Here is a 60,948-nt window from a genome sequence, read left to right as displayed (position 1 = left end):
GTTTCGGGTACTGCAGACCAACACGGCTACCTACCTGTAATTGGCATTCAGAGATAGACTGTCTCTGATGCTGAAGGGTCCATTTAGCTGCCATGCTGTTAGGGGCAAGCTTCCACTCATAGCCCTCACAGGGGAGACTGGTGACAGTGCTTAATACCGTAGCTACGTTTCCAACATGGATGTAGTCAGGATTTTTGTTGGGGGGGGGCAGGACCAACATGATTGGTCAGTTAGTTAAGTATTTCTATTGTTTTACTTGATCTAGGAGAGGGCAGCTGCCCCCCCCCAGCTACACCCATGGTTTCCAGCATAAAATGTGCCTTTTTCATTGATGCAGTCCCAGCTTGGGGCTCTATCCAAGGCAAAACCCCAGGCAGAATTTATCTCACTGGAAAGCAGGTAAAAGGGCACCAGAGTATGCCATGCTGCTTCACTTGCCCATTTGCTGGCAGAAAGCAGAGAGAAATTGACTATAGGAGACCTTCTGCAAAGTGAACCTGGAGCATCTGACATACAGTAGTCCAAATGAAATACATGAACCCAGCCTTGTGCTCTGCCTTCCCCTAATTCTGCATGACTCCCAACCCCTGCTGCAAATGAAGACAAAAGCCCCAGCCCTGCCTCAGCTGCCTTTTCTGGAAAACATATGTTGAAAGGGTGGAAAAATTGCCCTTCTAGCACCTCTTAATAAGAGTCATTGGAGTGTTTGCAAACCGGCCACCGCACAGCCAACCAAGGTACTTCATTTGGTCCAGGATGGGGCAAAGGTGAGTACCAGGGTAAATGCTTTAGAAGGCGTGTGCAGATGACAGCTTTGGGGAAGCATCAGTGCTTGCCAATGACTCCTCCCATTCTGGATCTCTTACTGTATTTGCAGATCTGTGTGGCAGGCCTGCACAATTTAACCCCCTCCCCTGCAAAAAACAACAACCAAAAAAACACCTTGCTAGTTGAAGATACCCAAGTTGGTTCAGTGCTGAAGTGTTAAGCTAAGCTGCTAGAAAGATGCGGTTTGAACTTGTCTTTGGTGATGAAATTACAGAATATGAATTTTACAAGAATCACCCACAGGCTTCTAGCTAGGCATTCTTGCTGGTGGCTTTTGACATCTCAGCAGCCCTTCCCTTGCCCACAGCATTTTGGGGAGGGACTTTTAGCTTTTTTTAAAAATGAGCAGAATCCCTCAATTATTGAATGAAGGCTATCCCTATTAAACAATTCATGCCTTAAGCTAGTGGTACATACATTACAGGAATGAATGTAAAAAATCCTACATTAGTGCAAAGACGTAAGTCTAGAGATGGGCATTCATTCTGGAGGATATGGCATTTTCATTCAATGAAAATTGAACTGTAGACAATGCAAAAACCTATTTAAATACTAGTTGTGAAAACAGCTGCTGTTAATCCTCTTCAGAGGCACCAAATAGTTTGGGTCATCTGATGATGTACAGCTATTCTTATATACAAAGACCGTTGGTCCTTCAAGCCTAGCAGTATTTACTCTGCAGGGCATAAGGACAAAAGATGAGCCTGCTGGATAAGGTCAGTGAGCCACTTAGTCCCGCACCCTGTTCTCATAGTGCCCAACCTGCATAGTGCATAGTGCCTGCAAGCTGGACATGAGTGCAACAACCACTCTCCCCACTTGTGACTCTCAACAAATGGTTTTCAGAGGCATGATAGTGCAGTTACAACATAGCCATTGATAGCCTTCTCCTCCATGAATTTGTCTAATCCTCATTTAAAGCCATCCAAGTTGGTGGCTATCATTGCCTCTTGTGAAAGCTAATTCCACAGTTTAACTATGTGCTGTGTGGATAAGTATTTCCATTTGTCTGTCCTAAAACAACAGTCAGGGCATGTATCCACAGCAGTGAGCAGAGGAGAAATGACCACTAGGAGGGGCGCAGAGAGAAGAAATGCCATGGTGCCTCTGCAGTACCACAACCAGAGTTTGAGTGTCTTCAAAGCCCATGACACCTTTGGTAAAGGCTGTTTTCCAACTGGAGCACTCGCAGGCCAGTGTTTCCCAATTGTCAGTGTTTATACTACATTTTTTTAAGACTTGCCTTGAAACAGTCTTTAAACCTCTTTTGTTGACCACCAGCATTACGCTTTCCATTTTTAAGTTTGGAATAGAGTAGTTGCTTTGGAAGATGATCATCAGGCAGCCGCACGTGACCAGTCCAATGAAGTTGATGTTGAAGAATCATTGCTTCAACACTGGTGATCTTTGCTTCTTCCAGTACACTGATATTAGTTCGCCGGTCTTCCCAAGGGATGTGTAAAAATTTTCGGAGACACCATTGATGGAATTTTTTGAGGAGTTGGAGATGGCGTTTATAAGTGGTCCATGTTTCACAAGCATATAGTAAGGTTGGTAGTACAATAGCTTTTTAAACAAGCATTTTGGTTTCCCTGCGAATGTCCCGGTCTTCAAACACTCTGCACTTCGAACGCTTGGCAAATCCACACCGTGATCAACTGCTATCCGGAAACCAATGTCCCCACTGTGGAAGGAAGTGTGGGTCCAGAACTGGCCTCCACAGTCACTTACGGACTCATTGTTAAAACCATGTTTATGGAAGACAATCTTACTCAGCTATGAGTGATCACCAAAGAAGACTACAACCAGACATCTTCATCTGCCCCTGCTGCAACAAAACATGTTTCTTCCGCATTGGTCTCTACACCCAAAGTGCTATAACTCTCCAACAGTTTGATTTTACCCAAAGGTGCCCTTTTCCATTGCCTCCCAAGACAGGCGATGCCAACAACTTATTCCCGCCACCCATCCATACAGCTCAGATTACTGCTTGGATCTTTGGAGGGAGAAATTACCAAATTTCCACCCCCATCGTTCGCCGAGGGCCTTCTGGCGGTCCCCTCACTGCGAGAAGCAAAGCTACAGGGAACCAGGCAGAGGGCCTTCTCGGTAGTGGCACCCGCCCTGTGGAACGCCCTTCTATCGGAGGTCAAGGAGATAAACAACTACCTGACATTTAGAAAACATCTAAAGGCAGCCCTGTTTAGGGAAGCTTTTAATCTGTGATATTTTAATGTATTTTGGTACTTGTTGGAAGCTGCCCAGAGTGGAGGGGGAAACCCAGCCAGATGGGCTGGGTATAAATAAAATAATAATAATAATAATAATAAGCACATGAAAGAATTAGCTCTTGCTGCCACAATGAGGAGAAGGCTAGGCAAATACACACAAAGCCTTACCAGCTCAGGCTCCTATCAAGGGACTACTGGACTGCTGGCATTGACAACAGACAAATGGTATCCAAAGCAATCAGAGAGAACTAGGACTCTTTAAGGGGGTCCCCAGGGCCCTAGATGTTGCTGTAGTCCTTAGTCCAGTCATAAACAAAGGAGAACAAACATGTTAATTAAACTCCAAGCGAGCCAAGAGCCTTGCTAAGAGGTATCTCTGTGCTCGGCGTGGCACGTGGGTCCTCACAAACACACTGAATCAGTTTCCTGTGAGACTATTGGTGTTCCCCAACAGCCTCTGGGTGCCACTACAAAGAATCCTGTGGACAGTATTTGGAAGTAGTAAAATGATTTGGGGCTGTACCAAACTAGCTTCTGTTGCTGACCATGCCTATCTTCTATATGAGTACTGTAATGGGATGGATCCAGAGGCAGCAATGTCACATGAATTTTGGGCGATGGTCATTGCTCTGAATGCTCTGCTGTGTGGCAAGTTCACACACCTCCTGGGAGTATTTTCAATACATATTAGAATTCATATTAATTAATTAGTAGAATATAATTCCAATAGGAAGCAGCAGTGTCTGCTTTTGGCTAAAGGTATATGGGAACAGGTCAAAGAGACAGGTACAAGTCACCAAACTGCTAAAACACACAAACACACACACACTGCCCCAAGCCTCTCCTGTGTTTATTAAGTCCCAGCCACCAAGGGCAGATCTTTGGTGTTTGCACGGCAGATTCAGAACGAAGCAAGCAGGCTAGGCGTGTCTATGAAGTTGGCAACTGCCTCCCTAAAAGATGGTAAAGGATGTTTTGACAGCCCTTTCATTCAAGTTGCAAATGCCCAGATTAGCTTTGTGTGGTGCCAGGGTGGGGCACTGTTAGCTACTTAACTAGAGCTATGCAAGGACTGGGCAGGGCCCTTTGTTTGCACTAGAAATCTATCTGATCAAATATCATTTACTAGTCAGTTTTGCTCCCGGGTATATAGTGGGCCTTTGTTGCATGTTGGGGCATAGTTAGGAGGAATGGAACAGGGGCCAGCCTGCAGCAAACTGGCTGTTAACCTTTTCTCTACAAGAAAAGGGCTTGTTAAGTGCAAGGAGGACTTGTGGCAGCCCAAGGCAGGAAGCAGTAGAAAATGTGGCACAGCTTGTCTTGCAAGGGGGCCCACCAGAGGGCTGGGGGAGAACACCTGCAGCTCTCCCTGTGAGTAGAACATAGCCTTATGGAGTTGCCACCAGCTCATTGCCAGGCATTTTGCAGTTTTTTTGTGACATTCCTGCAGTTGTCCTTCTCATGGCTTTTAGCCCCTTTTCACAAAAGAGAAAAGATTTTAGGTAACCTATTGTCATACGTTTTGACAATAGTGGACGTGATCTTTTGAGTTAAACAGAGGCCTATTTCCCAGCATAGGTATTTAGACCAAAAATTAAACAGGCTTTTACAGGTTCCTACTCTTATTAGCCCACATGAATGTATGTTTTGGGGTTAATCAGCTATTGGGCCATAAACTTTTTTGTTTTTGCTTTGAACAGCCACTTCTGAGGAAGAGCTTTGTGGAACTCAAAGGTTTGCAGCCAGCAATGTGATACAAGGCGGTCAAAGAGCAGTGCTTCCTCTCTAGCCATCCCAACCAGCTCACTGTATGGCTGAAGACCTGGTAGAAAAAGGCCAAGGCTACTACAACAAGGAAAAGGTCACCTTCCGTTCATGGGAGAAAAGTGATCTAGTAGTCAGGAAAGGGACAAGCTAAACCACAAGGAGCTGTGCACAGACACCAAATGTGCAAACACCCTGGTTTATTTAAAAAATCCCAAAACAAAACACGCAGCCACCGCTGCTGAGTCCTTTGCATTAGAATGCACCCAAGACCTAAGCGCAGCACTTGGATTCTGCCACACGAGGGCCACTCTCACTTTCCAGATCACTTGGCAGTCTGCCTCCCACCTTCCTGCTGCTTCCCCTTTATTCACACTAGTGTCTGTTGCCTTGGAAGCAGTCAGGAAGCAGAGCCAAGGGGCAAAGTCCTGCCTTCACACAAGCTGTAGGAAACAAGACTTGTCCTCCCTTCATTGACAAGTGGGACAGGTGGGTGGTTGCATCTCTCCCCACCTCATCTCTTTTTCACAAACTTTTTGGAGGCTGTGTTGGGGTTCAGACGCCTCCTGCCTGCACCCAGCGCCGTATCCCGGATCTGTAGATTGGCTGCCCGGCTGTAGATGTCGTTTTCCGCAAATGGAGAAATTCCTGCAATATAATCGGGGTCAAAGACGTTTGTCTTCTGCCTGGCCTTGCGGGAGAGCCGTTGCTGGGGGAAGTGCTGGTCCTCTGTCAGGTGGGGATTGTTTGCGTGCTTCCCACCTTGAGGAGCTGGGAGAGAGTACTGTGGAAGGAAAGAGGCACATAAGTGAAGCCAAAAGGCCCAATGCACCCCGTCACACACCCCTGACAGGGAGAGGCACCTCACACTTGACTTTCATCCTTGTTGTATTTTTTCCAAATTACGGTTTTACATTTTTACTTACAATGGTATCCAATCCGCTCAGTGTTGTAGCACGAGGAGTGACAGCTGCACAACGGACACCCCATCTTCTTTACCCATAATCTGTTATGGGGTTCCCCCAACTCTTTGGAGGAGATTTGGGAAGGCACAGGACACATACAGGGGAAAATTTTGCTGCACAACCATAAATCATTGTGCTAGTGGAACAAGTTCCTTAGTGCTACACTGGATAGAACTGGCCACAGAACTTTTGCCATTGGGAGGAAATAAATAAACCCAGAGAAGCTTCTTCTCCTGGCCCCAGAGCCCATCATGGCCTGCTGCAGACTCTTACTTCTTGCCTCAGGTGCTCAGCTGGGAGCACAGGCAGCCAACAGAGAGGACAACAAGTGCGGGAAGCCCATAAGAACACTGGAGCCCAGAGCAGAGCTGCTCACCCGGAGGCCACGGGGGTTCAAGACCTTGGGATTCCGGGAAAAATGCATGTGGATGCTGCCATCATCATCCACGCTCACCGCCACCTTCTTAAGCGTCTTGTTCCCACAGTGGGGGCAGAAGAGCCGGGTCATTTCTGATGTGGTTCTGGAGGAAAGCAGAGAAGCCAGGTCAGCAGCTTGACAACCTTGGCAGCAGCCCATTGCCCAAGCCCAGGGGGCACCTCCTGAATATGGCTGGACACAGGCCCAGCTGTTGCCCATATGCCAGGGATTGCAGCTCAGCCACCAACTCATCACATACTTGAAGCAGCCATGGCAGCGCAGGACGTAGCTCCGGGTGTGCCGGATCAGCATGCCATTGACTGCCAGCACATGCAGGCCCATCTGCAGCAGAATGTTCTGTGGGAAAGAGAGACAGAGAAGGGGAGGGGGGCTGAATCAGCACCCAATGTGTCCCCATGATGCTGGTGCAGGGCAAGTCCCTCTCAAGTCCAACAGACTTTGGACACTCCATAGGCTGGGGTCTTGGAAAGGGCTGGAGCTAAAACAAGGCAATGCTTGCTCTTCTTTTGCTGCTGGGCTGACCAAGCTTCTCCAGTTGAAAGAGAGTCCCCAGTTTCCTCTCCTTCAGGTCTGCCAGGTTGCCCAACTCGGAGCACAAAGGGCTGCTTCCTCTCTCCCCTTCCTGTTTTTGTCCCACTGCCTGTTTGCCTTCAATCCACCTCCTGGGGCTTCTCCTCACCCTCTCATCCCTCTGCTCTTCACATGGCCACTTCCCTTCCCTCTTCTCGGCTTCCTGCTGCCACCCAAGTCACCCCTTGCTGGTCATGAGCCACCCTTTCTGTCCATCCTATTCTCACCATGTTCTTCCAACATAGACCATAAAACCTCTGCTAGGCCTCCAGGAAACCTGGACCAGGTAGCTGTAGCAGGCACAAGAATGTAGCAGGAGGCTTACAGGACTAGACTGGATGGGTGGGAGCAAGGACAAAAGGGTAAGCATACGTCCTTCTCCCTCCCCTCAAGCCCTGGGGACCACCTGGTCTCAGCCCACACTTGCCTGCATGGCAAAGTCGGTGGTGACACAGCCAACCTGCACACCAGCTGGTTCATCAGCCTGGTCCATGCCCTGTTGGATCTGCTTGATGTTGCTGGGCGTGATCCAGCCTTCCTCATCATTGCTGTCTTCTCCACTCTGCTCCTCCTCCTCCTCACTACTCTTGTTGTCTTTGGGGTCCTCCGGCACAATAACAACAGCATCCACTTTCTGTGAGAAACAGACCAATTGGGAGAGGATCTGCTGAGCACGGAACCTTCCCAGGCTGCAGAGATTAAGGTGGTGCCCGTGTCCCAGTGAGGCAGGAAGAAATGAAGGAATGCTAGACTTCTTACCAGCAAGTCCTGTAGGTCCTCCTCAATGCTGGGTAGAGGGTTCCTCCAGAACAGGAAGGAACCAAACTCAGATGTTTCAGGGCCTGTGGAGTCTGCAGAGTTTCTGCTTCCCACCACGGAAGGACTCTTCTCACCCCCTGGGCACTTGGTCTAGAAGAAAAGTTGGGCAGAAGAAAAGCTGACATGTATGAATTGCCAGAAGAAAAGGTCATATACAAGCTCCAGATTGCTTACACTGACTGGCAGCAATGGCTCTCTGGGGTGTTTACCTGGAGAAGCTGCCTGGGATTGAACCTGGGACCTTTTGCAGGCAAAGCAGGTGCTCCGCCACTGAGCGATTTGCCCATCCCCTATGGCCCTCTTAGAAAAGCCACGTGCAGCTATCTCTTCCTATAGTCTTCTGGTAGATGCTGAATGGCCACATGATCCTCACACAAGCCAAGGAAGAGATGCTGCCTATCAAGGACTGCCACTGCAAGGACTCAACTGACACACCTGGTCATTCCCAGATTACACCCCATGCAACCAGGAGAAGGGGAGGGGCAGTGTGCTACCCTCTGCTCATACTCCTTCCATGAAAAGTGGGGCAGAGTTTCTGATTGCTCACAGAGGCAATTACCTTGGAAGGGAGATGGAAGCCAGCAACATGAACAGGTGTCTCAGGGTGCTGCTTTGTTGAGCTGAGTTTCACCTGCCAGGATCCAGGGTGCGGAGAGAGAAGAAAGTGGGATGTGGGTCAGGTAGGGCATATTGTTGATTCTTACAGCAGCAGCAGCAGCAGCAGCAGCAGCAGCAGCAGCAGCAGCAGCAGCAGCAGCAGCTGCCTGCCAAAACCTACCATCCCGGAGTCTGATCAGCTTTTGAGCAGCAATGGCAAGAAGAATGGCATTCAAGACACAGCAGTGCATAATCAGCCTGTTTGGCATATGCAGCAGCAGGAAACAGACAAAGACAAAACATAGGTTGCTAACACATGCAGCTGGTGGCAAGAGTGTCCTGCATTTTGGCAGAGGGGTCCCTTCACCTCCAAGAGCTCTTAGGTGAAATGTTCTGCCTGCATTCATGTGGAACTGGATTGCCCCCTCCTACTGGATAGGAAGAATATTGCAACAAGGGGCCTCCTCAATCAGCCATAGAGGGAGTTGGCTTCCCTCCTCACTGGCAGAAAGAAACCTTTCAATTGCCCTGGGAGTGCACAGCTGAAAGGAAAACAAATGCTGACCTCCGCCATCAGCCAGGGGAACAAGGGCTACAGGGTCATTTGCAGCATCTTTATCCAAGCAAGGAAATATTATCTGGGCCCCAACTAGATAGTAATGCCTGTGCACTTGGTTCCTGGCATTATCCATCTGGTCAACCCCCCCTTCCCTAATTTCCCCTTCTATTGTGTGTCTTGTTTTTTTAAGAGTGTGTAAGCATAAGGGCAGGACATCTCTCTGTCTGTCTAATTAATGTGAGTTGTTTGGAAGAAAACATTTGCCTGAAAAGCAGGATACAAAACCAACATCATAGTAAATAAATATTTTGCTGAAAAGGGCCCCTTCAAAAGAGAAATAATAAAAGAAGGAAGATCCACCTTCTGCTCTGGCTCTTTCTTCAAGTGAGCCACACCAACATTTTCTGCTTCCAGCTGGTAGGTCAAGGCCAGGACTTGGATGTCTGTGGCTGAAAGACTGGGGTAGTCACCGGTCTTCTTGGAAAACTCCGTCACTAGAAACAAAGGAGGATTTCAGTGTTCAAGTCCAGAGGCAAAACTAGGAAATCACAACCAGTCATGAGAAAAAGTGCTTCTCTAATTCCAGAGGGCACCAGGAAAACACATCAAAGAGTAAGTAACAATGAAGCAATTGTGGGTGATCAGCTTGATTTCTACTCCTGACTGTGTGTGTGTGTGTGTGTGTGTGTGTGTGTGTGTGTGTGTGTGTCATATTAGCTGGGGTTATAGTCAACAAAGCCCCACCCAGAGTAGATCAATTGAAATTAATGAAACTAAGTCATGTCCATTAATCTCAATGGGTCTACCCTGAGTAGGACCAGAATTGAATACCACCCTTTGCTCTCCGTCAAGAGCTCAAAGTTACCGTGTTTCCCACATTATAAGACACCGTCTTATATTTATTTCACTCAAGAAAATAAGCCTATGGCTTATTTTCGGGGGGGTGTCTTTTTTTATTGTTACTGTAAGTACGGTACCTCCTTACTGGGTCCTGCTGGCTCAGGGCTCGGGACGCGCAGCAAGCCACCTCCTGCTGCTGCCGGATCCCGGAGGCGGCCTGCTGGGTCTGGTTGGCCTGCATGGCCCGAAGCTGAGAGGCGGCAGGAGGTCCACGGGTCCTTCCCTGCCACCAGGGCAACGGCGGAAGTGCTGCTGGCCCCTTCCGCGCTGCCGGAGTGTCGTGGGCTGCATGGCCCGAAGCTGAGCAGCGGCAGGAGGTCCGCGGGTCCTTCCGCACCACTGGGATGATGGACGGCAGCAGGAGCACTGCTGGCCCCTTCCGCCGGATCAAGGAAGTGGCCTGCCGGGTCGGTGCCCAGCAGCGCTGCGCGGAGCACCAGATCGAGTAAGCGGCCTGCAGAGTCAGCGCCCAGCAGCCCCGCGCTGGATTGAGGAGGCGGTGCTCCGTGCGGCGCTGCTGGGCGCTGACTCTGCAGGCCGCTTACTCGATCTGGTGCTCCACGTGGCACTGCTGGGCACCGACCGGGCAGGCCGCTGCCTTGATCCGGCGGAAGGGGCCAGCAGTGCTCCCGCCGCCCGTCATCCCGGCGGCGTAAAAGGACCCGCGGACCTCCCACCACCGCTCAGCTTCGGGCCATGCAGCCCACGACACTCTGGCAGCGTAGAAGGAGCGGGCGGCGCGGAAGGAGCCAGCAGCGCTCTCGTCGCCGTCCGTTGCCCCGGCGGCGCAGAAGGACCCGCGGGCCTCCCGCCGCCACTCAGCCTCAGGCCATGGAAACTGGCAGGGATGGGGAAGGGGGGAGCGCCTTCCCTCTTCCGCATCCCTCCGTGTAACTCTACCCTGCCCGGCGAGCGCTTGCACAATGCAGCCGCCGCTTCACCCGGGCCAAGTGCTGCTCGGCTCACACACAATAGCGCTCTCCTTTTCCCGCCGTGCCGGCCTGTGCAGTTGCAAAGCGGCACAAGTTGCTCCCAGCGCGGCTCGCCTGGTGACACGCTCAATTCATGTGCCCCCTCCCACCTGGTCTCAAGCCTCTCTGAGGCTCTAAAGGAACGCAACAAGGTATGGCTTATTTTCAGGGGGTGTCTTATATTTCACAACCGCTTAAAAATCCTGCCCTGGCTTACTTTATGACTACGTATTAAAAAGGGGGAAACACGGTACTTACAAAAATAAAAAGGCAAGTCATGGAAGAGGGACGGGGTGGGAGAGGGTAAGGAAGCATAGACCACGAAGCAGAGGCTACTCACCAAGCCTTACATATTCAGGAAAAGGCTGCTTGAAGTGGAGCTCATAGGGCAGCACCGCCAGCCGCCTGCGGGTCTCCTTGTCTCGGATCTCAGTCACCACCTCTCGGATTGTGTAGATGTTCTTGCCAATGTCCTGCCAGTGGGGAAGACACAGCTGAGAGCTGTTGCAAGTGGGTCAGGAACCTGAGGGCTGGAAAGGGGCTGGGCCGGGGGGGGGGCATCTAGGTTAGGGAAGAGAGAGGCAGACCTATAGTCACACCTCTCCTGACTCACACTCTGTAGCAGCAAAAGCTAATCTGGGGGTTCTGGGATGCCCACATACCGAGAAGCATAACAGGGCCACCAGCAACCAGGAGACCCATGGAACATTCTGAGGAGCCACCTTGGCTTGGTAGACTGGGGTTTGTGTGTGTCCCTTCCCAACTGCCTGAAGCTGTCAAGGGATAGAGAACACCCTCCAGACCCACAACACCAACCTGCCATGCGCCCTAAGGAGAGTCTCTGTCTAGGCAGCTTTCTCTCTCTCTACCGGGATGGCCTAATAAAAGCCTCCAGGTCCCACAAAAATCTACCGCAAAGCAAAGCATACACCAGTGCCTGCGGCCCTTTCTCGCGGGGCTCCCCAGTGGGCCACTGGCCAAGCTAGGCAGCCGTTCTTAGCCTTCTCCCACTGTACCTGAAGCGGGGCTCCACGCAGGAAAGCTCCAGCATCAGCCACGACGTGCTCCACGGGAGCCATTTTGCCCCACTTTTGACTCTGACTCCCAGGGTACACTGGGAAGTGTAGTCTTTCCCCCGCTCTCCATTGTGGAGCATGCTGGGAACTGCGGCCTCACACAGGATACTTCTCGGAAGAAAGGCATGCTGGGAGCTGTAGTTCCCCTCCCCAAACCGTTCTTTCTTCCTACTTAAAAAACAACAGCATTGCATTGTTTGAAGGCGGGGCTTTTAATCTAATACTTTTGATGCCGCCCACCCGCCTCCAAAGAATCCCGGGGAAATAAACTTCCGCTTCCAGTCCGACAAGACCTCATAACTTGGAAAGGGAACACGCGATTTCCACTCCTGCCTCATCCCGACAACCGGCAGTCGGAGCTGCTGCAGCCACCACTTCCTCCGTTATTCCGCTCTAGCCGTCCCGGCTCCGTAGCCTCCCTTTCCACTTCCGAAGTATGTGTCACGTGACGTGTCACTTGTCACATGACCCATGACTACAGGAGGTGGAAGTGGGAGAAGCTGGGAACCGTCGCCGGTAAGTCTGGAGATTTGAGGGTGGGAAGCGGGGGGTCTGGCCACTGCTGTGATTGACACATACGGATACCCACACCCGCTTGCCTGGCTTCCTTCTCTCCAACATTTTGAAAATCAGCGGGCAGCTTTAAATAACAAAACACCCCTGAGTTTTTCTTGTTTATTTTTAGGGGTTGTTAGTTCCATCCCGCTTTTCAGGTTATAACAGCAACAACAACCCCCGCTCCGCGAAGGTACAGGAAAGGCGAAGGTGGCAAATAGAAGGGATGAAGTAGTCAGCCAAAACCTTTAGAAACGGAAGGCCTGAGCAAACCCCAAAGATTTTTGCTGTATGTTGCTGTATTATTATTATAATATTGGAAACCGCAGGCACCCTGGGTCTCCAGCCCCACTGCCTGCCTGCCTTGTCCCTTGAAATCTTTTAAGAGGGCAAGGGGTTGTCTCTCTGAGTACCTCAGCAGCTGAGCTCTTCTGTTCAGAAGGTGCCCTTAAGATGCATATTTTCTATGAGGTGGACTGTTCTACGGTGAAGAGGCCCTCAGGCCTTTTAAGGCAGACTTTGTTAGCCTACTGTCTGCCCTTCAGCAGTTTTGGACTACAACTCTCATCATCCTTAGCCAGTACAGTTGTAGTCCAAAACAACTGGAGTATACTAGGTTGATAAGTTCAAAACTTGCATTGTTATAGGTGCATTTTGTGACAGGGAATTTCATTAGTGCGAACAGTTTCTGAGCTCTGGAAACAGATTAAAACTGCAGTGGAAGGAAAGGGAGACCTTTTTCTGCCTCCCCACTTCCAGCTACTCTCTGGAGAAGAGACCCTCTTAAGAATATTAGGGGGGTGAGCAGGGAAAGGACTAAACCATGTGAAAAGTGAACATAATATTTTAGCTGCAGTTGGTTCATTTTCAGCTTTGTATTGTTGTTTAAAAAGTGTGCCGTTGTTGCATCCATAACCTAGGTTTAAGGTGCCATTTAGCTCCTAGCTTCATATCCCAGTTTCTAACACTGGGTAAGAGTTGCTTTCATATGACTATGGACACCTGGACTTATTTTTTGGCAGCCACTGTAGAGTTTCCCCCAGAGAGCTGGGCTGCCATTAACCTACTCAGCTGTGGGACAAATTGCTACATTTTGTCCCAGTGGAAGTGTCCAGACCAAGCATCCCCAAACTTCGGCCCTCCAGGTGTTTTGGACTACAATCCCCATCATCCCTGACCACTGGTCCTGTTAGCTAGGGAGCATGGGAATTGTAGGCCAAAGCATCTGGAGGGCCACAGTTTGGGGATGCCTGGTCCAGACAGTCTATATGGGGAGTGCTTTTCAGTTGTGTTGCTCTACAGTGCCTTGCCCTTAGGATGAGGCTGCATCAAGCCATTGGATGCCGTTCCTCCTTTTCTGAGGTACCTACAGAATAGCCTTTGGCTCTACTAGGGGCACCATGACCTTCCTTGGACACATGCAAAGGAGGTTCATCCACTTACTTGCTTTGCTCAATTATAGGGAAGTTTGTATTGCTTCTTTTATTGCGTTGCTTATTGTTTCGGATTCAGCTTTTCTGCTGTTGTAAGTGCAAGGACTGAGACAGGTTTGCTTCTTGAATTGGCTGATTGCTGCAGCTACTTGTAAAGATGTACTGTAACCTGAGTGATACTGTTTAAACAAAGGGGTGTGTGTGTGCAAATGAATTGTGTAGATTCTTCCTGGTTGTGGCAAGGACTGCTGTGGGAAACATAGGGACTCTTTAAAGGAGCTCCAGAGAGTTCTACAAAGAAATATGGAAGTAAAATCCTATTTCACAAAGGTGAGAGGACAGCACTCTCTGTCATGCAGATAACAGCTGATGTAGACACGCCATGAGGCATGTTGAGTGATTTTTGCCACTGCCTCTTGCATTACTGTGTGTGGACTATTGGACTTCTTCTTTGCATCTTGCTCATTTTGTTGAAAGGAACTACCAACATTGATGTTCTCTGGGTACACTAGAACTGTGACCATATGTGGGATTGATCTAACACCATCCACCTATAATTTACTATGTTCTGTTTAACTCAATTTTTGGCTCATTCTCAATGCACCTGAGACCATGGAGGGAATGAAGTGAATTGGTATGTGTGTCACCTATCACCTTCACAGAGTGCCGGGTTTGAAGGAGAGTAATAAATATGCAATGATTGAATGTGTTAATGATTAGCTGACTTGGTTTGGTTCCTCCTGAGCAGCTTGCGTGGTTGCTAGACTCACACTGTGTTGTGAACCAACTCTGTCTTCCTGCTCTTGGAGATCTGTAGCTAGTGCAAATCAACAAACTCACTCTTCTGTGGGGGATAGAAAGTGAGCGAGGAAACTCATTCAGGAGGGGGTGTTCCTGCTTCTTCTAAGAATCTAAGCTTACCTGCCCACTTGTCATTCAGAGACTTAAAATACAAAACTTTTTATGATCCAGAAGCTCAAGCATGAAGAAGAAGTTGTGTAAATCTCTTCCTCCCTCCTCTTTGCTGAATGAAAAGCTCCCATAGGGCTGCTGCTGCTCTTCATCAGAGCTTGCTGTGTGCAAGCAAATGCTGGCAGTTCTTAACCGAGCTGTTCTGCACCAACTTCCTCTTTGTGTCTGTGCTCTGAAGCTCTCTTCTTCCTTCTGCCTTTGCTGTCTTACTCAGTGAGGGGAAATTCCCACTCTACCCCCTGGGGCCTGGTAACTGACTGTAGGAAACACTTGCTTTTTCCGGAGTTGTTGCTGGATTGGGGCTTCTGAGGGTTTTCTTCAAGGAGCTCTATCTGTTCCAGGATTCAGAACTCAACAACTGAAAAAGTTCTAAGTTTGGAGGGTGCGGGATACCCCTAAAGTGAAGGGGCAGTTATCTGTATGGCTGGTGAGAGCAAAGTATTTCCTGTCCTGAGCCAAAGGGGCAAGCAGCAGGAAGCATGAGTAGCCAAACTCCTAGCATCCCACTCCATCAGACCATGCTAGCTGTGGCCATGGGCGTAGCCAAGGAGGGGCAAGGGGGCCAGTGCCCCCCAATCAATACAAATCAATACAAATCTGAGGTTCTGTCCCCCCTAACAAAAGCCTGCCCCCCCCCACTAACAAAACCCCTGGCTACACCCATGTCTGTGGCTGATGGAAGCTGGAGCCCATAAACCAGGTTCCCTCCCATTCCCTAGTGCTGTTGCTCCCAGCTCTGTGTCCAGTATCAGAACTTGGAGGAGACTTGCCCCGGCTTTTCAGAGACAATGTGTCACCTGTTGCTCTCTCTCTTTCGTAGGCATCCAGCGATGAAATGGCTTCTGTGGGGTTGCTTGGAGAGAAATCTCCACTTACTGTGAAAGGTGAGTCCTCTTGTCCAAGAGCAACTCTGTGGAGTTTGGCAGCAGTAAGGAGGCATTTGTTGTTTCTGGTTTGTTTTGAGCTATACGGACTCACAAATAATTATGCTGAGCAAAAGCTTAAAAAACAACAGTAGGGAGCAGAGCAGTCTGGATGAAAACATTTCATGTATCGCAGGAGGTGCTGAATATTCTCTAAAATGAAGAGGAGGCTAGTTTACATTGAGGTGGGTAACTTGTGGCCCTTCGGAGGTTGTTGGGTTCTCATTTCCCTCAGCACCAGCCACCCCCCTTTACACTGCTTTTATTTTAAGCAGCTGCCTGTGAAGAAGAGCTCTATTTAACATGAAAGCACTGCAGCCAACATTTGGGTGGTGCCTTGATAATACCTCGACTTGCTTGCTGTGGTCTTTCAGTCATTCCCAGTCATTCCCACTTGTGCTGTCCCCAGCGTAGGGATGACTTCTCTCTCTTTTTTAGCATGATCCAGAATATCCTTGCCTGCAAGAAAACCCTTGCCGACAAGATGACTGTGTGACCTTCTGATCTTTTCCCTACAGCTTGCCAAGATGGCCTGAACTTTAGCAGTTCCCACTCCCAACTACTGTCAGTTCAGGGTGAGGAACAAACGGGTTCTCCCATCAGTATTTGTGTGTGTGTGTGTGTGTGTGTGTGTGTATACACACACACGCGCGCATATACATGCAAGGGTGGGTGTGGGAAGAGAAACAGCTTCCCTACTGTCTAGTCATTACAGCAATGGACTTTTACCTGCTGACCCTGGAAACTTTGGATCCAGGCCAGAGAGGCCTGGCTGTGGTAGGGTTACTTACCGGGTCCTTCCACACCCTGGGAGCCACCACTGCAGGCCTTCCCATCTCACTGCAGGAACTCAGCTAACTGCAACTGCTTGAATTCATTCTACAAGGAGAAAGACTGGAAGCTGCTTTATACTGAGTCCTGATAACAACAACAACAACAACAACAACAACAACAACAACAACAACAACAACAACAACAACAACAATTTATACCCCGCCCATTTGGCTGGGTTTCCCCAGCCACTCTGGGCGGCTTCCAACAGAAGAATAAAATAATCGATTAAAGATTAAAAGCCTCTCTAAACAGGGCTGCCTTCAGATGTCTTCTAAAAATCTGGTAGCTGTTTTTCTCTTTGACATCTGATGGGAGGGCATTCCACAGGGCGGGTGCCACTACCGAAGGCCCTCTGCCTGGTTCCCTGCAACTTGGCTTCTTGCAACGAGGGAACCGCCAGAAGGCCCTCGGCACTGGACCTCAGTGTCCGGGCAGAACAAAGGGGGTGGAGACGCTCTTTCAGGTATACTGGACCGAGGCCATTTAGGACTTTAAAGGTCAGCAGCAACACTTTGAATTGTGCTCAGAAACGTACTGGGAACCAATGTAGATCTTTCAAGACCCGTGTTATGTGTTCTCGGCAGCCGCTCTCAGTCACCAGTCTAGCTGCTGCATTCTGGATTAGTTGTAGTTTCTGGGTCACCTTCAAAGGTAGCCCCACCTAAGGGCATTGCAGTAGTCCAAGCGGGAGATAACTAGAGCATGCACCACTCTGGCGAGACAGTCTGCAGGCAGGTAGGGTCTCAGGTAGGTTAGTATTGTCCACACTGAGTGGAGGCATCTCTCCAGGGTTTCAGGCAAGGGTACCTCCCAACTCTACTTATATGTGAGTGTTTAATTCTTCACATTGCCCTCCAGTCTCAAGGGTTAAAAATGAGACCCACAAGTTTTTCTCTTGTCCTCTGGCCTGTTGTGACAGCAGTGTGTTATTGGGTCATTGCTCATAAGGAATGAGAGGCAAGTCTCCCCTTTCTTCCCCCCCCCACCCCAGACTTGTTTTTCTGGCTAGTTGGTGCCCCCCTCCACCAGCATGAATGCTTTGCTTGCACCTCAAGCAGCTGCAGGGGGGAGTGTATGATGGGGCCAGACGGCAGCCTCTTGCGGATGTTGAGTCCGGCCAGTTACACACGCTGTGCCACCAGGGGGCTCCCAACACTGGCAGTTACAGGAGCGTTTCTGCACAGGTTGCAGCTGCTCTGCCTTCCTCTCGTGGCTGTAATGTCAGTCCCTGGGTCTGTAATCGGCAATCGTCAGCCTTGGCACTCTCCAGCTTGGGCTAGGCTCTGGGTCTCAAGTAGGAGACCCTCTGGAATGCCAAGAGTACACTCTCACCTCCTTGTCCAGTGCAAGCTCCCAAGGTGGGGAGGGGAGGAGAGTGGGTGTTTAAACCAGCAGTAGCCAAAGTGGTGTTGTTTGGCTCCAGCTCTGGTCACCCCCAGCAGCCACCATAGCCAGTGGTCAGGCATGATGGGAGCTGGAGTCCAGCAATATCTGAACCCGTATTCCAGCCTTTGTTTGGATGGGAAGGGGTTTCTATCACCCTACGAGCCAGCAGGTTTGCTTCCCAGGGTTCTTTGTGGGAATCCAAGACTCTTCATCTATTTTCAAGTGAGGTTTCAATGTAGGCCATAGATGTGCCCTTTGCCCTGCTTGTTCCTTTGGGAGTCTTGTGCTTGCATAAAGGGTGGAGCCAGCAGTGGAGCCTCCTGTGTAAAGTGGAGGGGTTAAAAGGGCACAGTTGGGTGGCATTGTCACTCTCCTTGGCATGCCGGTAGATCTGGCTACCCCAAAATCCCTAGCAGGAAGTATTGGCTAGCCTGGGGCAGGCGCCACCCACCACTCCAACCGAGGAGCAACTACTGAACTTCCTCCACTTCCTCCCTCCAGTGGTGTCAGCAAAGCCCAAGGCACAGGGGCGCCAGGCTCGGATCACCTGCTTCGTGGAAGTGACGGCGGACGGGCTCACCAGCGAGACCAAGAAGACAGCAAAGCGGATCGGGAGCTCTGAGCTGCTCTGGAATGAGACTCTTGTGCTGTAAGAATTTGGGGCTCTAGGGAATTGGGATGCATGTGTGAAACTGAGCTGGGGCAGGCACTGGCTTTGCCCAGGTGGGTCTGCTCGGGATGGGCCTTTGGCTCTGTGGCTGTGGCAGCTGCTCTTTCCATGGCGAAGCAGGAGCCCTTGCAAGGGACGCATCTGCATGTTATCAGCTGCATTTCCAAACAAGGGAAGGCCCTTGGCTCCCCCTGGCTTGTCATCTTAAGCCTTTTGCCGAAATGACTATAATAATAATAATAAATAAATAAAAGTAATAAATTTTTATTTATACCCCACCCTCAGGGCGGCTAACAACAAATATAAAAACATTGATTAAAAACAACTTAAAAACAGCATAAAACACAACATCAATATAGCACCGCCAGGGGAAGGGAAAAAGGAATGGAAGCTTCGGTTAAATTGAAGGCCAGATGGAATAACTCTGTCTTACAGGCCCTGTGGAAGGAGATCAAGTCTCATGGGACAGAGCATTCCACCAGTTCGGTGCCATCACTGAAAAGGCTCTGGCCCTTGTGGAGGCCTCTCACTGGGGCCTGGGATGACCTAGTTTGCTCTTCTTATGTTTGGGAAGCCTAATGACGGGTCGAGAGCACTCACATTCTTTTCATTTATTTCTGTAGAGCCCCCTTTTCACCTTTTACCATTTAGTTTTGTCCACAAATTGGCTTTTACTGAATGTCCCTCATGCTTGGCGCAAGGCAAACTTGATCCCGCTACCTCACCAACCTGTCTTCTTTTGCACCCTCTTCCTCCCGCAACCCTGCTGCAGGAATGTCACCTCACAAAGCCACCTTGACGTGAAACTCTGGAGCTACCACACCCTGCGGAACGAGTTGCTGGGCACAGCCTCCATCAGTATCCCCAGTGCACTGAAGCAGAGCAAAGGGAATGGTACGTCCCATGGTAGAGACTCTCCACAGCCCCCTCCGCTGGTCTGTCCTCCGGTTTGGGCGTCACCAGGTTTTCTGCGCCCTCTGGCAGGGGGGAAATAAGGTGGTGGAAATGCTCTGGCCTTGGCAGAAGACAAGGCCTCATTGTGAGCGGCTGGGAGGCCTGTCAGGCGCACAGGGCTGCTGCTGCTGGTGTGTCTGATGGAGGCCACCCCTTCACCAGCCAGGAAAGCAGAGCAGCCCGCCCAGCAATACGAGGCCCTTGGCTGTCTGCTGCCATTTGTGGTTGCTGGAGTGGCCCGTGGCGGCAGCCGCTGCTGCTGCTACTACATAAAGGCCTCTATTCAGGGGGCTCCCGGCAGGGAAAGTCTCTCTCCGTCTCCTTCAGCCCAAACTGCTCCCCTGCCCCCACCACGGCCCCCACCTCACAGAATACAGACCTCGTATTGAGAGGTGCCGGGCCTGGAGAAAGCAGATGGAGGTGGGGGCAATGTCAGAGCAACAACTAGCTACTTTTCTGGGGGAGTCTCTTCTTCCTGGGCTTAGGCCTGATGGTCTGGTCCACTAGCTTTGAGACATCTGGGCCTTGGTGGGCAGGCTTTGGCTGGAGGTGAGTGGAGAGAGACCCCCTGCTGTGGGTCAAGAAAATGAGTGAAGGCTTACCTGCACCTTCCCTTGGAGTGTCAGAGCTTCTTGCTGCACTGCTGCCTCAGAGCAAAAGGTGTCAAGGGCTTCATGGTTGCTGGAAATGGCTTTTGTGGGGGGCGGCGGGGGGCTTAACATTGGGGCTGCCCTTTGGGGCCTTGTGGTGTGGTTGGAGGTCGAGTGTTTGAGATCCTGCCTGGCAGGCCTGAGTCGCCCTCCTGCCCTCTCCTCGCCCATATGAGCTGCTGCTCTTCCTCCTTGTGTGCTGGACACAATGCTCCTTTCATGAGACAAGGTGTAGTTTTGGGCGGCAAATGGAAAAGGCTCCGCTCGGTACCAAAAGGGGTGGAATTTTCCCTGGCACTGGCTGCGAGGGGAGGCTTCTTAAAGCGTCAGCACAGCCACTGCCAGTGAGTGTCAGAAGATCAGGCTTTCTTTCTCCCCATGGCTCTGAGGCAAGGGCTGCTTGCTGTGGTTGTTTTCCTGGATGAATGGCGTAAGAACATAGGAAGGGCTCTGCAGGATCGGGCCAGTGGCCCATCTAGTCCAGCATCCTGTTCTCACAGTGGGTGACCAGATGCCCGTGGGAAACCTGAGCAAAAGAGCACTCTCCCCTCCTGTGGTTTCCAGCAGCTGATATTCAGAAGTTACTGCCTCTGATTGTGGAGGCAGAACATAGCCATTATGGCTAAGAGCTGCTGATAGCCTTGTCCCCCATGGATTTGTGTAACTCTCTTTTAAAGCCACCTGAGTTGCTGGCCATCACTGCCTCTTTTGGGAGTGAGTTCCATAGTTTAAAGATGTGCTGTGCGAAGGAGTAGTATCTTTTTCTGTCCCGAATCTTCATTCAGCTTCATTAGATGTGCTCAATTTCAAGTGCTATGAAAGAGGGACTTCTCTCTGTCCACTTTCTCCATGCCATGCGTAACTCCATATTCTTCTGCCATCCCTTTCTCGCCTTTTCTCTAAATCAAAAAGTCCCAAACGTTGTAACCTTTCCCCATAGGGCTGTTGCACTATCCCTTTGATTGTTTTGCCTTTTCCAACTCCACCATATCTTTTTTGAGGAGAGGAAGTGACTCCAGGTAGAGCAGATTCACAGCTGGCACTGATAATGGCCACTCTCACTCCTCCTTGCCATGGGTGTGAGTGTCTGCTCTCCATTGAGCAAGCACCCAAATACAACACCCTCCCTTTCTCTGTGTGCTGGGCAGGAGGGAAGGGCAGCCCTTGTGAGCTGCTGATCTAAGGAGTGGGGTGTGTGTCCTATTGGTTTAATTTTTATCCTGCCTCATTGCTAGGGCTCTGCACCCATTTCAGGATACGCAATGCACAGCTAATGAGAGAGCAATACCCTGAGACCTCTGCAAAACCACCTATGATGGCCACCTGGTTCTACCCACAGGCATCTCAGATCCAAATGCCTTTCTCTGTGATGCTCTGGCTGGGGGTGGATACGGTCTTGAAGACACAAGATGGGAGATTCACATGGCTCATCTCTCAGGCGCTGAGGACTGGTGGCATGTGTGGCCTCCTTCTGAGAAGCTGAGAGTGGAGGCTTCCTCCCTGCAAAGTAGCCTCACTGAGAGGCCTACCTGAAGCTGCCCAATGAGCCTCAGGGCTGAAGAATGATTTGAACTAGCTTTGCTGGGCTGCACTGGGAGAGGAGGAAGCTGCAGCTCCTTCCTGGCACTTTGCCAGCTGCCTTTAGGCCTCCTGGAGCGGATGGATGGGCACATCTGAAGTTTTCTTGGGATCTGCAGCTGGGTCAGCAGCTTTTGTGTGCCCTGAAGATCCCTGCATGTTCATTGAGCATCTTCTGTCCTTGGCCCAAGGGTGGGCTCTGTTTGCTGCACCAGAATGGCAGTGGTGGGATGGGGAGTTTTTCCCCAGCCTAGCCGTGCTCCTTGGACATCTGCTCCAGAAGTGCTCTGCCAGAACCAACATTTTGGCCAGGCAGCTCCAGCAGAGCTCCAGGAGGAGAGGCTGTTTGGGGAGATGGAGGGTGGGGTGCAAATTAGTTCAATAAGAGCCAGCCGGCTACTGCCTTGGCTGCAGCAGCTCCCAAGTCCCCCATTGGATGCATCGTTTGCAGCTCCAATTCCCACCCACCCGCAAGGGACTCTTTGTTCTCAAGCCTGTTCTGGGCACAGGTTTACAACCCCCCACCCTCCCAACCTGGAGGCTGATCCCATTTCTACTGTGTGAGTGCAGCAGCTTCCTTCATATGTCCTCTCGCCTGCCAGCCAGGCAGGGAATGGGGTCTTCTGCCAAGGCTCTCGAAGCAGCCAGCATCTGAATCAAGGCTGGACCCAGAGCAGGGGGTGTGGCTCAGAAGAAATCTCTCTCTGTGTGTAAAAACAAATCCTCAAGTGGCTGCACCAATTGAGTGTGAAAACAAGGGGCCTGGAGCCTTTCGGGCTGCAGTGTGCAAACAACACCTCCCCCCCCCCGCCCCTACAATCATCACCCTTGTTCTCAGGTTGCATCAAGAGGTTCTTGTTTAGGGAGCCCCCCTTCTCTCTCCACCCCCCCCAAATGCTTTTACAGCTCCTGCAAAGGTCTGTGACTTTGCTTCTCGTTCTGCCTTGCCCCAGGCAGGGATGCTGGAGCTGCAGCCACAAAGAATTCATTCAGAAGGAAGCCAGCCCTGATTTCTGCTCCCTGCTCCACACAAAGTAGTAGCAGGATCCAAGGAGGAAGTTGTAAGGATGGATGGATGGATGGATGGATGGATGGATGGATGGATGGGCTCCTCATTGGAAAGCAAATCTCAAAGATGGCTTCACTGAACTGTGGCCAGGCCAATGCTGGGAAAGAGTTGTGTGGGAAACCATGTTTTGGGGTCCTCTGGCTATCCCTCTAATAGTAGCACCTCTCCTTGCAAGCCAGCTGGCAAAGCTTGTTCTGCTGGGCGTACAAGGCTTCTTCCAGAAAGGTGCCTTGCATCTCAGCGATTGTCCTCTTTAAACCCTTGAGTGTCCTTGACTAGCATGGAGGGCTCTTTCCCCTTCCCTTACCAGAACTCCCGCCCAACCTTCTATTCTTGTTGACAGACTGCTGACATGTAGACTAAATGAAGCTACTGCTTGGTGGATTTGTACCCAGTAAGGGCATGTGGAAGGTCCCAGGTTCAGCCTCTAGTCTCTACAACACCCTAGAGAACCATGGCCAATCAGTGTAGACAATCCTGAACTCCACAAACCAACTTTCTCTGCCCCCTTTCCCTCATCAGACAGCTTTCTCTGACCTATTTCTCCCTATGTTTTTCTGTGTACCCAACCAGAGAAGCGCTCCCCTCATTGGCTAGAGTGGTGCTTTTCCCTTGGTGACTGCTATACTGTAGGGAGCCACTGGCTGAAAGGCCCTGCCAGGAAAAAAAGGTGCCTCCCCTTCTTCCTTTTTAGAAAAAGGAGGCAGGAACTCTGGGATCGCATCCCTTGCTTTTGCTGGGAAAGCTCTTATACCCCCAGACAAGGATTGCCTTGGCCAGAGAGCCTTTGGCCTTTGTTCGATTGGCCACCATCTTGATTTGATTTTGTATATTTCTATGCCACTTTACATTCAAATGAATCCCAAAGTGGCTTACAAACAATAAGTAATTAGAACATGATAGAACATAATAAACACCACAAATACAGGCCCCTTCTGTTCCCTGAGGGCTCCCTGCTCCTAGTGCCCAGAAGGTGGAGGCGGAGCTCTCTCCTTTCCTTTCCCCTCCGCATCGCTTCTCCATCCATGTTAAGCCTTGGGCTGCCTTCCTCTTTGCTGTCTTGCTCACATCGCTCCAGGCATGTCCACCCTGGGACTGTGGGGAGCCTGTCCAGCAGCTGGAACTTCCTTCCTTTTTCCTTCCCTTCCTTGCTCCTGCTCCTACTGGCCAGACTGCTGGAAAGCTCGGGTCCTTTTCATGTCCTGGCTAGGAATTCCCTGCCAAACGGGAGCACTGAGGCTCCAAGCGGTGCAGCGGAGGTAGTGAACTGAGGAGGCCTTATGTAAGGCTGGGGCGGCCCCTTCCCCCAAATGATAACAGCCCGTCCCCCCTGCACACAAGCTGGCTTTGTGTGCGGCCGCTGAGGGACCCTGGTCTGCTGCAACAGCAAGGTCCCTTTATGTGTGCCTGGGCCATGGGCCGTGGTGGAGGGGCCCATGCGTGTTTATTTTCTTAAAGAAAGCAGAGGGAGGGGAAAGTGGTGTTCACTGCCTTGCCTGGAGACACAGGCACCTTGTCTCTGCCAGGGGACAAAAGGGCTCTGTGCAGCCTGCAGCAGGAGCAGAGGGCTGCCAAGGTGGGGCAGCGGGGAGAGAAAGGGGCGAGGACAGTCTCCCTGTATCACCAAAGGCGTGCTGGTGGCCCCTTGGCTGGGCCTGGCTCCTTGCGGGTAGATGGAAGGCCAAACCCTCCTGTTCCTCTGGCTCAAAACCTTCCCCTCCCTGACTCGGCTGTGCTGCACTTCACACACCAGGAGCTGCTGCCGCCACTGCGGACAGAGAGGCTGGAGCCCCGTGTGCAGCTGGTGAAAGGGAGGCCTCCAGGCAGCTCAGGTGTGAACTTTGGGGGCCTGCCCAAGGTGCCTGGCCCTCTCTCTCCAGGGACTGAATATCAGTTGCTCTTTGTCTTCCTGCCCTGGGTGCTGGGGAGTAGGAATTCCTTCTCCCATAGTCACCTTGATGTCACCCTCCTCTCAGGGCATTTGTGCTCCTCGCCTTCCTTTTCAGCCAGCACGAGGAGACTGAGGCTCCGAGGGCAGATTTGGGCCTAAGAAATGTGCTGGGGAGTAAGCGCAGCTGCAGCAACAGGAAAGGTGTTGGGCCTGAAGTGGGCGACCCTGAGCCTGGCTGTTCTGCTGAGCATCTTCTGGGCAGAGCAGGGATGTGGGTTCAGCCCCCTCACGTTGGAAAGCATTTAATGTCACAGAGGAGAGTTCCCTGTGCTGCTCCCTGGGTACAGAGATGGTCCTGTCATCCGGGTGGGGAGCAAGGTACTCAGCATATGCTCCTGCCCTCCCCGACCCCCAACATTACAGTTCCCTCTGCTGAGGGGCTAAGCTCCAACTCTGCCACTGGAGGAATGGTGTGATTAAAGTGTTGGGGTGAGGCTAGCTAGGGCTGGAGTGCTAGAGAGGTCTAGGGAACGAGGCTGCCCCCCACTTGCTTATGGGCCTGTGTCCACCAGGGCCACTCTGCTGGTGTAATGGCTTTCCCCCCCTCTTGTCACTCTCTGTACCTCACAGCGGAAAACAAGCAGCTGACCTTGAACCTGCAGATGGAGAACAAAGGCTGCCTTGTCTCTGGTGGGGAGCTGACCATTTTCCTGGATGGGCCCAGTGTTGATGTAGGAAGCTTGCCTAACGGCAACGTTGTGACGGAGGGTGAGTGTGGCAGGGTGGGGTGGGGTGGGGTAGCCGCCTGCCGCTTGGGTCCTGGACAGCCAGCGGGGCCTTTGATGAGTTGTCCTATGAAAGACGGGAGCTGAGGCAGACGGGTTCAAGCCGAAGGGTGGGGGGCAGGCGGGTCTGAGCCAAGCCTTCCCTGTACTCTAATCCCAGTCATGTGTGGTCTGGTGGCAGGGAAGGGGAATCACTTTGTAGATGTACAGAGGCAGTATTTACAGCAGCATCTCAGGTCCTTGAGCCCAGCTTAGAGATTGGGAGCAGGTTCTGAGGCTGGGCCCTGACTCCGAACTGAGCCCCAGAGCAAATATTGCTCTTCAGACCTTTAGTACCTGAGTTGTCCTGAGCAGAATGGCAAGGAGCTCTTGTGTCCAGGGAACTGAACCTCACCAGGCAGGCATGCAAAATGTTAAACAGGCCCTCCCATCCCAGGGAGGCCACCTCCCTTCCTTCCCAAGGTGCTGGTCTGTCTCTTCCTGCTGCCCCACCCCCCCACCCCCGGAAGGGACCCTGGGCTCCTTCTCCTCACCCATCCTAGCAGAGTCTTTCCTGAAAGTGAGAGGAACTGCATTTGATGGGATGAGAGAGAAGTTGAGAGATAAATCCAAAGATGCCACAACACCACTGGGCGGTGGAGGAGGTCCACATGGGCAAAGCTGTGTTGTAGATGTTGCCCACCAGCCTCTGCTATAGTTGCTGAACCTTCAGAGGTGGGAGGAGAGCTCAGCTCTCCAGTGGCCCCTGGGATCATCCAGATTCATGATTCTATGAGGACTCCCATGTTTCAACTGTCATAATAACCTGTATCATTTGTTATAGTTTGCACCCTTTCCCTCCACCTCAGCTCCAGGTTATACAGCTGCCTCAATCCTTGTCCACCCACCCCTCCCCTTTCCCCACAGCTGACTGGCTGTTGCCAGGGCTTGGCTTTTGGCCTGCCTGCCAGGGTCCTATTCTGACCAGTTCTTTGCTTCCTTGTTCCTTCAGGGTCCCAGGCAGCTGGGAGGGACCCCTGTGGTCTGGCCTCGTCCCCAGAGAGCAGGCCCCAGGCCCCCAGCACCAACTGCTTTGGCGGCAGGTCCAGGTAAGGGTTCTCCTCTGCTCTGCCGTGGCATTTTGGATGGCTGCAGGTGCGTTTGATGGAGGCCACTCTGGAGCCTGTGATGGTCAGCACGCAGGGCAGGGTAAGCCATGATGGAAAGAGACAAAGAAGAGGATGGGGAGGTTGGGAGGTTTGCCAGGACAGAGGTAGGAAAGAGCCCAGAAAGGCCTGGGTGGGCAGGGAACTGCCTTGCAAGGTTTTGAGGAGTCAGGCTGGCCCATGTGCATGTGGCTCAGAGTTGGGAAGACCAGATAAGGGCTACTGCATCCCTCTGTGGCAAGAGGAGCATTTGGTAGCAGGGGAATTGCAGCTCCAGGACACTGTTGGTAGTGGGCTACACTTGGTACCCCTGCTCTCTTGGTCTAGCACAGGCATCCCCAAACTTCGGCCCTCCAGATGCTTTGGAGTACAGTTCCCATCTTCCCTGACCACTGGTCCTGTTAGCTAGGGATCATGGGAGTTGTAGGCCAAAATATCTGGAGGGCCGCAGTTTGGGGGTGCCTGGTCTAGCACCACCCATTATCTGGTGTGTGGAAAGTCCAGGCAATTATTGTGGGGTACTTTGGCTTTAGGGCAAAGTCCCCTGGAGACTGATAGTTCTCCTTCTCCTTCCAATCAGAGCCTGCTGACCCTGGCAAAAAGTGCTTGCTCTGAGCAGCTGTCCAGAAAGCAGGGCAAGGGGCTTGCCAAGGGGGGTCTGCTTGGCCCTTCCTTCCACTCTCTGGCCACAGCTGTGTCGTGTTTGTGTACTGTTGCCGGTGTGGTGCTGAATTTAGCACCCCACTGACAGGATTTGCTGGGCAGGAGGGAGACCCCAGACTGTTCTGCTTGCCCTGCAGTGTCCCTGAAGGGAGCCATACTGCTTCTCCTGAGATGATGGGTGGCTAGCCAACTGACCAACTTCCTTCACCAGGTTCCATTCTTCCCTGCATTGTAGTGCTCAGCCCCGTATCCAGGGAAGACTCCTCCTCAGTCTCCTTTTTCCTCTGCTTCATTGTGCCTTCCTGGCTCTGTTTGTGCAGGGCCCCCAGAAGCCCCTGAATCCTCCACCAAAAGAAGTTCGATTCCCCTGAATTAAACATATTGGCTTCTGCAGATGGGAAGAGCTTTCAGGGAGTTGAACTTTTGGCCCTCACCAAAAGCTCCTGGAACGGCCCTTCCAAACGGACACAGGCATCTTCTGCAGCCTTCATGTGGTTCTGCTCAGAAGAACATCCTCAGAAGAGCCTGGCTGGTGGATCACCTAGTCCAGCATTCTGGGTTCCACAGCGGACAATTAGCTGTCCTACTGGGAAGCCAACAAGCTGGATAGGAGGGCAAGAGCACTCACAACATTCTAGGCTTCTCCTTGATGCTGTAAGGTCTAGAGACTTGCATCTTTTAAAAAAGTGCAATGGTGTAAAGAACCTTATGCCCCGAGGGGCACAGTAAATTATTGCAGTCTTGGCTCTGTGCAGCCGTTGGATCTAATCAGGGTGCTGGACAGATTCTGGATGAGTTCTCCATGTTAGTCTGGAGCAGTGAAAACCTCAGCCTGCCCCATGATTTCTCCATTGGACACACGAGTGGGCCATAGCCTTCCTAGGCTTTATTTAGTCTGGAATGGTCAGCTCTTGCAAAGGAAAGTTCAAGCCGACCTTTGGACCACAAGACCCTTTGCAGGGATGGCTGAGTGATGGGCCAAGAGGGTCTGGAGCAACCTTGATTTGCATCCTGGTCTCTCCAGGCAGCTAGCCTCTACTTCCAGGGGAAATAAAATTATTTATCATCATCATTACCACTACTGACATTGCTGGTTGGAGGCAGGCAACAAGCAGTTTAGTTTTTGCCCCCGGCCTGTTTCTTCATTGCGCTGCAAAATTGGGCCCTTGCAGGAAAACCTGGATGCTGGGATGCCAAATTCCCTAGTGAGCAGCACTTCCCTCACTGGATGGCTGCTTTGGGGTGAAATTGGTGTGGATGGGATTAGAGTGGGATTTGCTTCCACAAGCGATTGAGGAACATCTCAGGGCGATTTGCAAACAGGCTACAACAAATGTGCCTGCTCTCTCATTTTAGTGCTGTCTCTGATCAGAGAGGTTCCAAGGTGAGGTGTTTTGGGTGAGTGTGTGTGTCCCCCCCCCCAGATCTGTGTGTCTTGGGAAACAGTTTCTAAAGAAAGGAGAAAAGGGGATGGGAGGGAGGACCTTGGGCTCCATTTTCAGAAACAAACACTTGTGGCTGGTGGTCCTCCCTCCCGTTCTATCACCACCACCACCTTTTGCACAGATCAGAGGAATTTCTCAGCCTTGCGTTGCCCGCCTAGCGGTTCCCTGGCTGAGGAGGGCTGGCAACACCACCCTGCGACCAGGATCGATCACTCGTGCCTGTTTGCAAAGTGTTTCCTTGCATTTGCACAACAGAGATGGGCCCTCTCGCTGCTGGGTCCCCTCCTCCACTGTCTTTTTCCTGCTTCTCCTTGGGCGGGGGACCTTCTCCTTGCTCTCGGCTGTCCTTGGTGTCGCATTCCCCATTGTGCCCCCTTCCCCTTGCTGCTTCCCTGAGTCCTTCTCCCTGTGGGGTTGCTCATTCCTACCAAGGTCAGCTTGGTGCTGGTTTCCTTTCCCCCTCATGCCCTTTGCTCCTGCCCCCCCCAACTGCACTTGGAGAGAAACTGGCGGGAGGGAGATGCTTAGACAGTGTCTTGATCAGCCAGCATATCCTAGGGATCCTTTGGTTCTGGTTGGCCACTGTGGGAACAGGATGCTGGATTAGATGGGCCCTTATTTTGATCTCGCCTCCTTGACTCTGAAACAGCCTGACTCTCTGGACCCCAAGCCAGAATCTCTGGAGCTTTCTCTGCATGCGTGTTGGAATATAATAATAATAATAATTTATTATTTATACCCCGCCCATCTGGCTGGGTTTCCCCAGCCACTCTGGGCGGCTTCCAACCGAATATTAAAAACAGTACAGCATCAAACATTAAAAACTTCCCTAAAGAGGGCCATCTTCAGTTGTCTTCTAAAAGTAAAATAATTGCTTATTGCTTTGACATCTGCTGGGAGGGCGTTCCACAGGGCGGGTGCCACTACTGAGAAGGCCCTCTGTCTGGTTCCCTGTGGGGATTAGGGCCTATTACAGGTCGTGCCTCCCCTCTCTACCCAAGATCAGCCCTGCTCCCTGCTCCCACCACTTATTCACTCTACTTATGGGGAAACTGCCCCATTCCCTGCTGTCCCCAGCCTGTTCCTCCCACTGGTGCTGCCTGCCCCCTTTTCCAGGCTCCTATTTTAAGCGGCTGCTGTTCCCCGTGAGCTGTGCCATGTGACCTCCTCTGGTTTATTTCCACACGTCTATTAAAAGATGATGCCAAGTTAGGAGCCCCGTAGGAAGACAGCCTTGGCAGGATGGCTAATTTGGGCCTACACGACCTGCACAACGCAGCGGAAATGGGCAATTTGGGTTTCTAAAAAACACCCCTGGAGGTCCAGAGGTTGTTTATCCCCAGAGGGTGGGGTGGGTGAGCCATTCCTAGTGATGTCTGCGCAAGTCCTGTGCCAAAAACCTTACCACCTCGCTCTGCGTGCACTAATATGAAACTGTCCAGGATTTTGCCCTGGTTTTGCATTGTTCTTCTAAACCTTCTAACCCTTTAATGTATTTCTTTAAAAAGAAAAAGAAAAAACCAGACAAGCACACGAAAGCTTAACGCAGGTCCAATAAACTTGCTCTCCACATTTTGAACATTGTATAAGAGCACTATGAAAACAGAAACATTGAGAGTTTCCAGCTGAAGTGGAGGTAGTATTATAGCAGCTAGACGGTGTCAGGCTAGGATTGGAGAGGCCCAGGCTCAGATTCCCACCCAGCCGTGGAGCCCCCAGAACGACCCACCTCCACTGAATACTAGTTGCTGGGAATCGCAGGTGGGCTGAGTGTGGCTGTTGTACTTGGATCCAGCATGAAGTCTTCCCATAACAGGCATCTGGTTGGCCCCTGTTAGAACAGGATGCCGTACTAGATGGGTCATTGACCTCATCCCACAGGGTTCTACTTACATTCTTAGAAATGTAAGCGTTCTTACATTCTTATGAACTTGGGCCAGTCATTCTCTTTCTCAGCCTCACCTACCTCGCAGGTTTGTTGTGAGGATAACATAGTATGACTTCCACACACTCCAGCTGTGTGCAGAGATGCGGAATGTCTCAAACCAGCGCAAACTCCTCTTGTCTTCTGTTTCCTTCCTGGCATGTTTCTAGTCCTTATGTCTGTTGACAGAAACCTGATGAAACCTCAAAAACCTGGGTGTCTGGTCCCTGTAATGTTTGCTTACCCTCTTCCCTCTATTCCACTTGCAGTTGTGACTATTATGCAACCATGATCGCCATGATCTTGCAACTATATGTCCATGGACTCAATTTGCATGACTGACCTGTGCTATTTTGGTGCAGGACGAGGTATGGAATGTCATGGAGAACAGGCCCAGCCATTAGCCTTCCACCCTCCTGCCTACAAGGAATATAATGATCTGTGGAAACTCAGGAGACACTCCCCTCACCTCTCAACTGTTTCTTCTGCAGGGCACACAGACATGTGGCTGGAGTGGCCAGACAGAGCACAGCCAATGGGGAGCAAAGTCCCAGTCCCAGAGCCCAGCAGCAGCCAGCAGGCAAGACCCAGGATGGCACAGTGAATGGCACAGGTGAGAGTGGGGAGAGAGGAGGAGGAGGTGATGGTCTCTCCTCTGAAGCTCTAAGGCCAGCCCTGTGTGCCACCTCATTTGTGGAGGACCTGCGTTGCTCGCCCACCTGCTTTAATATAACTTTGAGATGCTACCTGGAGATGAAAGGTTATCTCCCCATGTCACTTCCCCAGTTTTACTTGACTGGCTGTGCTCTACAGACAGATGTTGCCATTGGGGAAACTCTAGGTCCTTCTCAGGATGGTGGCGATGGACCAGGAACGAGACCTTGGGGTCCTAGTGGAGAACTTGATGAAGATGTTGGCCCAGTGCATGGTATTCTGGACTAGATGGGCCCTTGGCCTGATGGCTCCTGCAATGTTCTTAGGAGGCATCAGCATCCCCTCAACTCTGCCATAATTGCTCCCCTCTCTTTCAGTGAATGGTGAACCTGCCAGTTCCACCCTCGATGTCCCTGAAGATGAACAGTCTGTGCCACCTGAGGCTATGTCAGGTGCAACCTCCAGCTCTGGCACAGCTCATGACTCTCCAAGGGCAGGGGAATCTGCCCCCAGCTCAGAGGCCCAGCCTTCTCAGCCAGCAGCACAGACTCTGGAGGTCCTGCCCTCTGGGTAAGTGGTGTCCTGCTCTCTGTTTGGGCACCTTGGCCATGGCATGAATGCCCACAGCCTTAGCCAACTAGGGGGAGGTTGGGAACGGTCACCAGGGAGTTGAAACCTTTTAAAAATATTATTCTGAATTAGAGGCTGTTTGCTGGGAGTAGAGTTTATCCTTGCAAGAACTCCTGCTCTCTTGTCTTTTCCAAAGTCCTCTCTTTCTAAGCATGATGGGGCCCCAGGCCTGCCTCACGAGACAGTTTCAGTGATTACTGTGATCATGTCTGTGAACCCCCTTGTGCATTTAAGAAATATGAATGCTAAGTATTATCATCGTTAGAAGAATGTTACAGTATTTTTGCAAGACCTGGAGTTTTAGGGAGGAAGGGCTGTGACTGAGGTCCAGCTCTGAGGATGCCTGATCTGGGAGCAGAGTTTGGATTACTAGGGTTAAGATTCAGTTGTGAACTCAACAGTTGTGACTCCTCAGCTGCACCTGTTCCCCTTCCTTCCATCCTCCCTGGTCCTGCAATGTGGCTATTTCTGTTGAGCCTTCCAGTGCCCAAACACCACCTCCTGACTCCTGCATTTCCGATGAAGCAAGCCATCTGTTTTCCTTCTGGCCTCTCAGTTCAGAGTCTCATGTGTGTGTTTGCATCACTTGCAGGTAATTGGGGGGCCGGCAGCTCAGAGCGCCTTTATGCTGGGCGTGTGAGCGCTACTGTTTTCAGGCCTCAGCCACTTCCTGTTTGCAGACAGCTGGAAAAGTCCAGGGCGTCTCAAAAGGCTCTTTCTTCTTGCTGGAGCTCTCCTCCCTTCCTGCTCACGTACTGCGGTGTGCCTGGGGTCCAGGAGGCAAGGGGGGCGCTTTATGCAGAGATGCTCCTGAAATGAAGGGCACACCACACAGCCTACAGCCGAGACACCCTTCCTTTAAGGATCCTGGTGCTGATGGTCCCCTGCTACAGTATATAGTGAGAAGCTTGTGTGGGTGTTGGGTGGGGACTGTGCTGTGTACAAGCCAAGTTTCCCCTGCTTCTGTGGCTGAGGGATCTCAGGGCCTCTGGTGGGGCAAGTCCACAGGCACTTCCAAGCCCTGGTGTGTATGCGCGCGCATGCAGGCCGCTTCCAGCTCCTCCTGTTGGCAGCCCGGCAGTGTTTTGCTTGGCTGCGTCGGGCGCCTGCTTCAGGCCACTCCATTTGCATGGGCACAAACAGGCTTGCGGGAGGTAGCCCATCAGAAGGGCGGGGGTACTGTAGGCTGCCTTTATGCTGCTCTCCCTTAACATCTGCACTCAACGTGGCAAGCACAAAAGCCTCTCACATACAAACAGCTGGAGCGGGGAGTGCAGGAGGCTGTGGAAAGCCATGGGGCTAAACTGTTCCATATGTGGGGTGGGGGTGGGGTGTTCATGTTCCTGGGAGACCCACGACATGGCCCTCAAGGAGGAGGACCAGAAGGGGTGCTGCTGTGCAAATCTGGGGTCCTTGTGGGGAAGGGGCATCCTGCTGTCACACACAGGCTCTCTTGCTCACTCACTCTCCCTCTGGGCTGACGGCAGAACAGACACCTCCTCTTCCCCCCCCCCCGCCCCCTGCCCTGCATCTGGTTCCTATCAGTGTTGCTCCTGCTTCGGGGACAGCGGCTCTCATTAACACGGCGGCGTGTACACCAGTTCGTGCCTTGTCTCGTGCATACAAAGAGGTGCATTATGCTCCCTTGCAACAGGCGCGGGCTGTGGTTCTTTACGTAAGGCAGGGCGTCTCGCTTGGACGGCAAGGTGAACTCAGTACTGCTGTTTTACTACCAGCAAACCTCATCTCCATTCAGAGCAGAGGTAGCCTGGGAGGATGGCGAGCTGATTGCCTGGGCAGCCACCTTCCTGAACCAGGTCTTGCCTTTATGGCATGGCAGTGCCCTGCCCTCTGGAGTGGAAGGCATTCCTTCTTGCAGATTGGTGGCCATTTATGATCCTCTGCAGAGCCTCCTGGAGTTTGGCTGGGGATATTTAAGAGGTGCATTCTGCATCTCCACAGTAACATGGTCTTGTATATCCTGTTTTGTTTTTTTAAAAAATAAAGTTTCTAGCCCTTATGAGTTGTTGTTGTGGTTTAAATGGCAGACTGTTCTTGGTGAAAGCGTTGCCCAATCAGGGACTGCTCCTTAATCTTGCTGTGATTGGCCAAAGCAAAACAAAGATGGGCTGTTATGTGTGCCTGCTGATGCCTTTTGGAAGCTGTAGGTCCTGCAGAAGTTGTTGGGGCCCCCAAACCTTGACACGCACCCTTGGATCTGGCTAGAGTATTGCTATGCAGTTGGAGCCAGTGGGTGCAGAGGAGGGGGTCCTGTGCCTTTGCTCATAGGGCAGCTTAAGTAAGCCACTGCGCTTACCTTACAGAGCTGTTGGAGTCATAGAGAAAGAGAGAGTCAAAAAGTTCTTCATGCTCTGGAAAATACTAGAAATAAGTAATAGCAACAAGGCTTGCCCAAGCTCACAAAATGGGACCTCCGTCCCCTTCTCACTCCATGTCTCCTCTCTTTCTTTCTGTCCTTCAGGTGGGAGCAACGAGAGCTGCCAAATGGGAGAGTGTATTACGTGGACCACAACACAAAGACCACCACCTGGGAGCGCCCTCTTCCACCAGGGTAGGTGCTCAGACATGAGCGTGCTTTGCAGGATCTGGTCTGGAGATATTCCAAGGAGGGTGGCCGGGTGTGCTGTGCGAAGCAGATGCTCTTCACGAGATCCTAACATATGTGATGATATATATACATATATACACATACACACACTGTATATATCTCCAAGGCCATAATTCCAGGGCAGGCTCAGTGTTCAGCTGCCCAGGGCTCACGAAGGCAGCTGGCACAAGGACAACCTGTTTTCATTACAAAAGTGTACATTTTGCTCTTTGGTCCAAAGGCTTTTAGAGCTACTTGCTCTTTAAAAAATGCAAATAACAGCATTAATTAGTTAAAATAGCAGTAGTGGAATAGTCGCGAAAAGCATGCCTACAAAACACCAGCTTTGGAACACATTTAAATCAGCCTAAAGGTCCACTTGGCGTTGGAAAGAGAGCAGAGTGTCTAGCAAGCAAGCCTCCTTGGGGAGAGCATTCCACTGCTTGGGCGGCCCTTTCTTTCCTCACCTTTGCTCCAGAAGATGGGGGAGCTTGGAAAAGGGCCTCCAAGAGGACGAGCCCTCCGGGGCCCTAAGCTGTTTAGGGCTTTGAAGGTAAGAACTAACACCTTGAGCTGTGCCCAGTGCAGATGCTTTTAAGACTGGCCAGGTGTCTTCCATACACCTGGTCCCAGTTGCCATGTTCTTTGCTAGTCAAAGTTTCTGAGTCTTCTTCAAGGGCACATGGCCAAACAGTGCGGTACCTGAGCCCAGCTCACACTCTATCCCAAGAAGGGCATCAAGCTGGCTCTCTAGCCATCACTGGTGAAAGGTGCTTCAAGCTGTGAAAATTGCTTGGGGTTCTGAGGACAGGGCTGGATTTAACAGGACACCCCCCCAAAAAAAATATCCTTCAAACCCAATCCTGTAAGGGGAGTGCAGCTCTGGCCAGAGAAGGCCGAACTCCACCTCCCAAATCTGTTACCCTAAAGGGGTGTGTGGGTTGAAGAGGGTTAATTGCTTGGATACTGGCAGAATTTTGGAAGAACATCTGGGGTGTCTGAAGAAGGGGAAATTCTTCATCCAACCCCCAAAGCCACCTCTGGCCCAGAAATGTTCCTTGGCAAAAGAAGTTCCCATGATGGTAGAAGAGGATTCATCGGCCACTTATGTATTTGTTTGTTTGTGTGTGTGTGTGTGTGTGTGTGTGTGTGTGTGTGTGAGAGAGAGAGAGAGAGAGAGAGAGAGAGAGAGAGAGAGGAGAGAGAGAGAGAGAGAGTGACAGAAAGATTAGGCTCTTCTTTCACCCCTGCAGCTGGGAGAAACGAGTGGATCCCCGTGGCAGGTACTACTACGTGGACCACAACACTCGCACAACCACGTGGCAGCGCCCCACCGCCGAGTACGTGCGCAACTATGAGCAGTGGCAGAGCCAGCGCAACCAGCTTCAAGGAGCCATGCAGCAATTCAGCCAAAGATTTCTCTACCAGGTGAGGGTATTCCCAGCCCCAGCCAGCTAAACTGCACAGAGCGGCTCTGCCACCTTCCCACAGCCACCAGTCCCTTTGTTAGGCTGCGAGAGCGACGATGCTCTAGGCTGCAGAGAAATAGCCCAGGAGAACTGGGTACCAGGAAGGGCTGCATCAAAGATGCCTACTAATACCTGCTGGTATCTACAGCAGAAGAGACCCAGAGGAAGAGCTGCAAGGGGACTTGGTTAGCTTACAGACAGGCCCCTTCCATAGCCCCTTCCTTTTGCGGGTTTGGTAGCCATTGCCTGCTGGCTGCCTCGGTTCTGCTGTGGTCTAGTGTTGCTCTGGAGCCTTCCCTTGAGGGCTCCGAGAGCCTGATTCCATTACTAGTATTGTTTGTTTCATTGTCACTATCCATAGGCAGCCCTGTAACAGAGATCCCAGGGCCGCTTACAGCAAGTAATAAAAGACAATGAAACAGTATATATTGAGAAAGGAGCAGCCAAGAGTAAAACAACATGAAACTGAAAGAGAAGGCCCCGAGGTTCCCCTCCTGGCTGCTACTCGCAGGACCCCTTGCCACTTAGTGAGGCCACAAGCAGCCAGGCACAACCCCTCTGCCCACCACTATTCTGTGTCTAATGTACCCTTAAGGAGGCCTTGTGAATGTGGTGCCTGTGGCTTGGAGTGTGGAAAGTGGCCGGTTTTCATTTAGGCAAGAGCGACTAGAAATGTCTGGTTGAAATTCAGGGGATTGGGGTAAGGAGAGACTGTGTTTCCCTAGTCCTGTGAACAGATCTGGTGTGAAGCTCCCTTTTTTGATTGCCAGTATTGCTGGCTGTCCCGAAGGAAGATGCCAGTCAGGCTCCCCTCCTGCCACTCTTGCATTAGACGGTGACGAGCAGGACTCTCCAAGAATATATGATGCGGACCCCAGTCTGGGTGCACTGCAGGGTCAGGACTTGTTGTGAGAGCCTGCCTGCCTTCCTTGGCTTGGGAACCTGATCCCCACTCCACAACACAGGAGGCACAAGACCCTGGCAGCACCATGGTGGTCAAGATAGAGAGGCCTGCATCCTGTTGTTATTCCCTTCTGTTGGGCCGATGGCTTATTCTCTGCCTCTACAGCCACCCCACAGAGGAGTGTGGAGAAAACTGCTCTTTGCCATACCAGAGCAGCTCCCTCCACGTGGAAAGGTGTTCAGAGGGTGCCATTGTTCGTCTTGTAGTGACTTTGCTGGCCAATAATGGAGTTGCTGTTCCCAGGAAGGCGACCCCAGCTTTTCGAGGGGTGTGACAGGAATGGGACTCTGAGCGAAAAGTCTTTTGACGTGAGCCTCCAGGTCCCAGGAGTTCTGTCTGGCCTGGCTTTCTCCAGAGACGAGGGAGGGAGGGGGCCTAATCTAAACAGTGCGCTGCTGAGGAACTGTCTCCCCCTCCCCAGCTTGCCCATCAGGCTTGAAATGGGTCCCCCGGCCCAGCTTGCCTGGAGTTGGATAAAGGTGCTTTGTATGGGGCCTGGACCTGTGGGGGGCTGTGGGGGAAACGCCTGTCTGTGCGGCATGAATGTTCCCTCAGTCCGTGAGCATCTCGCACCCGGCCGTTGGGTTTCACGGTCCTCTGTGAGGGAGGCAGGGCAGGGAGGGAGGGGGAGGAGGAGGCAAGCAGCCCGCAGGCCCAGCCAGGAAGCTCTGGGCGTGGACAGGGCTTGTGGGAATGATTTCATTGGAAAGGCCTGCAATATCCCCCCCTCCCCTTGTGTGTGGTTCTTGGAGGAGTTTGGAGGTGGGACTGTGGTGGGGCTCTCAGTCGCCTCAGCCAGCACAGGGGCAGCAGCAGCTGCTTTCTCGCCTCCCTCCCTTGCCTGCCTGCCACCTGGGCTTTTGCAGCTCCTGTCCTCTGCCCCAAGCCGCACACATTCAGGCATTTTGCTGTTCCCACAGTTGGTTGGGACGTGTGTGCTGTTGTTGTTTTTAGCCAACTTTGGCGGGTGGTGGAAGAGAAGGGAGGGTGGAGGGCAAAACGGCTGGACCCCATCCTGCCTTCCAGCATCTCTCTGGTAACCCCCGTGGTGTTTGTTTTGCCCCCTCCAGTCGTCGGGTGCCCCGTCTGACAATGACCCGCTGGGCCCCCTTCCTCCTGGCTGGGGTAAGTACTGCCTGGCTTCTTGGGCTTGGGGCTGCCCTTCCTGCTGCTTGTACTGCATCTGCCTTTGGTGTAGGTGGGGTGGGTGGACTTCTCTTCCTTAACGCTGAGGGCATGAAGAGTTTGTGTTGCTCGGCCAGCAAGACCTGCCTGGGCTCTGAGTTCAAATCCTGATATCATGGCAAAACTGTCTCCCAAGTCCAGCAATGCTTCTGCTGCCGGTGGTGCATTTCCAACCCTGGCTTCATTTGTTTCTCTTATTTGGAGGGAGGGTGGGTCGCTTCTGCTGGGCTCCCCTTGGAGCCTGCCTTGTCCCTGCTGCACCTGGGGGAGAAGGGGAGGTGATGCTAGGCAGTACAGGGGATGGAGAGAGCTTGTCCATGGTGGAGACACTTTGGGAAGCAGGTAGAAGTGGTTCTTGGAATGTAGAGCCACTGTAGAGCTTGGGATGTGTCAAAGGAGTCAGGGCTCACTGATCTGATGCTAACACCCGGGGAAGGAGGGAAGTGTGTGTGCATGGGGAGAGGATGCTGCCTCCCGTTGGACCCTGGGCCAATTAGAAGGAAACTAAGGGATGTCAACAGTCATTCTTCCCCCCTGCCCCCTACCTTTGCGAGGGAATTCAGAAGAAGCCCAGATGAGATCTGTGTTGCTGACACTGGACTGTGTGTGTGTTGTGCTCTTGTAAAAGGCCTAGCAGAAATGTTGTGGGAGGCCACTGGACTGTCCAGCAGGTTGGGGGAGTGGGGTCTGGAAGTCCAAACATCAGGAATTGAGAGCTCCTGTTTGGTCAGTTCTCCACCCCACCCAATTTGCGACTCAGGACCTTGGCAAGAGCAGCCCCAGGAGAGGCAGGGACTGCCTGCAAGGATTCAGGAGCTGAGAAACACGACTGGATGGACTTGAGGAGAGATGCTCTTGGATGCCTGGAGGGGGGCAGCTCTCACCAGGGGGACCCTTTTCAAACAGTCTTGAGAGAAATCATTGCAGCTTGGGTCAGTGATGCCACTGTGGGCTGCTGGGATCTTTGCCTGAGCATCAACAGCAACTTCCCTTTGCTGGAGACGGAGGAGAGGTTGTCAGCTGCTGCTGCTGCTGCTGCTACTACTACTACGACTACAGAGGGCTGAGCACCCAGCCTCACTGAAACCGGGTCCCGGTGTTTGAGAGAGAGACAGATGTCAAGCTTTGGCTCTTGGCAGTCTTGCACTTGTGGTGGTAGTGGGAGGTTGAAGAGGATGGACAGACGCAGTTGTCCAGACACCTGCTGGCCATCTGCCGGATAATCATGAGGACCTTGATGGTTTTATTTGACCCTTTGCCCCTCCCTCGGCACTCATCCTGGGCAGGGAAAAACAGAGAGGGACGGCCCTGGGGTTAAGCAGGGAAGTGGCAGTGGTGAGGCACCTTTCTGCTGTTTGGATCACAGGCTACCATGGCTGTGGGTTCTTCTTGCTCTGTTGGGGTGGGGGTGGGGTGGGGGTGGGAGAAGACTCTTTCCCTAGGAGTCAACAAATCTGCTTTGCCCTTGGCTGATCCTGCACACACAGGCCAGGCTCCCTACCCAGGTAGCTGAGTGGAGTCTCCAGAACAGCCCTGCTGGGGCTGAGAGGTCAGGGGAAGGGCCAGCTGTTTGGGGGCAGTTTGGGAGGGGGGGTGCACTGAGCCCCTCCCCACCTTTTGCAGGCCTGGCGTTAGGTTGCTTGCTGTGGTAGAACCGTCAAGGGCTTCAGAGCTAAAACTGGGGGAATGAGCAAGCATTGTTGTAGTGGGGTAGAGGTGAGCTTGAGTGAGCAGGGAAGGGGAGAGAGAGGCTGTCCTGCTTGTGAGCTTGCAGAGGAAGGAGTTTATCACAGACTCTCATTCATGGGCACCACCTCCCTCTCTGGGAAATGGGTGCCTAAAGCTAGGCCTCTGAGGCTGGGAGATGAGCTGTGCCTGAGCCAAGGGGGTGCTGACTGGGATGCAACTTGTGTTCCCCCAGAGGAGGAAGAGAAGTGGTCCCGAACCTTTCAGATGTTTGAGACTCCAGCTCCCATCAGCCCTAGCCAGTGGAGTAGAGGGTACCTCCAGCTGGAGGGGTGCCAGGTGGGGGAAGGAGGGGTGAGGGGCAAGGCTGAGTTCCTTGTGGGAAGAGGCTGGCATGTCTTGGGCCTCTTCCATGCAAGACCTGGAGGCAGAACTCTCTCTGTGTGTACAGCAGTGCTGCTGTGACAGGGAGCATGTCGGAAAACCCTGGCGTGTCAGGCTCATCCCATCTGAGCCTGGCTGCTATGTGTCTGCTGGTTCTGGATTCCCCATTAGATTTCCCTGCTGGGCCCCAATCCAGCCTGGCCAAAGAGAGGAAAACTAACATTGCCTCTCCATTCTTTCCCTCTCCTTCCAGAAAAAAGACAGGACAACCGGCGAATCTACTACGTGAACCACAACACCCGCACCACACAATGGGAGGACCCCCGCACCCAGGGGTAGGCTTGGGTTCCTTTTGCTGTCTTGCACTCTGGGACTCCTGTCTAGTAGCCTTGGGGCAGCTGTGAGGTCTTTTCAGCCTGCAGAGGGGCATAGGAAGCTTGCAAGGGGTCTCAATCTGTCCACTGGGCCCCACAGATGGACCTGAGTTGCAACATTCCCAGCGGCTGGAGGAATGTTTCTCCTGGGACAGGCAGGGGAGGCTCCTTCTCAGGCCCTTGGGCATGTGCCCTTAGTTCAAAGCCTGGTGAGCAGGCAGAATGACTGTCTCTGTCTACTCCTGGTTCCTGCCCAAGGCTGAACTGGAGCTAGCATACTGGGCATGGGTGGAGCATTTTGTGAGATGGGTTGAGACCACCAGGAGCAGAAGCTGCCGCTGCCTCCTGCTGCAGTGGGTGGGCCTGGGCAGGGGGAAAAGATCAGGTCAAGGTGTGTGTTGTCATTGAACTTCTTACTCTGCTCAGGATGATCCAGGAGCCAGCGCTGCCACCTGGCTGGGAGATGAAGTATACGAACGAGCGGGTGCGTTACTTTGTGGACCACAACACCCGCACTACCACCTTCAAAGACCCCCGCCCCGGGTTTGAGTCAGGGTAAGTCTCTCCGGTGTGGTGCTCTGTCCTATCGGCATCGCCCAGAATAGGCTCCAGGTGCCTGTGGGTTTCTTCCCGGATGGAGGATTCCTTGTGAGGGGGGATTTTTGGCCATCTGACCCTTGTTTGCCAGCCAGGCTTTGAGGGATGGTGCAGTGCATTGTGGGAGCTTTCAGGACCTTCCAGATACAGTGCTGAAGATAGTGGGATATCCACTCTGTGTTCTTGGAAGGTATCTAATGAATCTGGAATGTTCACACAAACTTAAACTGTGGGAGAGAAGGAAACCAGTCAGTCTCAAGACCCAATAAATGTGAATGTGGCCTGGGTCCCGCTAAGGCCGTGTTTCCTGTTTCAGGAGTAAGCAAGGTGGGTCACCCGGAGCATACGACCGAAGCTTTCGCTGGAAGTTCCACCAGTTCCGCTTCCTTTGCCACGTGAGTTGCTCATCCACCATGTTCCCAGCAGAGCAGGAGGAGAAGCTGTGAGATTCCCAGAAAATCTGTGGCTCCTGGTGGCGGGAGGTGGGTGGGGACGAGGATGCCCAAACCTAGGCAGGATGCAGGGACCAAATGTGGGTTATTTGGCCTCTCACAACCTGTATCTCCTTCACAGTCCAACGCGCTGCCCAGCCATGTCAAGATCAGTGTCTCTCGGCAAACACTCTTCGAAGATTCCTTCCAGCAGGTGACTGAGGCCTGGTCAGGTGGGGGGGGAGGGGAGGGGAGGCTGGTCATCCCTTGGGCAGAACACCCTTGTCCTCTCCCCACTGCACCTGCCAACTCACTTCTCTCTGCTCAGATAATGAACATGAAGCCTTACGATCTGCGGCGTCGACTGTACATCATCATGCGTGGGGAGGAGGGTTTGGACTACGGCGGAATTGCCCGGTGAGTCAGCACAGCACAGTGGGGTGGGGTGGGGTGGGGGAGCTTCAAATTTCCACCCTCCTTGGTCCTTCGGGATTTATCCCACCCTGGGAAAGCTGCTGAAGCAGCAGCAGCGTGGAAGTGACCCAGGACATCGGGGTGGGATCGACAGGGCCTGGCCTTCTGCAGAGAGTGTGTGAGGGTCCCCTGGTTGGCTGGCTGTGCAGCCTGAGACTTGAGAGGCCTCCTGGTGGCCTCCTCTGTGGAGCTTCGAGTCCAGCGTGTTCCAGACGGGCTGCCACTTCTTCTGCTCCAGACGGCAGCCGCTCCCGCCCTGCAGGAGCTTCTGACGCATCTCCCTGTGTCCTGCCAGTGGTTTTACCCTATGGTAGGTTACGTCATGCTGTTCTACCACAGGGTAGAACCACGGACAGGATGCGGGGGCTCTCTGCACCAAAGGAGGGAGATGGCCAAGAGAGAGCAGTGATTGTGACTGCCGAAGGAGCCTGTGTGCGCAGGCCTCCGCCCACCCCTGCGCAGGACGGGTGACAATGGTTGGGCCTGAATGGCTAGGCTGGGCTGGCTCTCATCCGCCTTCCTTGTCTTCCCCCCCTCCTACACCCCAACAGCGAATGGTTCTTCCTTCTATCCCACGAGGTGCTCAACCCCATGTACTGCTTGTTTGAATACGCTGGCAAGAACAACTATTGCCTGCAGATCAACCCTGCCTCGTCCATCAACCCCGACCACCTCACCTACTTCCGCTTCATTGGCAGGTTCATCGCCATGGTGAGCATCTCCTATACTAGCACCTGGGGGGTGGGGCCAAGGCCGTCTCTGCCTCTGAAGGCTTTTGTGCAGGGGCGGCGTGGGGCTGGGTGGGGCTTCTCCTGTCTCTCACTACCTCGGGAGTTCTGCCCTTCACCTTGACTGCAAAATCATTGGTGGCTGTGCTTTCTGTAGCATTTGCACAAGCCACGCCACTTGCATTTCGAGGGTGCTTCATCACAGTGTAGGCAACTTTTTCTCTAAACTCAGATTGCCAACCAAGAAGTGCAGGTCGTTGCAAAGCAAGGACCATAGTTCAGTGGCACTGTGTCTGCCTTGTATATAGGAGGCCCCGGGTTCAATCCTTGGCATCTCCAGGTGGGCTGGGAAAGACTCCTGACTGAAAACCTGGAGAGCTGCTGCCAGTCAGTGGAGACAGTACTATGCTTAGGTGGGCCAATGGTTTGTCCTGGAATAAGGCAGCTTCCTGTGTTCCTATGAAGCTGCTTTAGGTCAAATCAGGCCACGGTTTGATCTATCCTAGTATTGCCCAGCCCAGCCTGGTGCCCTCCAGATGTGTCAAACTGCAAATCCCACCCACCCCCTAACCATTGGCTGCGGCTGATGAAGGGTACCAGGTCGGGGGAAGCTGCTGTGCTGGCTGGGTTTCAGACAGGAGAGAGGAGCTTTGTCTAGCTGGCGACTGATGGAATCCATGCATCTAGCAAAAAAGAGTCCTCAAAAGCTCTGTTGGCCACAATAAAAAACCGTTGGCCACAGTTTTTACGTTGCCAGAAAGGTTCTTTTGTTGCTTTTTCTTCAGGAGGCTAACATAGCTACTACCTCTCTGGGATCTGATACTGAGCTGTAGTTCTAGTGGCATTCAGGAGAGGCTACTGTGAAATCTTCAGGAGCGATGCATCAAGTGTTTGCTCTTAACAATCTTTGAGGTGAAAGGGAGGCACCCCCCTCTTTTCCCAGTAGCACCCATTGCCATTAGCAGCCGCTTTGCAATGTTCATCCTGTCCAATTCCACCCACCTCACCTGGCCAACCAGTGTTCTGGCAGCATTTTGCTTCTGGCTGTGCTGCTATTTCTCCATTGTATTCTGGCCATTCATGGATCACGTGGGGAAGGACATGATGGTGTCACGGCAAGCAGCTTTGAACTCTCTGGTGGGGTGGGGGGGTGTCTGTCGCCAAGGCAACCCTGTTGCACGTTGGCCTGGTTCCTTTGGCAACAGGGACACATTTCTGCCCCTCCCAACAGTTTTGCTGGGAAAAGGTGTACACAGGAAAGAGAAATCATTTTTTCCCTTGGAATAAAAAAAGAAAGGGAGTTTTGCAGAGTGGGAATCAAAATATTTGCGTTCTTCAAAACTAAATTTAATTCTGTGGCCAAAGACGGCTTTGTATCCATTGAGTTCTGAAATGGCACGTAAAGTCTCCTGTTCTGACTTCGTTGAGCAGAAAGGAAGCAGCCAGGAAAAATGGATCAGGTCAGGTGGCCTCTTTGTGACAAGTGTGTGTCATGGAACACTTTCTTCCCTTGTTTTTTCCAGAGTTCTGTATTTTTGTTTCTTAGCAGAGAAAGGAGTGTAACTCCCCCCGCCCTTGATCCTCCTAGCAAAAGGGGAGGAAAACTTGGGCCTTTGGCCTGGCCTGAGAATTCTGCAGGAGGAAAATGCAGCTGCCCACACCTAAAGAAAGGGGCTGCTTGTGAATTAACACCCCCCCCCCGGTGCTCTAGGGGGCAGGCGCTGCCCCCAGACCGAGTCTCGGGGCCTGATCCCTGGGTGGGCTTGCCCTCCTTTGGCCTTCGAAAGAGCAGGAAGAACTTTTCCCAATGGTTTCCCCTCCTGGCTCCCCCTTCCCCTCCAAACCCTAGACTATTACTCACCACTGGGCTGGTCTTTTCCAGACGCGCAAAAGCGTCTGCGTTATTCTTGGCTCCCAGAAGACCGTTCTGTGGCTGCGGAGTTTTGATTAAACAAACGTTGCTCCAGAGCTGTTTGGGGAGCAGGCTGGCTCCCTCAGCTCCCCAGAGGGGGACATTTGGGTACCCGCTGGAAAGAAAAATGCGGGTGGGGTGTGTGTGCTAACAGTCCCTGCGGCTTTCAGCCTTTAAAGCTCTTTGTTGCTTCAGGCGCAGGTACTGCCGAGTGCCACCAGAAACATAAGGCCCCTTCCTTGGGTCATCTAGCTGAGTATCGCCATACACGGGCTGGCAGTGGCTTTCCTGGATTTCAGGCAAAGGTCCTTCCCAGCCCTGCCCGGAGATTGAATCAGGAACATTCTGCATGCCAAGCAAGGGCTCTGCTACTTGCGGGTCCTTATTGTTGGCAAAGGAAGAGAGGGCTTTCTTCTCGGTGACACCTCAGCTGGAGTGCCCCTCCCTAAAGAACCATGCCTAGCACCCATTTTGTTGCCTTTTAGGCATCAGGGTACGGCACCCAATTCTCTGGGCATTGAAATGAGTTGTGTTTTAAAGACTAGAAATGGAGTCCACACACACACAACCACTATGCTACTTTATGTGATTTTTATCCTGTCGTCGGCTGGGCTTTCTGTGGGACTTGGATTCCAAATGAAGACGGGGCTAAATGTTTCTGGTATATCGGCACCTTAAATTTTTTAAAAATGAATAACATTGGAGCCTAGAGTGCAGTGGAGGTGTGTGTCTGGGGGAATGCAAGAAGAGAGTTGGTGGGATCAGCTGCCCCTTTGATGTGTGTGTGTGGGGGTTTGTTGCTAAGCTTGCTCTAATGTACTTTTTCGTGGTGTGTGTGTCTCCTTGTGCTGCAGGCTCTGTACCATGGCAAGTTCATCGACACGGGCTTCACACTGCCCTTCTACAAGCGCATGCTGAACAAGCGGCCGACCCTCAAGGACCTGGAGTCCATCGACCCCGAGTTCTACAACTCCATCGTCTGGATCAAGTCAGTGCCAGCAAGGGTGCTGCTTGCCCCACCCCCAATTTCCTCCTGAGCCCATGTCCCATGGAGCTGCTGCCCCAAACCCACTGATGGCTTGCACAGCCACTTTTAACCTGTGGCGATCTTATAGCACCCAGCAATACAGCCCCCGCCCCTCTCCTATTGCTGTCGCCTGGCACCTTGCCCAAGTGCGCAGCATTTAGTTGCTCTCATCTTCTGTGTTTCATGTGCCCCAAAGCCTGAAGGCTGAGGGTTGCAGTGTAAAAGCAGGAGGAGCAATCCGCCAGCCCAGGGGCCAAATGTAGCCCTCCAGACCTCTCTGGGAGGTTCCCCACAAGGGGAAGTGACCCTCCAGCTGAAATAGGTCCCACCCTGGTGTAAAGAGGGTGACAAACAAGACAGAGCAAAGGGGGAAAGTGAAATAGCCACCTAGAGAAGAGACCTTGATCTGAATGTTGCTGTTATAATGAGCAGAAGAGGGAGGATGAAATTGGCGGGGACTGCTTGTGGCATAGCGCCAAGGAATTGTGGTTTGCAAACCAAATTAGGGCTGGGGATGCTGAGAGCAGGTCTTGTGGTATCTTCTGGGGGGAAATTAAGCTACTGAGACTGCAGGGGCAGTTCTGTCCGTCCCAACTAGGGATGCCATGCATGCCTGGGACTCGGGATATCCTGCCATCTACAGCAGCCACTTGGCCTGTGATCTTTAGCCCCCAGAGCATGATTCTTGTATGTTTTAGTGGCAGCTGCTGAGGTCCCCGACTGTCCTCCTAGTGAAGATTCAGCTGCTGCTTCTCTCTCCCACCCTTTGCAGAGAGAACAACCTAGAGGAGTGCGGCCTGGAACTCTACTTCATTCAGGACATGGAGATTCTGGGCAAGGTCACCACCCATGAGCTGAAGGAGGGTGGAGAGAGCATCCGGGTCACTGAGGAGAACAAGGACGAGTACATCATGTGAGTTCCTGGTCCTTGCTTTCCTGAGGCTTAGAGGTGCTTCAAGAAGCAGCTTGGCCACAGAGGCTCTTTCATTTTGCATGCCATTTGACTCCAGGAATTGCCTCTTTGAGGGGCTGCTGACCAGGCAGTGTGGTAGGCCACGAAATTAAGCTCTGCACTCTGCTGTTATGCTAGCCTTGGGCATTTGGTGCTCAGTTCCCCCATCTGTAAAATGGGAACGTTGTGGACCAGCTTCACTGGCTGATTCTGAGGATGAATGCGATAACAGATGATAAGGCATTTGGGATACTCAATTGTGGTGTGTGTGTTCATTAATCCATGAAATGCAGGAAATAGGGTCACGTAGCTGAGGTTTGGATGAAGCCAGGGCCAGGTCAATCAGTTGCAGGTCTTTGGGTGCCCAAGGGGTGCTGAGTCTGTCTATCCTTGCAGGTTGCTGACGGACTGGCGGTTCACCCGGGGTGTGGAGGAGCAGACCAAGGCCTTTCTGGATGGCTTCAATGAGGTGGCACCTCTGGAGTGGCTGCGGTACTTTGATGAGAAGGAGCTGGAGGTGAGCTGGGATGTTGGGAGCGTGAGGGGCCTGTCCTCCTGCCCTGGGCTCTGCCTTCGTACTCTGTCAGGCTGTGCAGAGGTCACGGCAGTTGAGTAATCTACTCTCTGGCTTCCAATGAGCCAGCTGACTGTTAAATGATTGTCAGTGGAACAATTATTGAGAGAAAGGGACATTTCAGAGGGACCTTGGTATTTACTCAATTTGAATTTTTTTTAAAAAAGGTTCTGACTAATTGAATCTCCCTACAGCCCCTCACCGTCTGACTAATCGGGAAGTAAAACTTGTAAAACACACACACACACATTTTAGTCCAATGTATCAAGTAGGCAGGTCAAGTTTAGCTTCCAGTCTGCAAGATGCCCAAGTTCCGCAGCCACACTCTCAAAATGATAGAAGCCTTGCCTTGGTGGGTTTTGCCTCTGGACTCTCCAGGTGACCCGGGCTGGGCCCCCTCTCGCCTTCTCCTCCCTTCTAGCTGATGCTGTGCGGCATGCAAGAGATTGACATGAGTGACTGGCAGAAGAACACCATCTATCGGCACTACACCAAGAACAGCAAGCAGATCCAGTGGTTCTGGCAGGTGAGCCTCCCCAAGGAAGAGCTCCTGGCCAAGGGGTCCCCTGTATGGACAGGGGGAAAGGAAGCTTTGCCCTGGACAAACCCTTGGATGTGGCAGAGTACTGACACATGTCTCTGATCATGCGCAGAGTGCATTTTCCTCATCAGTAAGTCACCGTGACTCATAACCTGTTTGCAGGACCTTTTAGTCAAAGGATCTGACTTCCAACCAGATGTCTCTCCCCGCACTTAGCTGTCATTGTTATTAACACAGTCAGTGTTGCTTTGAGCAAATCCCTGTCGCTGAGAGCCTGAAATATTTTTGGGAAGGTGGGAGCCTGGTTTGACATCCCCCAACCATGTTGGCTGCAGGTGGTCAAGGAGATGGACAACGAGAAGAGAATCCGGCTCCTGCAGTTTGTGACGGGGACTTGCCGGTTGCCAGTCGGAGGATTTGCTGAGCTTATTGGTATTTGTGCATTTGGCTGCCTAGGGAGGGAGGCAGGGGATGTTGCTGAGTGACTGTGGGAGAACTTCATGGGGGGGGAGGGTTGTGTGGTTCTATCTGTCAGCCTTGGAGCAGGGCTATGGTGGCACATGGAAGTTGTTTTGAGCCTGTTTGGTTGCCTTTGCTTGTGGTGAAGGAACTCAGCTCAATCTACTTCTCAGCTCTAGTCTTACAAGGTGGGGTGGGGTTGCCAAGATGGTTTGCAAGCCAGTTTGCATTTGAAGTGCAACTGTGTGTTCTTGTCACACCCCAGGGGTACTTTTTGTGGGTTTCTGATCTTGTGCTTCTTTTCTGACAGGCAGCAATGGGCCCCAGAAGTTCTGCATTGATAAGGTTGGCAAGGAGACCTGGCTTCCCCGTAGCCACACATGGTGAGTTAGTCTGCTTTGGCCCTTCCTGCCCATGCTTTGGGTGGGTGGGAGGGCACTTCCTTTCCTTTCCCCCTGCTGATTGGCTGTGCTGTCTTCCTTTTGCAGCTTCAACCGCCTGGACCTGCCTCCCTACAAGAGCTACGAGCAGCTGAAGGAGAAGCTCCTTTACGCCATTGAGGAGACAGAGGGCTTTGGGCAAGAGTGACTCCAAAGAGATCCTCCTGGGAAGCCATCCTGAATACCTGGAAATGGAGTCAAATTTCCAGGAAGGAAGGAAGGAAGGTGGAAGGAGGTGGCTTTGTGGAAGAGGGATTGCCCAGGCCTAGATCTCGTGGTTGGAGAACTAGAGGCTGCAGAAGGTGCTTCCCTTCTCTGCCCCCCTCTCCCCCCCCAAAAAAATATTCAGTTGAATTGCTTTCCAACAGAGCAGTGGCTGCAAGTGGTATCCACCTCCTTCCCTGTGGATTCCTTGTACCAATTTCTGAGCTATGCGGCCATTCTGCCCCATCTATGGGCCTCATGGGCTTTTGTCGTAGCTACCTTTTAAAGCAATCCAGACCCACCCCCCACTGGTACCACCCCACCAGGACATCCTGAACATTATGTCAAGGCATTCTGCACAGGGAAAAAGAGCACTTTTGAGAATTCCCCCCTTGCCAAGGACACTTGAGTGTTTTGTGAGCCCCTGCTCCAGATAGCCACTGGGGATCGGTAGAGATGGGTGGGATCTAGAGGCAGGATTCCCTACAACTTTCCTAAACCCACCTCCTCTTACCTGAGGCCTTTTCCCACTCCCTGTGCTGGTAGATGAGGCTTCTGCGCGCTGCAATCACGCTGGTTTTCTGCTGAGAGCAGTGGGCAGGCTCCTCTCCTCCCCAAACCCATGAAGCAGAAGATAGGGCAGGGCCCCAGGCAGTCCCCAGCTGTGTCATGGAGCAGGATCTGGGCTGTTGAAAGCAGCAAATGAGTACCCCACTCAACCCCAAAGGCTACAGACCCAGAGCCCTCAGGAAGAGAGAGGGTGGCCTTTGCCCAGATTGCAGGGGAGGCCAAACCAGGCTTCAGCCAAGCATGGAGAACCCGAGTCTCCTGATTTGAGCTGTTCCAAGTCTTGTTGGAAGTGGGGCATCTTCTTTTTCTGGAAACATTGATGCCCAGTGAGCTGCAAGATTGTAGAGGGAAGCCTTTACCTTGAATGTCTACAAAACAGGTTAGCCCAAGTGCAGAACTCTGAACTTTTTTTGCACTAAAAGGCAGGAAGAAGGGGCAGGGGACGAACCAGAAGAATCCCCCGTCTTTATTTCTGGGTGTTTTTTTTGTTTTTAAATCCTCTGGTTGGAGTATGTGTGGCTGGCACACCCTGAGAACAGGGACCAGATGCAAGAGTGGGAGTGGCATATGTCTGCGTGTGTGTCCTATGGCTACATGACAGAGGGTGGGGACGCCTCAAGCCTCCACAGCAAGGTGTATATCTGCATATGAGAGCTGGACCGTGTGTGTGTGTGTGCGTTCATTCAGTTTGTAAGTGTGTGTATATATATATATAAATGTGTATATAAATGTCTGTGGATACAAAGAATTGCAATAGCTTTTGATGGGGATCCTGGATAGTTTTGTACTGCATCATCCTGCCTCAGTGACGCCAATTTCTTGTGCAATAAACAATCCGCAGCTGCTTGTGGGCTTCATGTGTCCCTCTGTGCTTTGGAAGCCTGTTGCGGCTTCTGGGTGCTGGGTGGGGCGGTTCCCAAATGTGTACATGGTGAAGGTTGTTGCTGTATTGAAGAGCCACAGGTGGGGGCACTGCAGCTCTCATCGCCCTCTGGTTTGTGTGCTTCCCCCAATCCCCCCACTGTTGGATGACCCAGTTGAGTTTGGCCTGACTCCTGCCTGTTTCCCTGCTTGGGTGGATGTTTTTGACCCCCTGTTCCTAATGCTCTGGCTTGAAAGGGGAACATCCTGTGGACAGGCAAAGAAGAACAGCCCTAGGCAGGCCTGGAAAACCAGGGCAACCAAAAGGAGTTAAATTCTCCTTGCTTTTAAGCACATCACCCAGCCCACTGCTATGCTGCAAATACTTGCCTCTGTCATACAACTCAGCAGCTAGACGAATCTCCCCATCTAGTCCACTTCAGCAGTGAAGAAGTGGCACACATTTTCGCAGCACAAGTGGGGAGGCATAGGAGCTCCTGCAACCACTGCTCAAGGGCCTGCAAAAGTTTGCATGCACTCGGAAGAGTGGAGAAAGGACCCCAAGGGACATAGCTGCCAAGTTTTCCCTTTTCTCGCGAGGAAGCCTATTCAGCATAAGGGAAAATCCCTTTAAAAAAGGGATAACTTGGCAGCTATGCCAAGGGGCTCAGTTGCAGGAGGGCTCATGTAGGCTGCTTGGACTTCAATGTTTTTCCTGTTCGGGTTTTGAAAGTGTGTGCCCAGAAGGGGCTGGGGAGAGTGGTGTTCTTATAAGCAGGAGTGCTATTGGGCTTTCCAGGATGGGCATCTGCCAGGCCACTGTCAGAACAGCAGGCTGGGCTAGATGGGGCCCACTTGGGTCTGATCGAGCTACAGGGCTCTGCTTATGTTCTTCGAATGCTCAGACAGGAAAGACACATTTTGCAGCAGTCCCAGGCCGCCACCACCGCCTTCCCCAGCTGACTTCTTTCCTGCTCCAACCAGGGAAACCAAAGAGGCCCCCAAGCTAGCCTGGCGCCAACGGAGCCATTGCAGGCCGGGCACACAGGCTGCTGCTCTTGGCATTTGGAAGCGAAGGTGGGGAGTGGGGGGAGGTGTGACCACTTCCCCCAACTCTTTAGCGCACAACCAGAGCCAGAATGGCTCTGCTGGGCAGCATTTGGTGCCAAAGACAAGCCCCCTGTGTTTCAGAGGAAGTTTCCAGGGCCTGAAGGGAGGGAATTTGCTACCTGAAGGACTGTCAGAGGAGAGGGGTTGGGGCCTGTAGCGGAAAGATTCCCCCTCCTCCCTCTGCCGTCTTTAAAAGCATAGCTTTGTCCCTGAAGGCAGAGAGCAGCCTTGTGTTGTGGGCAGAAGGAGGGAGCAGCAAAACATGTTTAGCTTGGCCAAGAGGCACTGGCTGGCTTTGTGAGCTCTGCTGCAGGGAAAGAAGATCACCCTGTTCTCTGGGGAAGCAAAGCAGCCAGAGATTCCCACTGCTGGGGGAGGCACTCTGGGAAGCCAGGAGGGCGAGCCCCATGCCCTTGTTTGGCCTGTGAAACCCTCACACATTCCAAACTGGAGGTGAGTGGCCCCTGCCAGCGTTAGGGTGTGACAGCTTGGAAGGTGTTGGGGCAAGCTTTGCCATCTTCCAGGCTCTCAAGCTAGTTTGCTTTCTGTTCCATCTCCCAGGAGAAAACAAAAGCAACGGAGCCAAATAGCAGCAAAGTGACGGAGAGGAAGGCTGGGCCAAAGACGAGAGGGCAGTGGTTATTTTAGAAGCAGTGCTATTAAGGCAGCTTGCAATGGCTCTCACTTCCAAGATAACTTAAAAGTGGCCGGGATGGGGAGAACCTGTGGGTCTCTAGCTGTTGCTGGACTACAACTTCCATCTTCCCTGGCTATGGTGGATGGGAGTGAAGTACCCAAAATAACTGGAAGGTCACAGGTTCCTTGCCTCTGTTGGACCAACATGTTGGAAAGCAGGGAGAGCACAGGTCAGATCAGTGGTCCAACTGACCTCCACCCTGCTTGTAACTTATTGGGCTGAAAAGCCTGTGCCCCTGTGGAGCCACAGCCAGGTGGAATAGATCATATAGGCCAGCAGGACTTTTATGTAAGGCAACTTCATCTTCTACTAGGGAGGGGCCATAGCTCAAAGGTGAAGCACATTTGTGTGCAGAAGTTCCCATGCCTATTTTAAAGGCTCAGCAGGCAATGGGAAAGACCTGTTGCTGGAGAGCTGCTGCCGCAGCCAGGAACAAACCCTATTTGGTTAAATGGACAAAGAGCCTGGTCTGGTAGAGAGCAGCATCCCATTCCCCCCCCCTCTTAGACTGTGTATTGTTTGAAGCATTCTAAGCAGAACCAGCAGGTTGCTCTGAGCTGAGGCAAATGGTTGCCCACCATGTGCCATGATAATTCTATAAAGTCATTCAGATGAAAAATAGCGACTCACCCAGCAAACTTCCAAACTTTTGCTTTTTTTCGCACCAATCTATTTACCAGTAGTTAGTGCACATGTTAATTCCTTATCCAAGCCAGCAAAGATGTTGGAGAGCATCCAGCACAGACAGCTGTGAAACAAATATGGTGACTTCCCTTGCAATTAGGAGCCTTTCCTAATCCGTGCATGTTGCACACAGGCCTGGAGGTAGGTACCTCATCTCTTTCCCTAGCAAAACACAGAACAGAACTTCAGCTATTTCTCTACAATGTTCTTCACTCTACCAAAGGCAATTACAGTACTGAATCAACTAATAAAACCAGATTTTTTGGACATGGATCTAGTCTTGCAATAAGAAGCAGCCCACTGGCTTTTAGATCTATTCACTGGCTTCTAGATCTAGTTCTATTCAACCATTGTCACCTTAATTCTCGTTCCTTTCACCATCAGCTACTGTGTTTGTGTTCTGCATCTGACTAGCCAGGACTCCAAGGGGGTGGGGGGGTGGGATGTCCTTTTTCACACAAGCAGCTTTGGGCTGCTTGACTCTGTGACCTTCCAAGTTTGCAGAAAAGCCCTTCTGGATTCCATCAGCATCTTGCCAAAGCCACTTGGGAGAACTGCTGCCAATCCTTAACAGGCAGTTTCCTTTGTAATTAGAGGGGCTGCAGTGGGGGCTGAGTTTGAAGTTACCGTTGTCACAGGCTTGGCTGCTGTATCAGAGCTCTGCTCTTGCTGCTCTGGGAATTGGAGGGCGGCAGTTGTCGTAATCTCTAATTTCACTGGTGGGCCAAAGAGCTTGTAAATTAGCAATTCTTGTCCCAGGAAAAAAATATTCCAAAGAGGTTTTCTCCTAAGCCAAGGGCCTACCCCTGGGTATCTGACTTGCTGTAGAAAAGCAGATAAAAAAGACTTCACAGGGAAATGCAGAGGTTGTGCTTGTTTCCGCACCGGTTTGAATCCCAGTTTCAGGTCTCCCTACAGCAAACAGGCAGCCACTTGAAAAAGCAAAAGCAGAAACAGAATAAAAGTTCTTCAAAAAACGGTCTCTGTTTGGGCCTCAGACAGATGTGTGCAAAAGCAATGAGAGGGGAAGAAACAAAAATCAAGGATGCTGTGCTGGAGAAAAGTGCAAATCTTTTCCCCTCGACTCATAAAACAAGACCTTAGGCTCTGAAACTGGTAGCTGACCTAAGACACACAAAAGTAGTACTTCACAGAATCCAGAAATAATTCACAGAATTCACTCCAGCAAGGTGTACTGATCACAACAGCTAAATACTTACATATTCATGCGAATATATGTGCGTGCACACATGCGTGTGTACAAAACAAACATAACAAAAAAGAAATAAAACAGGAAAATGACAAAAACAGAAGTGGTATGCCTCTGGAAATTACAAGTAGGGAAAGTTACTGTTGTGCTCAGAGCCTGCTTGCATCTGGTTGGTCACTGCGAAAACTGAATGCGGTGTTAGATGGGCCTTTGGGCTGATGCAGCACCCAGATTCTGCCCATGTTCCTTTGTTTCATCCCTCTACCCTCCTCCTAAGTAAAGATGCCTTCCTTATACCACTATGTCTGAAGTGGAAAGCAAATTACCTGGTCAAGGCTAAATATCTCCCCTTCATGCCACCTGTCTTGAGAGAGGCTGTGGGTGAGGCAGGTCCCTAGTCAAGTAACCTCCTTTAGCCCCAAAAGTTTGTCAGCTTATTCTTGGACACGCTGGGCATCTAAGTGGCATTGGTAAGCAATTAATGGTCACCTCAGAGCAAGCAATCGCTCTAACCCTCTCCTGTTGTACAACGGTCAAGACCTTGCCTCTTTTGTGGATGTGCAATTTTTGCTCTCTGCTTACTGTTTGATGGTTTTACTGTTGATGGCTTGTATGTCATTTAAACTTTTGTTCCCTACTTCGGGGGTTGTATTGACGATGATTTCTAAAGCCAGCTGCATGAGTGTTTGCTGCCACCTGGTGGTTGAAGCTCATTATTGCATTAGCTCTGGCAAAGAAGTACAGTACCTGAAGTTGTTGTCTTTTCTGTACTTCAGGACAAATCCAGGCAAGAGCTGGCATGTGGTCTACCTCTGGTGTGTGCGTCTGGGGGTGCATAGCCATACTTGCACCCATAACAGACTTTCTTGGTTATGGGATTAAGCTTATGGTCTCACTGGCCAGACTGGATAGTCAGGGTGTGCATCCGTGGAGCCTGCTTTTGAACACTGTGAGCAAACAAGACCAAGACTCTGTCTTTGTAGCTGGATGAAGAGGCATTATGCCATGCCACGGCTGACAGCTCTTGCTAAAGCAAAGACTAACCAGGCTGTCTGCCCTAGTGCAATTTCTTGCTTCAGGCTGTATACAGATCAAGGGCAGGGAACCTTTTTCAGTCAAAGGGCCACATGGCAGTGGTAGGCAAGGGCAGAGGCAAAAGTAGGTGGAGAAATTAATATACATTTCCCCTTTATGTAACAGCTTTTATTTCTACACAAATTCCTCTGTCTCATCCATCCAGGCAATTAGAAATATTAAGATTTCTGGGACACATTCCAGCCAGCCAAAAACACTCAAGACTTCCAAGCAGAGCTGGTGAGAGTCTCATAGAATCAGAGTTGGAAGGGAGCCTAATGATCATCTAGTCCAACCCCCTGCAGTAGAGGAATCTGAACTAAAGCATCCATTACAGATGGCCACCCAACAACAGCTTAAAAAATCTCCAGAAAGCACCTTAAGGGCCATGCAAATTCCTGGGGGTGCATCTGGCCTCATGGCTTATGATCTCCCTGCCATAGATGGTCCAGTTAAACAGATACTGCTCGGTTCATCTCATCTTCTACTTAGCTACCCACCTACAAGCCAAAGCAGTTCTGGGTACCCTCCAAGCCTCTACTAACAAAAAAAGCTACAGCCAGTACCAGAGTTCAGTTTACAAGGTTTTAATATACAAATACAAAATCCTACTCTACTTCTTCTCTTTTTTCTCCTCTTTCTTGCCATCACTCTTCTCCTTATCTTTGTCTTTCTCATCCTTCCTCTCCTTTTTGCTCTCCTCTTTCTCCTGCCCCTCCTTCTTCTCTGCATCTCTATTAGCGATCTTGTTGTTTATGAGGTTGTGGAGGGCAACCACAGAGCGGATGAGTGAAGCCAAGTAGACCACCACCATCTGGTCGTTGGTCTTCAGATAGAAGGCCTTGACAAACTCTTGCAAGTTGACATCAGGCAGCAGGTTGAAGACATCCTGGAGCTGGTAGATGATCTGGTGGTTGATGGGAAGTTTGCCCATGGCCACTTTCTCCAGGTAGCTCCTGATGTCTAGAAGCTTGGAGTTCAGTCCCTTCAAGCCATGGACCTGGTTTGTGATGCGCTGAGAAAGGGTGCCTACAGTGGTGTCTTTAATATCCCTGGAACAGCCAAGAAAGGGGTCAGAACAAGAGAACCCAGTTGGCAGGAAAGGAGGGATAGAATTATTTTTCTCTGCCACATTAAGGAAGTCAATGCTGGGCATTTCTTCAGTTGCACTAGAAATCTGACTCTCCTCTGGACCAACTAACCAATACAAAGACATGGGGATGTAAGCAAAGGGAGGTGCAGGTTCTGCTTGTAGGCTTCCCCTTAGGATAAGACCAGATGCTACACTAGATGGGCACCCTTTGGCCTAATCCAGCATTTGCATGGCTAAGAGAGAGGCTACCAGTAGATCCCAATGAAGGGTGACTGTCAGGATAAATTAAAGATGATGCCTCTACAGTGGTACCTTGGTTTGCGAACGCAATCCGTTCCGCGGAGGCGTTCGCTCGCCGAAGGCATGCTTCTGCGCGTGCGCAAACCCCCATAGAGCGCTTCTGTGCGTGCTGCGCAGATCGCACCTGCGCATCCGACGCCATGGAACCCGGATGTAAACACTTCCGGGTTTGCGGCGTTCGTAAACGGAGGTAGTCGTAAACCGAGGTTCCACTGTATTAAGCTGGCGGGGTGTGTGGCCTTGCAGGGGTCAAAGGCATTCTGCATCCATTATTTTAAATCTCCAAGATGGGAATGCCTGCCTCCCTGTATTATCCCGAGGAGTAACTATGTAAGCAGAGCACAAGATCAGAAGTCTGAAGTGACAGGCAAAAAAGGTATTTTTTTTACCGTAGCAGGTGCTCCACCCCAACTTCCTCCGCTTCTTCTGCTCCAATTTCACTGGTCACATGTTCAAAGGTCTTAGAGGTGGGTGTCCCATCCTTTGGGGTGCAAGAGCAAGAAGAGACTAGGCATGAAAGTCATCACATTTATTCAACTTCTGGGCAGAAAGTGTGTGCGTGTGTGTCTGAACCCTGGAAAAAACTTACAATTGTTGCATAAGAAGCCAAGAGCTGCTGAAGAATAAGAACAGGTCCATAACTGGCTAATGGAAGAGACACACTAACCCTAAATTACCTCCATAAGGAAGTGTGAACTGAATTAATAATAAACACTGGCAAGTTCTTTCATCCTAAACAGAGTTTTTTCAGGTACTCTTTAGGGTGCTGGCTGCAAAAGGAGTGATACGAGCAACGTACAGGCAGCATTCCTGTTATTGGCTCACCCTGTTTTAGTCTGGTCCTTTGGTTGACACTGAAATGTATGAGGGAAAAGCAACTTGATGTGCATAAACCCAGGATACTCACATCATGAACTTCTTCCACAGAGATGTAGGCTTCAGTGGGCAGCCCCAGGTCCTTTGGCTTTACATCGATAATTACCAATACCTATTTGAAAGAAACCCTTTAGTGCTTATTGGTGGAAAACAAAACCTACTAGTCTCCTTCCAGTAACTTGCAGCCTGCCATTGCATAAAGGATCATATTGCCATTTCCAACTTGTTCTTACAAGTTGCAGTAACACTAAATAGCAAGCCTTGTCAGGATTTGTAGGTTGTGAGTGGCTCTTACCGAGTTTGAGCAGTATCTTTTCATTAGCTCATTGATAGCAATGTCATTCTTGTGCAGCTTTGGACCTGTGTGGTACCATCCCACAATTCTTTCCCTGGCTAGGAAAAAGACACAGAAAGCAAAGCAAGAGTCAGAGTACACGAAGCAGCTGGAAGAGGGCTTAACGTCCAAGAGCCATTTCCTTCTACTGTTTCACTGGAAGTGGGACTTTGCAGGAATAAAGCATGGTTCTACATGCAATAATATTGTATAGCAAAAGGGATGAGACCTTAGAATTTCCACAAACTGAGCCTATCATTCATACTGGACATTGCTTACATCCAAATTTAACTGGACTTGGACATCAGCTTCAAAATAAATTTTACAGGTACAGAATACTACACTTTGAATGTTGGCAAAATAGACAAGATATGCCCAACCTTGAGGACTTTGCCAAACTAATGAGCAACAAAAAGCCTATTTACTGCACACACAAGCTATAATAAGACCCTTCCTTCAAGTAGCATGTAGTATAAAATATGGTTTCTTTTCTGGGGCATTAGGTTAAAACATGAGAGGTTTTGCAGAAACTGATGTTGAAGGGTGACCCAGTTCCTTCATTTTCTCACTAACAGAGGTGTTCACCTCCAAAATGAAAAACTTTTTAACAACTAAGCATCTGTGAGCAGTCATAGCAAAGTTATTTAAATAACATCACTTTTTGGTGTTTCCTAGTGATAGATTTAGCTGTGACTTCCACTTCTGGCTAACCAAGCATTGCTTACCATTTACTTTCTTGAACATCCCATACATGTTCTCCAGATAGTCATGGTCCAAAAACCATACAGAGTCGTCTTTATCATCTTCATCAAAGGGGACTGTGGGAAAAAAAAAAGAATCAAAATCATGGCATGAATTTCCAGCCTTTAAAAAAAGAATGGAAATGGTTTATTGAATATTTACAAATAAACTGTAAACAGATAAGAACATTGACAGGATTATTGTAATAACCTACAGTTTTATAAGAGTACAGGATATATTTAAAGTAGATGAATAAATTAGTAAATTAAGTTAATTTGGAATATGCAGAAAATATTAAAAATAAACTTAAGGAACCACAAAGAGGGGGAAGGAAGTAGAGTTTTGAAATGTTAAAATGATTGTAAAATTACTGAAATGCATAAAACTGAAAATTTTAAAAAGGAAAGTGACAATTTTGCCAAGTTGCATCCCATGTGGTGGGAATTAAGAGCAGCCCTGCTGAATCAGGTCAAAGAGGGTCCAGGTAGTCCAGCACTTTGTTCTCACAGATGCCTCTGGGAAGCTGGCAAGTCACTTAGAATGGGATCCAGTCTTGACATTACAGAGGTGAGGATTATTTAAATTTCTATTCCACCCTTCATGAGAGGATCACAGGGCGTTTGAAAATAGCAAGTTATCATGCACTGAGTAAGACCACTGGACTAGCCAATCCCAGTACTGGTCTCCTGAGTGGCTACCCAGCGCCTTAGGCAGGGGAGTTTTTCATCAGCTGCCACTTGGTCCTTTCTTAATGGAAATGCCAGGGACTGCACATTCTGTGAGCAAAGCATGCATTCAACGACTGACCTACAACAGTTCCCCCAAAACAGAATATGCCATTATTATTTATTATATTCATATCCTGCCCTTTGGGAGGAAGGGAGCCCAGGAAGGGAGCCCAGGGAGACAAACAACATGTGGTAAACAATAAAAGCATCTTTTTAAATACAGTAATGAAGTCAATTTCTTTACCTAGGGTCTCAAAACCGGGGTCTTTCAGCCCCACCTAGAAATACCACTGGGGATTGAACCTGGTATCTTCTGCAAGCAAAGCAGGTACTCTACCACTGATTTAGGACCTCTTCCTACTGCAGTATTGACCATAGGATGTGGTACATTCCTTGTGTGCATGTAGTTGCAGCCCACAAGATCAATGACTAGACGAGATCACAAGTTTCTAGAACTGGGCAGACTCAGATTTAAACTAAAGGTAGATGAGAGGATGATGATTCCCTGGAGCAGACTATGGAGAGCTAAGGCTGGCTTCCGACAGCCTGAGAACTCGAGGGACCACATTTAAGCTTTTAGCCAAACACAATCCAGCAGGTTCCTAACTGGACCCCTTTGGGTTATTATTTAATCAGAGGGCTGTTGAAAACTCAAGACTATCAACCAAGTTTCAATTGAGATTTATGACTAAGCTGTTCTGGGTTAAGACAAAGGTGGGGAACCTCTGACCCTCCAAATGCTGCTGACGGAACTTAGGAGTCCAACATCTGGAGGGCCACAGGTTCCCCACCAACAATTTAAGGGACCCCAATTTTCTCCAAATCCATTAATTGGGGTGGGGGGGGTAGGGTAGGGTAGGAGTGTACATTACACACCACATCTGGCATGCTAGACAACCAAACAGATCTCAGGCGTCACTTTACCTGCAAAGCTGTTGGAGACATCCAAAATCTTCTTCTGCCACGAACCCAAGAGAACCCCCACAACTCGCTTCTGATTTCCAACTTTTCCGATCCTAAAATAGAAAGGCAAAATCAAAAGAAGGATGAGATACATTGATGTGCAGCACAAACTATTCCTGAACTGAGTTTTTAATCAACTCAGGACAATGAAAACCAGCATAACTAAGGTGGGAGGAAAAGAGTATGTAGCAACTTGCCAAGACAGAAGGAGTCTTGATAGTCATCTGGGAGGAGGCAGCTGAGTGTTTATGGCTTGTCTTCTTCTGATGGTTAATGGAGGAGGTCAAGATACAAAAAGCTGACTTAGCCCACCAATCCACCTAGTCCCAAAGTGTCAACACTGCCTTGCCTGACAGTGACTCTCCAAGGTCTATGTCAGAGCATGGCCTTTCCCACCACCTGCTTCTGAAATCCATTTAGCAGGTGTGGTTTCTGGGGGAGAGGTGTTGTTGAATTGGAACCTGCTGCTTGTAAAGCAAATGCTCTGCCACATACCTACTCAGTCAAGTTGGCACAGCCATGCGCTCGTTGCATGTATTTCATGCACGCAGCTGTGGCTGCTACAGTACTTAGGAAGCAAGTATATTTTAAGTCATATCAGTTCACTTATATTCCGCTTTTCCACTCAAGAGTCTGGAAAAGCAGTGGCAAAAGATGAATCTCATCCTCGCTCCAGCCGCCATAAACACACCGCGATAAATATAAAAAGCAAGTCGGCGAAAAGTAGCATCCAACCCCGCTCCATGAAGTCTCTGGCCCAAAGGCCCGTTTGTTGGGGTGCAGAGGGAGAGAGCAGCCGCTTGGCCTGCAGAAGGAAA

At 51.1% G+C, this 60,948-nt stretch overlaps 3 protein-coding genes across 4 annotated transcripts in view; 1 reads left to right on the top strand and 2 right to left on the bottom strand.

The window, feature by feature from the left end:
* Positions 1-5,006: 5,006 nt before the first annotated feature.
* NOB1 (NIN1 (RPN12) binding protein 1 homolog) lies at positions 5,007-12,114 on the bottom strand. Its single transcript, XM_035117798.3, has 9 exons — positions 11,660-12,114; positions 10,984-11,116; positions 9,133-9,266; positions 8,176-8,247; positions 7,557-7,706; positions 7,225-7,431; positions 6,466-6,563; positions 6,165-6,309; positions 5,007-5,607 (listed from the first exon to the last, which is right to left on the bottom strand). Exons 1-9 carry the CDS (start codon positions 11,720-11,722, stop codon positions 5,338-5,340), a joined length of 1,272 nt encoding a protein of 423 aa, XP_034973689.1. The 5' UTR covers positions 11,723-12,114; the 3' UTR covers positions 5,007-5,337.
* WWP2 (WW domain containing E3 ubiquitin protein ligase 2) lies at positions 12,015-50,305 on the top strand. Of its 2 annotated transcripts, XM_060276012.2 has the most exons (25): positions 12,131-12,235; positions 15,500-15,563; positions 16,121-16,177; positions 18,324-18,471; positions 19,265-19,386; positions 25,265-25,402; positions 26,411-26,507; positions 31,088-31,209; positions 31,628-31,820; positions 34,363-34,452; positions 35,742-35,916; positions 37,992-38,046; positions 40,430-40,511; positions 40,977-41,105; positions 41,464-41,542; positions 41,721-41,792; positions 41,907-41,995; positions 42,604-42,763; positions 45,547-45,680; positions 46,492-46,632; positions 47,068-47,188; positions 47,667-47,771; positions 48,122-48,218; positions 48,556-48,628; positions 48,734-50,305. In XM_060276012.2, the coding sequence occupies exons 1-25, from the start codon at positions 12,191-12,193 to the stop codon at positions 48,831-48,833; spliced, it is 2,688 nt and encodes an 895-aa protein (XP_060131995.1). In that variant the 5' UTR covers positions 12,131-12,190; the 3' UTR covers positions 48,834-50,305. The 2 variants fall into 2 exon arrangements, with proteins under 2 accessions (XP_034973687.1, XP_060131995.1); XM_035117796.3 differs by lacking the exon at positions 16,121-16,177 and having other exon boundaries at positions 12,015-12,235.
* Positions 50,306-55,666: 5,361 nt separating this feature from the next.
* The window catches only part of PSMD7 (proteasome 26S subunit, non-ATPase 7), a 5,817-nt gene continuing 535 nt past the window's right edge, over positions 55,667-60,948 (bottom strand). Inside the window, exons 2-7 of the mRNA XM_035117799.3 lie at positions 60,092-60,183; positions 58,424-58,516; positions 57,660-57,757; positions 57,396-57,476; positions 56,878-56,969; positions 55,667-56,147 (exon numbers count right to left, since the gene is read on the bottom strand). Of these exons, the coding sequence (XP_034973690.1) occupies positions 55,709-56,147; positions 56,878-56,969; positions 57,396-57,476; positions 57,660-57,757; positions 58,424-58,516; positions 60,092-60,183 (895 nt within the window). The 3' untranslated portion in view covers positions 55,667-55,708. The remainder of the gene's footprint in view (positions 56,148-56,877; positions 56,970-57,395; positions 57,477-57,659; positions 57,758-58,423; positions 58,517-60,091; positions 60,184-60,948) is intronic.

Source organism: Zootoca vivipara, chromosome 6, assembly GCF_965207765.1.
Source record: "Zootoca vivipara chromosome 6, rZooViv2.hap1.1, whole genome shotgun sequence".
Classification (NCBI taxonomy): domain Eukaryota; kingdom Metazoa; phylum Chordata; class Lepidosauria; order Squamata; family Lacertidae; genus Zootoca; species Zootoca vivipara.
Note: the sequence above shows the minus strand (reverse complement) of the source record. Positions and strands in the feature narration are given on the sequence as shown.

Excerpts from the sequence above, each read along its gene's own strand:
- NOB1 (XM_035117798.3), bottom strand. The coding sequence starts at position 11,722 with ATGGCTCCCGTGGAGCACGTCGTGGCTGATGCTGGAGCTTTCCTGCGT. Across the intron at positions 9,267-10,983 it reads TCCTGAATATGTAAGGCTTG|TGACGGAGTTTTCCAAGAAG; the intron begins GTGAGTAGCCTC and ends CTTTGTTTCTAG. Across the intron at positions 5,608-6,164 it reads TGAACCCCCGTGGCCTCCGG|TACTCTCTCCCAGCTCCTCA; the intron begins GTGAGCAGCTCT and ends TTCCTTCCACAG.
- WWP2 (XM_060276012.2), top strand. The coding sequence starts at position 12,191 with ATGACTACAGGAGGTGGAAGTGGGAGAAGCTGGGAACCGTCGCCG. Across the intron at positions 46,633-47,067 it reads AACAAGGACGAGTACATCAT|GTTGCTGACGGACTGGCGGT; the intron begins GTGAGTTCCTGG and ends CTATCCTTGCAG. Across the intron at positions 48,629-48,733 it reads CTTCCCCGTAGCCACACATG|CTTCAACCGCCTGGACCTGC; the intron begins GTGAGTTAGTCT and ends TTCCTTTTGCAG.